The sequence below is a fragment of the Oncorhynchus tshawytscha genome, linkage group LG12 (assembly GCF_018296145.1).
Source record: "Oncorhynchus tshawytscha isolate Ot180627B linkage group LG12, Otsh_v2.0, whole genome shotgun sequence".
NCBI lineage: Eukaryota > Metazoa > Chordata > Actinopteri > Salmoniformes > Salmonidae > Oncorhynchus > Oncorhynchus tshawytscha.
The window spans coordinates 36,640,184-36,708,068 of NC_056440.1; the positions used below are offsets into that span (position 1 = coordinate 36,640,184).

General features: G+C 43.2%; 2 protein-coding genes across 7 annotated transcripts; both read right to left on the reverse strand.

Annotated features, from left to right (window-relative positions):
- Positions 1-25,450: 25,450 nt before the first annotated feature.
- Positions 25,451-42,151, reverse strand: LOC112263086 (FK506-binding protein 15). 5 transcript variants are annotated; one of them, XM_024439078.2, is made up of 28 exons: positions 41,808-42,150; positions 38,183-38,286; positions 38,000-38,078; positions 37,809-37,878; positions 37,606-37,657; positions 37,403-37,501; positions 37,148-37,297; positions 36,956-37,024; positions 36,667-36,810; positions 36,408-36,559; positions 36,269-36,317; positions 33,368-33,484; positions 33,203-33,278; positions 32,884-32,987; positions 32,528-32,728; positions 32,347-32,445; positions 32,158-32,252; positions 31,987-32,089; positions 30,999-31,170; positions 30,725-30,861; positions 30,325-30,480; positions 28,524-28,676; positions 28,200-28,292; positions 27,984-28,112; positions 27,397-27,504; positions 26,678-27,279; positions 26,406-26,508; positions 25,451-26,110 (listed from the first exon to the last, which is right to left on the reverse strand). In XM_024439078.2, the coding sequence occupies exons 1-28, from the start codon at positions 41,833-41,835 to the stop codon at positions 26,030-26,032; spliced, it is 3,525 nt and encodes a 1,174-aa protein (XP_024294846.1). In that variant the 5' UTR covers positions 41,836-42,150; the 3' UTR covers positions 25,451-26,029. The 5 variants fall into 5 exon arrangements, with proteins under 5 accessions (XP_024294846.1, XP_024294844.1, XP_024294847.1 ...); XM_024439076.2 differs by having other exon boundaries at positions 37,606-37,680; XM_024439079.2 differs by having other exon boundaries at positions 41,804-42,150.
- A 1,433-nt stretch (positions 42,152-43,584) lies between these two features.
- On the reverse strand, positions 43,585-47,152 carry LOC112263098 (fibroblast growth factor 17). 2 transcript variants are annotated; one of them, XM_024439093.2, is made up of 5 exons: positions 46,540-47,152; positions 46,417-46,453; positions 45,887-46,031; positions 45,131-45,237; positions 43,585-44,038 (listed from the first exon to the last, which is right to left on the reverse strand). In XM_024439093.2, exons 1-5 carry the CDS (start codon positions 46,569-46,571, stop codon positions 43,748-43,750), a joined length of 612 nt encoding a protein of 203 aa, XP_024294861.1. In that variant the 5' UTR covers positions 46,572-47,152; the 3' UTR covers positions 43,585-43,747. The 2 variants fall into 2 exon arrangements, with proteins under 2 accessions (XP_024294861.1, XP_024294860.1); XM_024439092.2 differs by having other exon boundaries at positions 45,887-46,064; positions 46,540-47,149.
- Between the last annotated feature and the right edge of the window lie 20,733 nt (positions 47,153-67,885).

Genomic DNA, 67,885 nt, shown 5'->3' on the forward strand with positions numbered 1-67,885 from the left:
TACCATACGAGGTCCGGAGCCTGCTGGTTTTCTGTCCAACCTAATAATGAACTGTACACACCTGGTGTCCCAGGTCTAATTCAGTCCCTGATTAGAGGGGAACAATTAAAAAATATATTGGAACTGGCTTTGAGGTCCATAGTTGAATTTGAGGGGTCTACAGCTTATCAGTAGGTATTCTATCACAGGCGAGAAGGACCTCGAGACTTCCTTAATATTAGAGATTGCGTAGCAGTTGTTGTGAACAAAGACAAACACCTCCCCCTTGAGCTTACCCGAGGCTGCCGTTCAACCCTGCCAATGCATAGAAAAACCAGCTCGATGTATATTGTCCATGTCCAAGCCACGACTCAGAGAAACATAGGATATTACAGTTCTTCAGGTCCTGTTGATAGGATAATCTCGAACAGAGCTCATCCAATTTGTTCTACAGTGATTGTACGTTCGCCAATAGAACGGAGGGTAGTGGCAGATTATTTATTCGCCAAAGTAGTTTCATCAGGGTGCATGCACATTTTTTATTTAATTTTTTTATTTTACCTTTATTTAACCAGGTAGGCAAGTTGAGAACAAGTTCTCATTTACAATTGCGACCTGGCCAAGATAAAGCAAAGCAGTTCGACAGATACAACGACAGAGTTACACATGGAGTAAAACAAACATACAGTCAATAATACAGTATAAACAAGTCTATATACAATGTGAGCAAATGAGGTGAGAAGGGAGGTAAAGGCAAAAAAAGGCCATGGTGGCAAAGTAAATACAATATAGCAAGTAAAACACTGGAATGGTAGTTTTGCAATGGAAGAATGTGCAAAGTAGAAATAAAAAGAATGGGGTGCAAAGGAGCAAAATAAATAAATAAATAAATTAAAATGAAATACAGTTGGGAAAGAGGTTGTTGTTTGGGCTAAATTATAGGTGGGCTATGTACAGGTGCAGTAATCTGTGAGCTGCTCTGACAGTTGGTGCTTAAAGCTAGTGTGGGAGATAAGTGTTTCCAGTTTCAGAGATTTTTGTAGTTCGTTCCAGTCATTGGCAGCAGAGAACTGGAAGGAGAGGCGGCCAAAGAAAGAATTGGTTTTGGGGGTGACTAGAGAGATATACCTGCTGGAGCATGTGCTACAGGTGGGAGATGCTATGGTGACCAGCGAGCTGAGATAAGGGGGACTTTACCTAGCAGGGTCTTGTAGATGACATGGAGCCAGTGGGTTTGGCGACGAGTATGAAGCGAGGGCCAGCCAACGAGAGCGTACAGGTCGCAATGGTGGGTAGTATATGGGGCTTTGGTGACAAAACGGATTGCACTGTGATAGACTGCATCCAATTTGTTGAGTAGGGTATTGGAGGCTATTTTGTAAATGACATCGCCAAAGTCGAGGATTGGTAGGATGGTCAGTTTTACAAGGGTATGTTTGGCAGCATGAGTGAAGGATGCTTTGTTGCGAAATAGGAAGCCAATTCTAGATTTAACTTTGGATTGGAGATGTTTGATATCGGTCTGGAAGGAGAGTTTACAGTCAAACCAGACACCTAAGTATTTGTAGTTGTCCACGTATTCTAAGTCAGAGCCGTCCAGAGTAGTGATGTTGGACAGGCGGGTAGGTGCAGGTAGCGATCGGTTGAAGAGCATGCATTTAGTTTTACTTGTATTTAAGAGCAATTGGAGGCCACGGAAGGAGAGTTGTATGGCATTGAAGCTTGCCTGGAGGGTTGTTAACACAGTGTCCAAAGAAGGGCCGGAAGTATACAGAATGGTGTCGTCTGCGTAGAGGTGGATCAGAGACTCACCAGCAGCAAGAGCGACCTCATTGATGTATACAGAGAAGAGAGTCGGTCCAAGAATTGAACCCTGTGGCACCCCCATAGAGACTGCCAGAGGTCCGGACAGCAGACCCTCCGATTTGACACACTGAACTCTATCAGAGAAGTAGTTGGTGAACCAGGCGAGGCAATCATTTGAGAAACCAAGGCTGTCGAGTCTGCCGATGAGGATGTGGTGATTGACAGAGTCGAAAGCCTTGGCCAGATCAATGAATACGGCTGCACAGTAATGTTTCTTATCGATGGCGGTTAAGATATCGTTTAGGACCTTGAGCGTGGCTGAGGTGCACCCATGACCAGCTCTGAAACCAGATTGCATAGCAGAGAAGGTATGGTGAGATTCGAAATGGTCGGTAATCTGTTTGTTGACTTGGCTTTCGAAGACCTTAGAAAAGGCACGGTTGGATAGATATAGGTCTGTAGCAGTTTGGGTCAAGAGTGTCCCCCCCTTTGAAGAGGGGGATGACCGCAGCTGCTTTCCAATCTTTGGGAATCTCAGACGACACGAAAGAGAGGTTGAACAGGCTAGTAATAGGGGTGGCAACAATTTCGGCAGATAATTTTAGAAAGAAAGGATCCAGATTGTCTAGCCCGGCTGATTTGTAGGGGTCCAGATTTTGCAGCTCTTTCAGAACATCAGCTGAATGGATTTGGGAGAAGGAGAAATGGGGAAGGCTTGGGCGAGTTGCTGTTGGGGGTGCAGTGCTGTTGACCGGGGTAGGAGTAGCCAGGTGGAAAGCATGGCTAGCCATAGAAAAATGCTTATTGAAATTCTCAATTATGGTGGATTTATCAGTGGTGACAGTGTTTCCCATCTTCAGTGCAGTGGGCAGCTGGGAGGAGGTGTTCTTATTCTCCATGGACTTTACAGTGTCCCAGAACTTTTTTGAGTTAGTGTTGCAGGAAGCAAATTTCTGCTTGAAAAAGCTAGCCTTGGCTTTTCTAACTGCCTGTATATAATGGTTTCTAGCTTCCCTGAACAGCTGCATATCACGGGGGCTGTTCGATGCTAATGCAGAACGCCATAGGATGTTTTTGTGTTGGTTAAGGGCAGTCAGGTCTGGGGAGAACCAAGGGCTATGTCTGTTCCTGGTTCTAAATTTCTTGAATGGGGCATGTTTATTTAAGATGGTTAGGAAGGCATTTAAAAAAAATATCCAGGCATCCTCTACTGACGGGATGAGATAAATATCCTTCCAGGATACCCCGGCCAGGTCGATTAGAAAGGCCTGCTCGCAGAAGTGTTTCAGGGAGCGTTTTACAGTGATGAGTGGAGGTCGTTTGACCGCTGACCCATTACAGATGCAGGCAATGAGGCAGTGATCGCTGAGATCTTGGTTGAAGACAGCAGAGGTGTATTTAGAGGGGAAGTTAGTTAGGATGATATCTATGAGGGTGCCCGTGTTTAAGGCTTTGGGGAGGTACCTGGTAGGTTCATTGATAATTTGTGTGAGATTGAGGGCATCAAGTTTAGATTGTAGGATGGCTGGGGTGTTAAGCATGTTCCAGTTTAGATCGCCTAGCAGCACGAACTCTGAAGATAGATGGGGGGCAATCAGTTCACATATGGTGTCCAGAGCACAGCTGGAGGCAGAGGGTGGTCTATAGCAGGTGGCAACGGTGAGAGACTTGTTTTTAGAGAGGTGGATTTTTAAAAGTAGAAGTTCAAATTGTTTGGGTACAGACCTGGATAGTAGGACAGAACTCTGCAGGCTATCTTTGCAGTAGATTGCAACACCGCCCCCTTTGGCAGTTCTATCTTGTCTGAAAATGTTGTAGTTTGGAATTAAAATTTCTGAATTTTTGGTGGTCTTCCTAAGCCAGGATTCAGACACAGCTAGAACATCCGGGTTGGCAGAGTGTGCTAAAGCAGTGAATAGAACAAACTTAGGGAGGAGGCTTCTAATGTTAACATGCATGAAACCAAGGCTATTACGGTTACAGAAGTCGTCAAAAGAGAGCGCCTGGGGAATAGGAGTGGAGCTAGGCACTGCAGGGCCTGGATTCACCTCTACATCGCCTGAGGAACATAGGAGGAGTAGAATAAGGGTACGGCTAAAAGCTATGAGAATTGGTCGTCTAGAACGTCTGGAACATAGAGTAAAAGGAGGTTTCTGGGGGCGGTAAAATAGCATCAAGGTATAATGTACAGACAAAAGGTATGGTAGTATGTGAATACAGTGGAGGTAAACCTAGGTATTGAGTGATGAAGAGAGAGATATTGTCTCTAGAAACATCATTGAAACCAGGAGATGTCATTGCATGCGTGGGTGGTGGAACTAATAGGTTGGATAAGGTATAGTGAGCAGGACTAGAGGCTCTACAGTGAAATAAGCCAATAAACACTAACCAGAACAGCAATGGACAAGACATATTGACATTAAGGAGAGGCATGCTTAGTCGAGTGATCAAAAGGGTCCAGTGAGTGGAGAGGTTGGTTGGGGGTCACGGCGATTTAGACAGCTAGCCAGGCCATCGGTAGCAAGCTAGCATAGGATGGAGGTCTGTTGTTAGCCACCTCTTGCGTTCCGTCAGTAGATTAGTGGGGTTCCGTGTGGTAGAGGGGATTAATCCAAATCACACGACAACAACAAAAATAAAAACAATAGATATAGTTATAGAGGCCCAAGAAGAAAACATAATAATAATAAAAATAAATGAATTGTCCGATTGTCTATTCAGATAGCAGCCGGTAAGACAGCTAACTGTTAGCAGGCCGCAGATGGGCGTTCAGGTAACGTCGCGACGGAGGAGCCAGCCGGATCTCCTTCGGGTAGATAACGTCGGCAGTCCAGTTGTGAAGGCCCGGTGGGGCTCCGCGTAGGCAGTAAAACGGGTCCGGATAGGTGACTGCAGCCCAGGAGTGATTGATGGAACTCAGGAGTGATTGACGGAGCTGGCTAGCTCCGGAATAATTGATGTTTGCTCCGGAATCGACGAAGGCCGATAGTCACACGGATAGCAGCTAGCTAGCTAGCTGTGAGATCCGGGTATGAATGTCCAGAGAGCAGTCGAAATCCAGGGACATGGAGAGAAAAATTGGTCCGGTATGTTCCGTTCCGAGCCGCGCCGTACAGAACTGGCGATAGATTTTCGAGCTAAAGGATAGCTGATGACCACAAACCGTGGTTAGCTGAATACTAACGATTTGCCAGTAAAGAAGCTAACTAGCTTCTGAACTAGCTTCTGAACCTGCTTCTGATTAGCTTCTGGCTATTTTCAGGCTAGCTTCTTGGAGTTTCTGGCTAGCTTCTTGGAGGATTACAGATTTGAGGTAAATAATACTTTTTTATAAATATAAATTGGTGAGGCGGGTTGCAGGAGAGTGTTTTGAAGATGAGTTGATGGAAAATAAAAATAAAATGTGAAAAAAAGTTATATATATATATATATATACACATATATATACATATACACACACACACACATACATACAGGACACGACGAGGACAAAAGACATCTGAACTGCTATGCCACCTTGGAGATTATACATCACCCTCTCTTAGGTCGTCTCTTCCTTTTCCGAGTCTCAGGGATTAGGGCCTGGTTCTGGGGTGAGCAGTATGTCCTCCACCGCCGACTCGTTGAAGTAGAAATCTTCCAAATCGAGGTTAGTGATCGCTGATGTCCAGTTACAAATCAGCGCAAAATTGGACAGAAGCCCGTAAAACTGCAGCTATCCATTGCGGCGCCATTCTACCACTAAAATGAATGGTGTATTAAACCAAGTACACAAAAAATATACAAACTTGCATTGCAAAGAGACTTTAGTGTATCCTGTTAGTGGGAGGGTATGAGGGGGGGAGTTGTGTGGCACCATTATACAGTAGTGCCTGTGATTCAGAGGGGGAAATGTTATCGCAGAAAGCTGTAAACAGAGTTTCAGGATTATCCAACAGGGAGGGTGACACAAACACATAATGTGACTGACTGGGCTACTAGGCTAAATTCAAGCCAATAAAGTGTAGCCCACCATACACTTGATCTACAAGAAATCTAGAGCTTATGATGAAACAGCCAAGTATGTCCAGGTAAGGGAGGCAGACCTACTGGATATTCACACTCAACTACCACAGTTCAGAGCATTAAGCATTCATTTCCTTAGTAGCTAGATCATCAGTTTATTCAGAAGCTTGCAGCAGGCACTAATACCCACTAACACATTATGCAGTGTTATGCCACCTAAAATGAGGCCAGTTTGTTTGCTCTGACATTCAACTTCATTCCTAATCTAAGGCTTCTTTATACCCTGGTGAGGTCTCATGAATAAAATCACAGGAACTTTACGTTATGAAAAAATACCAGTTTCATAAAAAAAATCTAATCTAAACAACAGTGTATAAGCAACAGAAAGAGGCCTTTCCCTGATAGGAGATTCTCTGGGGTAAGGCAGTAAGAGAGGAACCTGTTGAAGACATTCTGTAACATTCTGTAACTTCATGTAGTAGTATTTGCTTTAAAAACCTTTACTTATACACAGAGAAGTAAGGAAAAGCTGGCATCAGACAGGTTCGGTTCAGTCAGTTCTTTCCTTCATAGGAGCACCGGGCAGAGCAGCAGGAAACCTCTCCTGGGCATCTGCTCTACTAGCGGTAGGAGAGCTAGCCTAACCTCCTGCACCCAACACTGGCCTTAACACCCTCTCCTACATTACCAACCACTGACTGACTGCTGCTGCTGTCATAATTAAACCAAGGACAAGGAGCGGAAATGAGCACAGCTGGAGAGTTTGAGTCTAGGGGGCACCATCAACTATTCCATAAACAAACTGACTGAACAATAGCCCTAGCCTTGTGATGTGTTCCAACCCCAGGCCCACTTCTTTCAGTTGTCATTGCCAATGTACAGCGCCTTTGGAAAGTATTCAGATCCATTGACTGTTTCCACATTTTGTTACGTTACAGCCTTATTCTAAAATGGATTAAATAATAATAAATATACACACACACACACACACTACCCCATAATAACAAAGCGAAACCAGGTTTAAAAAAACAAACAGAAATACCTTATTTACCTAAGTATTCAGACCCTTTGCTGTGAGACTAGAAATAGAACTCGGGTGCAACAACCCAATGGTCACTCTGACAGAGCTCCAGAGTTCCTCTGTGGAGATGGGAGAACCTTCCAGAAGGACAACCATCTCTTCAGCACTCTACCAATCAGGCCTTTATGGTAGAGTGGCCAGATGGAAGCCACTCTTCAGTAAAAGGCACGACAGCCCACTTGGAATTTGCCAAAAGGCACCTAAAGGACTCTCAAGACCATGAGAAACAAGATTCTCTGGTCTGATGAAACCAAGATTGAACTATTTGGCCTGAATGCCAAGCGTCACGTCTGGAGGAAACCTGGCACCATCCCTACAGTGAAGCATGGTGGTGGCAGCATCATTCTGTGGGGATGTTTTTCAGCAGCAGGGACACTAATCAAGATCGAGGGAAAGATGAACAGAGCAAAGTACAGAGAGTTCCTTGATGAAAACCTGCTCCAGAGCGCTCAGGACCTCAGACTTAGGCAAAGGTTCACCTTCCAACAGAACAACAACCCTAAGCACACTGCCAAGACAACGCAGAAGTGGCTTTGGGACAAGTCTCTGAATGTCCTTGAGTGGCCCAGCCAGAGCCCAGACTTGAACCCGATCGAGCATCTCTTGAGAGACCTGAAAATAGCTGTGCAGCAACGCTCCCCATCTAACCTGACAGAGCTTGAGAGGATCTGCAGAGGAGAATGGGAGAAACTCCCCAAATACAGGTGTGCTAAGCTTGTAGCAACATACCCAAGAAAACCCTAGGCTGTAATCGCTGCCAAACAAAGTACTGAGTAAAGGTTCTGAATACTTATGTAAATGTTATATATATTAAACATTTCTAAAAAAACATTTTTGCTTTGTTATTATGGGGTATTGTGTGTAGATTGATGAAGGAAAAAAACAATTGAATCAATTTTAGAATAAAGGCTGTAAGGTAACAAAATGTGGAAAAAGTCAAGGGGCCTGAATACTTTACAAATGCACTGTATTTGGGCCGCTGGATAGACTGACAGAGCTCACAAAACATGTGGCCCACTGTTGATCAAAACGGAACCAAATTGTGACTTTCCTGAATAACTACAGCTTCCTCAATGACCTGGTGCCCTCTCATAACCACGAAGGTGGACTCCAAATCAAATATTATTAGTCGCATACACATATTTCTTTTCTTTTTTTTAAGGGGTGGATCAGCTTACTATTGCGGAAAGATTGTTGCTTCCATCAATGGAATTGTCTGCATCATTTCCAATCCTCCATAGATTTTGGGGGGTAAATATATACACTGCTCAAAAAAATAAAGGGAACACTTAAACAACACAATGTAACTCCAAGTCAATCACACTTCTGTGAAATCAAACTGTCCACTTAGGAAGCAAACTGATTGACAATACATTTCACATGCTGTTGTGCAAATGGAATAGACAACAGGTGGAAATTATAGGCAATTAGCAAGACACCCCCAATAAAAGGAGTGGTTCTGCAGGTGGTGACCACAGACCACTTCTCAGTTCCTATGCTTCCTGGCTGATGTTTTGGTCACTTTTGAATGCTGGCAGTACTTTCACTCTGGTGGTAGCATGAGACGGAGTCTACAACCCACACAAGTGGCTCAGGTAGTGCAGCTCATCCAGGATGGCACATCAATGCGAGCTGTGGCAAGAAGGTTTGCGGTGTCTGTCAGCGTAGTGTCCAGAGCATGGAGGCGCTACCAGGAGACAGACCAGTACATCAGGAGACGTGGAGGAGGCCGTAGGAGGGCAACAACCCAGCAGCAGGTCCGCTACCTCCGCCTTTGTGCAAGGAGGAGCAGAAGGAGCACTGCCAGAGCCCTGCAAAATGACCTCCAGCAGGCCCCAAATGTGCATGTGTCTGCTCAAACGGTCAGAAACAGACTCCATGAGGGTGGTATGAGGGCCCGACGTCCACAGGTAGGGGTTGGGCTTATAGCCCAACACCGTGCAGGGCGTTTGGCATTTTCCAGAGAACCCCAAGATTGGCAAATTCGCCACTGGCGCCCTGTGCTCTTCACAGATGAAAGCAGGTTCACACTGAGCACATGTGACAAACGTGACAGTCTGGAGACACCGTGGAGAACGTTCTGCTGCCTGCAACATTCTCCAGCATTGCCGGTTTGGCGGTGGGTCAGTCATGGTGTGGGGTGGCATTTCTTTGCGGGGCCGCACAGCCCTCCATGTGCTCGCCAGAGGTAGCCTGACTGCCATTTGGTACCGAGATGAGATCCTCAGACCCCTTGTGAGACCATATGCTGGTGCGGTTGGCCCTGGGTTGCTCCTAATGCAAGACAATGCTAGACCTCATGTGACTGGAGTGTGTCAGCAGTTCCTGCAAGAGGAAGGCATTGATGCTATGGACTGGCCCGCCCGTTCCCCAGACCTGAATCCAATTGAGCACATCTGGGACATCATGTCTCGCTCCATCCACCAACGCCACGTTGCACCACAGACTGTCCAGGAGTTGACGGATGCTTTAGTCCAGGTCTGGGAGGAGATCCCTCAAGAGACCATCCACCACCTCATCAGGAGCATGCCCAGGCGTTGTAGGGAGGTCATACAGGCACGTGGAGGCCACACACACTACTGAGCCTCATTTTGACTTGTTTTAAGGACATTACATCAAAGTTGGATCAGCCTGTAGTGTGGTTTTCCACTTTAATTTTGAGTGTGACTCCAAATTCAGACCTCCATGGGTTGATAAATTTGATTTCCATTGATAATTTTTTTGTGATTTTGTTGTCAGCACATTCAACTATGTAAAGAAAAAAGTGTGTTATTTTAGTGTTCCCTTTATTTTTTTGAGCAGTGTATATCCATATACAAATGCATACATATACCTACCATACTTTTTTTTAGAATATACCTTTATTATTCCCCGCAAACCCTACCTCCCTTCCCCCAATTGGAGTAAACTAATAAACAATAGCACTTAGGCCTCTACCTTCAGTTTATACATCTTATACACATTTTACAGACAATTTTACAATAGTTATATTTTGTTTGTTTTTAGTCCTTCCTCTATTTCTGATGTCCATCCAGTTTGATTTATATTTGTAACTGTGCTATTTCACAAAAGTTCTGAACCTTTATACATTTTACAGACCCTGTATGTTTTACATTGGTTATTAGTCCCATCCTTCATCTCCATTCAACCCCTCCCATCTATCTCGCAACACCATCCATTTTGGATTTCTATTTGCCATATATTTTTCAACTGTGCTGTGATGCTTGACAAAAGTACTGAACCTTTCTATTCCCATAGCTTCTACAGATTGTAAATAAAAAAATTAAAATGTTTGCTAAAATAATTATAATATTATTGATTGACTATGGCTTTTCAAATCACCCAGTATTGCTATCTGCAGCGTTAGTTCTAGGCAAATGTTGCAATTCTTCAGCCATTCCTGGACCTGTGACCAAAAACGAGCTACATATGGACAATACCAAAATAAAATGATCGAATGACTCTGCCTCCTCACAGCAAAATCTGCAGAGCTGGGAAGATTGTATCCCCCATATATATAACATTCTATTGGTTGCAAGAATAGTGTGTAGTAATTTAAACTGAAAAATTCAAAGTTTTGAATCCAGCGCTGTTTTGTGTATCAATTCATGAAGCATGTGCCATGGAATTGGTACATCAAAAATCTCTTCCCAACTATTTTGCAATTTATATGGCACAGCTGTCAGTTTGTTTGTCCGTAAATGAAATTGGTATATGTTTTTATTTATCACACTGTAACCATTTAGGTTCTTTAATACAGCGCCGACATACAAGTTCCTTACTTTTTTCCCCTTCTACTTGCCTCTTCCATTTTTGTGGTAATGCTGCAATTAGTTGGTTGTAATTTTGGGTACAGCAGACATTTCCATATGTCTATGTTAGCTGCATGTGTGACATAACTCCACCAGTCCTATTTATGATATCATTCACTACAATTATACCTTTTTTAAATTTTTTATCTATTTTTTTTAAATCAATTAGTATATTTGGTTTAACCATATATGTTGTATTATTTGTTCGGTCTTTTCAGGTGGATTAAACTGAAATTGCAACCAACTTTCTAAAGCTTGTTTAAAAAAATGACAACATTGGAGATTATTTCCTTTTCAAACAATCGAAAGTGAGCAGGTGTAATCTGAATAAAGGCAATTCTTGAACATAGGAAGAGCCATTCCTACCAATTTACTAGAAAAACTGTTTGGATTTAAGTATAATTTTTGTATGACTGATGCCTTTAGTGAGAGGTCTAATGCTTTAATATTTTCTGTCCTCCGAATTCATATTCGTTATATAAATAGGCACTTTTAATTTTGTCTGGCTTACCATTCCAAATAAAAATGAATATTTTTTGTTCATATAATTTAAAAAGCAGGTCACTAGATGTAGGCAAAACCATAAGCAAATAGGTAAACTGTGATATGACTAAAGAGTTAATCAGGGTGATTTTTCCACAAATAGACAGGTATTTTCCTTTTCATGGTAGCAAGATCTGATCTATTTTTGCTAACTTTCTATAAAAATGTATTTAAAGTGAGATCATTTTTCTTTTGGGATTTGTATACAAAATATGTCCACATCTGTCAGACCATTTAATTGGTAACCTACACGGTAATGTAAAATTTGCATTTTTTTGTGATCCAATATGTAATATTTCACTTATCATAATTTGGATTTAATCCAGAGAGGATAGCAAAAGTATCTAGATCCTCTATAAGGCCGTGGAGAGATTATAATTGTGGTTTTAAAAGAAAACATGAATCATCAGGGTACAATGACAACAGTTTTTAAGCCACGGATTTCTAATCCCTTAATATTATTGTTTGATCAAATTAACAGCTAACATTTCGATGGAAATAATAAACAGATATGCCGATAGTAGACAACCTTGTTTTACTCCTCTAGATAGTTTAAAGCTTTCTGAGATGTAGCCATTATTTATTATTTTACACCTAGGGTTACTATACATAACTTTAACCCATTTTATAAAGAGATTCCCCAAAATTGAAATATTCAAGGCATTTATATAAAAACTCCAGTCGTACTTTATCAAAAGCCTTTTCAAAATCAGCTATGAAAACCAGGCCTGGTGTCCCCAATATTTCATAGTATTATATTGTTTCCAGTACTTCTCATATATCATCTCTAATGTTTCATCCATGTAAAAAACCTGTCTGATTAGGATAAATAATATCTGACAATACTTTTTAAATTCTATGTGCCAAGCATTTTGCATCACAACACAAGAGGTCTCCAATTTTTTTAATGGACTGGATCTTTATATATACACACACCACTTGGGTCCTGTTTCAATAATAATGATATCAGACCCACTTGTTGCGTGTCTGATAATCTACCATTTATATAGGAGTGGTTAAAACATGCTAATAAATGGTCCTCTGAGTATATCAAAAAAAGTTGTGTATACTTCCACTGGTATCCCATCCAGCCCTGGAGTTTTCCCAGCCATAAAGGCTTTAATTGCATTAAGAAGTTCCTCCTCTGTAATTTGGCCTTCAGATGAGTCTTTCTGTACAGATGTTAATTTTACATTATTATTATTATTATTATTATTATTAGGGAAAAAATCCATACAATTAGTTTCAGTCAGTGGAGATGGAGGAAACAAACGAAAACATTAAAATACTTTACTTCCTCTTTCAAAATATAATTCAGTGAATCATGCGTGACTCCATTCGTAACAAGGACAGAATCATTTATAACTGACAAATTTGAATGTATCATCTAGTAGGCTTTGATTCAATTTCCAATATCCTTGATCACGTGGAAATTCTGTACGAGTAATATATATGCCAATTATGTGATGATCCGACCGCATTATGTCCCCTATGAACACTTTTTAAACTTTTGGGGCCAGAGAGAATGGCATAAGAAAGTAGTCAAGATGACTAGCTTGATTAAGCCTACGCAATGTGTAGCTCACTAGGTCAGGGTATTTAAGTCTCCATATATCCACTAATTCCAACATATCCATGACATTCATGATTTCCTTAAGTGCCTGAGGGTGATAGTTTGTACTGTGATTTCCTTTCCGGTCCATAGAGGTATTTAAGACAGTATTAAAATCTCCCACCCTAATAATAGGGTATAGTGTTGCTTGTAGAGTTAATACATATTTTCAAAGAAGCTTGGATCATCATTATTTGGAATGTATAGATCAATAAGCCATATGTTTATTGTCAAATAACATATTTAAAATAATCCATCTACCTTGACGATCTGTTTGGACAATTTGCGCATTTGGATCAAAATGACTGTTAATTAAAACCATCACCCCTTTTGAATGTCTTTGTCCACGGGATAAATATATTTCACGCCCCCAGTCCCTTTTCCACAAAACTTCATCTAAAATTGTTGAATGAGTTGCCTGTAAACAATAGATATAATATTCCTTCTCTTTTAGCCAGGTAAATACTGATAATCTTTTCTTATTATCTGCTAAGCCATTACAGTTGTAACTGGCTATACTTATTTCACTACTTACCATAATAACCTTCAATTCTATTCATCAAAATATATGTTTGTAAACATACCATTAAAAAGTAACATGATGATTGAGTGTCTATAGAGATGTACCATGATATTTGCATTGCTACCAAGTAAAACCTCCAATTGGTCCCCCCTATTCCACCCGCTAAAAGCCCTCCATCCCAATGCCCGGCCGATCACCCGACCCCCCGTATCCCATAGCCCTGAAAAGACAGGGATCCATCCTTCGAAAAGAGCACACAGTGCCATTTACAGAACAGAAGTAGATCAACCGCCAAATGCATTTCCATTGCCCTCATCTCCATTTGTATTACACATAGCAACAAAAAATATTAAAAAAATTCTGTTTCTTAATTTCCATAATTAGCTATAACATTTGTAGTAATGTAGGCAATTTATGCAAAGGATTTCTTACCTCTCACCATTCTCGCCATTACCAAAATGGCATTATTGCAAGCAATTATTATATTAGCAAACAATTGTGAATTATCCTATATTGTCACTAACATCTTTTACTCCTTCGCAACAGTTGTGGGATATGCACACACACTCAAAAACAACAAGCTGCACAAGAACTCACTACTGTAATGGTCCAGGTTACAAAGTGGCTCAGTGACTCGTGTCTGCATCTCAATGTGAAAAAAACTGTTTGCATGTTCTTCACAAAGAGGGCAACAGATGCTACTGAGCCAGATGTCTATGTGTCAGGGGAGGAGCTCCAGGTGGTATCCGATTTTAAGTACCTTGGCATCATACTTGATTCCAACCTCTCTTTTAAAAAGCATGTGAAAAAGGTAATTCAAATAACCAAATTCAACCTAGCTAATTTCCGATTTATACGAAATTGTTTGACTACAGAGGTAGCAAAACTGTACTTCAAATCTATGATACTCCCCCACTTAACATACTGCTTGACTAGTTGGGCCCAAGCTTGCTGTACAACATTAAAACCTATTCAGTCTGTCTACAAACAGGCTCTCAAAGTGCTTGATGGGAAGCCCAATAGCAATCATCATTGTCACATCCTTAGAAAGCATGAGCTCTTGAGTTGGGAAAATCTTGTGCAATACACCGACGCATGTCTTGTATTCAAGATCCTTAATGGCCTGGCTCCCCCTCCACTCAATATTTTTGTTAAACAGAAAACCCAGACATATGGCAGCAGATCCACAAGGTCTGCCATGAGAGGTGACTGTATAGTTCCCCTAAGGAAAAGCACCTTTAGTAAATCTGCATTCTCTGTGAGAGCTTCCCATGTCTGGAATACACTGCCATCAGACACACATAACTGCACCACATATCACACTTTCACAAAATGCTTGAAGACATGGCTAAAGGTCAATCAGATTTGTGAACATGGTCCCTAGCTGTGTGTTGCCGCTCTCCATGTTGTCTGTAGCTTGTGAGGTGTGGAAACACTGTTGCTTTTATGAATTTTGTCTTGCTGCTTTTTGTTCTGTTGCTCTGTCTGTATGCTACGTCTTGCTTGTCCTATGTTGCTATGTCTTGCTTGTTCTATGTTGCTATTGTCTATATTGTAATTGTTTTTAATAACCTGCCCAGGGACTGCGGTTGAAAATTAGCCGGCTGGCTAAAACCGGCACTTTTACTGAAACGTTGATTAATGTGCACTGTCCCTGTAAAAATAAAAATAAACTCAAACTCAAACCCTTTTCCCCCCACACCACCATAGGCTCACATTCTCAACAGTTGCACCATCCCAGAGCCCAACTTAAGAAAGGTCTTTATTTTTCAAATGCATATACAGTTGCAGCTGTATAAGAAGGCCTGCAGGACCGTGCAAAAAAAAATGGGCAGAAATTGAGAGATTTTATGAACCATTGTCACATCCTAGATAGAGGTCAAATGTACACCTTTCCCCTGAAACACCCACAACACAGTCCCCCGTATTGACCATATTCCCAAGCATCTCCATGCAGTCAGACTTTTGATTTTGTGCCACAATAATATATCCCCTCTCTGAATGTCTGAGTGTGACCCCCTCCCCATGGGTTACTGCAGCTAGTGTTGCCAGCACTGCCACTGCCTGGGTGGGGGCACCCCACCGGAATCCCCACCGGCTAGGTACAAGGTCATCAAGGTTCTCATTAGTAGCTTTGAGAATTTCCTTGATAGAATGCTCTCCCTTTAAGGGGCTTGGCAGGATGAACCCTGCCAGGCAGGCTCAGAATCTTGAGGGGGCGGTGCTGCTCTAGAAGGGCTCTGACCGCATTTTGGCTGCATACAGACCGCTTACAGCAGGGCCATAAAACAGTTAGGGACTTGTCCTTAGTATCTGGGTCCTTCAGGTGGGTGTCTAAAGGTATAGGGTTGTGGACCGTTCCATCAATATAGGATCATAAATTAATTAATTAGATATACAATTTATTTAAAAAAAATGTAGTTCCCCATGATAAATACATAAAAAGACATAATTCAGTATAAAAAGTATATCCATCATCTGAACAACATTGAAAGCTCTCGCACACCCCCGCTCACAGCAATACATTGGTTCTGGGATAGGCAACCATTTCTTCTCACTCAACGCCACTTTCCCAAACATTTAAAAAAAAAAAAAAAAAAAAAAAAAAAAAAAAAAAACACACCACACCATCCACAAATACTTTGCCTTCGGTTTACTGAATTTTTATCTTCACCATGTTGAATTAGTGCTTTTGTGTTCCAATTGGTTATATTTGAAGATGTATAGAAAAGCTAATATTTTTTATTGTATTATTACAATCCATAACTGGGCTAGAATCGTTTCATTATTTTCCTCGTCTAAAAGAACTTGTCATTTTTAAAATAGCTATGGAGTAGTGTTTTTGTCTCTGAACAACTAGTTATCAATATATAGTTTATCGACGAAGAGAGCTACTCGTTTCCCTTTTAATCTATTTTCCTTGAAAAGTGGATATAGAACTTTATGCCGTTCTGCAATTTCCTTTGGGAACTGGTCATTCATGCCAATTTTGGTCCCATCAAGTCCCAGGCTTTCAACCATTATTTTATCTTTAAATGAAGCAAATTTGGCAACGATTGGGCGTTCATACCTCTGCGTCCGAACACGTTCGAGTTGGATTTTGTCAATAGCTTTGCGTGGAATCTGAAGCGATGTAAGGAGGAACTCTCTAACTAAGGATTCAGGAACTTCTCCTTCTTTATCTTGGATACCTGTAAGTACCAGATTCTCCCTCATGGATCTAGTCTGTATGTCACGTAAGGCTTCTCTCAGAACAATGTTCTCCTTTTTAAGTTCATTCACTTCAGTTTTAAATCTTATTGACTGTCACTTTTAGTTTGTTTGTTTCCTTCTCCAATGTCGCAGCTTTTTCATCACATCGAGGCTTGCCTTCAACTATTTATGTCCTGACTAGTTCAAGTATACCCAGTTTGTCATTTATTGATTTTAACAGATCGGTTTCGAGCTTTACCATTCCCGGTGGTGAAAATATTAAATCGTCTGTGTCTGTAGAAGTCACGTTTTCGTTTTGAAATCGGTTCAGTCTTACTCTCCGTCATGTTTGGGTGTTGCTTGTTTTCGAAACATTTGTCGATTAAATTTCCCTAGCCTTAAGATTTGTTTTGTATTATTATCCAGATTGAAGGTAATCATCCACCAGATTGAGTAGTGCTAATATTTAGTCTAACTTGCCGATATTGAATACTACAGTTTTATCTTGAAGTGTCCAACATAACTACGATCAGTCCGCCATTACCTGTAGAATACAGGCAACATCCGCACCGAGCTAAAGGCTAGTGCTGCTGCTTTCAAAGAGCGGGACACTAATCCACACACTTATAAGAAATCCGACTATGCCCTCAGACGAACCATCAAATAGGCAATGCTTCAATACAGGACTAAGATTGAATTCTACTACACCGGCTCTGACGCTCGAAGGATGTTGCAAAGCTTTCAAACTATTATGTGCTATAAAAAAGGGAAGCCCAGCCACGAGCTGCCCAGTGACGCGAGCAACACTGAAGCATGCATGAGGACACCAGCTGTTCTGGACGACTGTGTGATAACGCTCTCCGAGGGCGATGTGAACAAGACGTGTACTCAGAAAATACGCGGACCAACTGGCAAGTGTCTTCACTGACATTTTCAACCTCTCCCTGACCATGTCTGTAACACCTACATGTTTCAAGCAGACCCCCCCTAGCCCCTGTGCCCAAGAAAGCAAAGGTAACTTGCATAAATGATTACCACTCCGTAGCACTCACGTCGGTAGCCATGAAGTGATTTGAAAGGCTGGTGATGCCTCACATCAACACCATTATCCCAGAAACCCTTGACCCACTAGAATTTGCATACTGCCCCAACAGATCCACAGATGGAATCTCAATCGCAATCCACACTGCCCTTTCCCACCTAGACAAAAGGAACACCTATGTGAGAATGCTGTTCATTGACTACCGCTCAGCTGTTCATTGACTACAGTAGTGGGATTAACAGGCCGTGGCTCGGGTGGTTGAGGTCCTTGATGGCCTTCCTGTGATTCATTAGGCAGACCGCACCACCACTCTGTGGTGAGGTGCACCTACAATCCTGATCCCCAAGGCTGCCATGAAGCTGACTGGTTAAATAATCAAATACTGAATCATGAGATAGTTGATTGTTGAATAAGGATTAGGCCTGTAGAAATGATGTAACATATTTTGTTGTTACCATGTTAGGCTACACTTTGACAGAAAAAGCAAGCAGACAGAAATATTATTATTTATCTAAAATATAAGGGCAGCTCTGGATGAAAGATTATGTTCACAGGGCTGATGAGTGTTTTTACTTCTGGGTCTTAGTCCTGGATCTTTCAGTGTCTTTCTTCATTTTAAAGGTTGACTATCTCCATTTGTATCCGAGTTGACGCTAGAGGATGGCTGGGACCCTGAGGGCCTGTGGCCATTGTCCACAGAGTTCCTCCTTGACCTCCTCCGGCATCTCTCCCTGAGCATAGGCCAAATGTATCATCCTCTCCTTGACAGTCTGTGGAATCACAGAGATCAGGAAAATAATAGATGAGAATAAAATGCATATATTAAACACTTCTGATGTACAAATACATTTCAAAAAGTAGCAGATGAATGATACAATAACAAAACAAACATCCTATACTGTATTGATTGTGGCGTACAGCAGGTCAGCCACCAGGGGGACACTCGTCGAGGCCTGGTGACAGACGGAGTATACATCAAGAGGCGACGGCTCCATCTGCTGGACGTGCCAGGTCTCGATGGGCTCTCCGGCCAGGATTAATTGGGGCTGATTGCTCACCAGCTGTACAAGTCCCATAAAGCTGCCAGAGGGGCAGCACACAGGAAAGATACTGGTGGAAGAAAGGACTCCCGTATAGTTGGGGACAGTTCCAGAGGTAACAGGAGTGAGTTCAGTTTTTGATCCCCACAGGATCCAGCAAGACCCGGAGCCCAGAAGACGGTAACCCGGAGGGGGTCTCATGGGGGAGACTTATTATTTTCTTTGGAACTATAATTTTAAAAAACACCCTTGAAACTGAACTAATCCTACTCTGTCCGTGTCTGATCTGTGTTAACGTTTTGACCCAACCCCCTGGTCTGCCACAAGTGGTGGAGAATGCGGCATTCTGATAACGTGGTCAGATCAAGGTTGACGTTTACGCAGCATCAGCATGGACGAGTTGGTAGCTCAGTTCATCCGGGCCCAACAGGCAGTTCAGGAACGAATGCAGGAGGAACAGCGGCTACAAAACGGCCACCTCATTGAGGAAATCAGGAAGCTACAAGGGGGAGCGTCTACTGAAACACATCCAAACCAGTTTTCAAATCAAGAACAGAAGACGACATCGAAACCTACCTCTGTACGCTTGAACGGACGGCACTACGGGAAGAACGGCCAAGAGAGAAGTGGGCCAGTCTGCTGGCCCCGTTCCTCTCTGGGAATGACCAAAAGGCATATTGGGACCTGAACGATGAACAGGCGGCTAACGACGATGGAATCAGACAGGAGATACTCAGCTGCTACGGGTACAGCCTGGCCCATCGGGCTCAACTCTTCCACAACTGGAGGTTTGTAGCCGACACATCCCCCTCAGCACAGATGAGCGACCTAATGTGCATCACCAGGGGATGGATCCTAACCGACGTATCCACCCTCTCCATCCTAGACAAAGTGGTCCTGGATCGCTTCCTACAGGCACTACCCCACGACATGAAGAGGACAGCAAGTTTATGTGCACCCCAGACCTTGGAGGGCCTCCTGGAAGCAGTGGATAATGAATCAGAACACTCAGGCCCTGCTGAGTCTGCGACCCGTTCGAGGAGTCGGAAGGACAGCCCCACTACTGTGTACCCCGAACAGACAGTCGGCAGGGCCAAAGGACAGCAAACACCTGGAGAGACGGCTGGGTTAGGTCCGACCCGCCACCGACGACCCCAGGTAGATGGAGACCAAAGGAGGTGTTTTGAGTTTGGAGCCCGGGGGCACATAGCATTGACTCCTCGAGCCAGACAATCAGCAAGCCCCAGAGGCAAGGTGCGTCGCGCAGTGAACTATGTCACCTCCTGTTGGGCACACCACGAATCAACTGCACCCATGTTCCCGGTGAAGGTTGACGGACATAACACAGAAGCTCAAGCCTGCTGAACCTGGAGACCGCACGTGGTAGGGAGATGTCCATTTCCTGTGTTCCCCGAGGACACAAAAGCGGTATCCAACCGTATGGGCCAACATTGTGATGCCACAAGGGAGCTGCCAGATGAGGGTAGGTGCAGTACCAGAGTTGCCGGTACCTCTCCTAGTGGGACGAGATTGTCTGCTGTTCGCGGCCCTGTGGGGGCACGAGCTGAGGAAGAAGGTACGAGCCTCCTGAAGACGAGAACGAGGATGACCCATCGCCTGCGCGGCCCAGAAGCAAACAGGTTCACCAACCTGTATCTGTGTGTCCGGGGTCAGCGGGGGTGTCGGAACCCACCCCCCCGGGGAACCACGGGAGGAAGACCCGCTGGGGGCCAACTGAGGGGACAATTCGGGACGGCCCAGTGGGAGGATCCTAACTTGAAAGCTGCCGCAGCCAAAGTGATAACGGTGTATGGACAACTACTTCCGGGGGTGACTGACTGGAGATACCCCCATTTCCAAATCAAGAATAACCTTTTGTGTCAGGTGTCGCACCAACAGGGGGAACTTCGAGAGGTATTGTTGCTGCCCCGACGGTACGTGGGAACCGTTCTTCAGCTGGCCCACACCCACCTTTTGGGGGTGCACCTGGGAATGGAGAAGAACAGGGAATGGATCACCGCCCGGTTCCACTGGCCCGGGGTAAGGAGGGCCGTGGAAGACCATCGCAGCTGCCCAGACTGTGTCAAAGGCCCACTTCTGAAACCCAGTGGTCCCCCTAACGATCATCGGGGTTCCCTTTGACCGCATCGCCATGGACATAGTGGGACCCCTGGTAAAAACAGCATGAGGACACCGGTACATCCTGGTAATAGTAGACTACGCCACCCGGTATCCCGACCCCCTTATGCAGCGTGGTAGAGCATGTGGAGACGATAAGGGAGCGGATAACAGCCATATGGCCAGTCGTGAGGGAACATTAGGAGAAGGCCCAATGCACCCAAGCCCAGGTCTACAATCAGGGAGCCCAGCCCTAAGAATTCCAGGTTGGAGACAGGGTGTTGGTCTTAATCCCCATGGCCGAAAGTAAATTCCTGGCAACATGGCACGGGCCATACGAGGTGATCGAGAAGCTGGGACCTGTCAATTGCCACGTACATCATCCGGGGAGACGGAAGCCAACAGATGACCACGTGAACCTGTTGAAGTGGCACGAGAGGACAGCCTTGGCCATGTTATGGTCGGGACCCAGGACGCCAACGGTACCAGTGGTGGTTCCGAGCAATGAGGACCTCGACCAGAAGCAAGAGCTCAGGGAGCTCATCGATCGGAACACGGCGGTGTACTCTGAGAAGCCGGGCCGTAAAACCCTCATTGAACACCGTACCCGGCCCGGGGAAACGGTACGAGAGGCCATATAGGACTCCGGAGGCCCGAAGGAAGGCAGAGAAACAAGAAGTGGAGGCTATGCTTAGGATGGGAGTCATTGAAGAGTCCCACAGTGCATGGTGCAGCCCCATCGTGTTGGTGCCCAAACCAGACGGTAGCCTCCGCTTCTGTAATGATTTCCGGGGTGTAAACGACATAAGCTTGTTCGACGCCTACCCCATGCAGAGGGTGGACGAGCTCATCGACCGATTGGGAAAGGCCCGGTACATCAGCACCCTTGACCTGACCAAAGGATATTGGCAGATACCGTTGGCAGCCTCATCCCGGGAGAAGATAGTGGGCGCTAGACACTCAAGTATTACCTGTTAGGTACCAACTTTACCCTGGTCACTGACCATGCTCCCCTGGTCTGGATGGCCAGGGGAAGGGAAACAAACGATCGGGTCACCAGGTGGTTCTTGTCCCTTCAAAACTTCTTTTTCTGTTGTGCACAGGTCAGGGGCGAAGCATGGAAACGCGGTTGCCCTATCGAGAAGGGAGACATACGTGATGACAGTCCCCTCCGCGACAGAGGGGGGGAGCATACAACAGGTCAGCCACCAGGGGGAGACTCGTCGAGGCCTGGTGACAGACGGAGTATACATCAAGGCAATGGCGCCATCTGCTGGATGTGCCAGGTCTCAGCCAGGATGAATTGGGGTTGATTGGGAGTTGGTGAGTAATCAAGGGCTGATTGCTCACCAGCTGTACAAGTCCCATAAAGCTGCCAGAGGGGCAGCACACAGGAAAGATACTGGTGGAAGAAAGGACTCCCGTATGGTTGGGGACAGTTCCAGAGGTGTGAGTGCGTTCAGTTTTTGATCCCCACAAGGATACAGCAAGACCCGGAGCCCAGAAGACTATCCCGGAGAGGGTGTCTTGGGGAAAACCTATTTTCATTTGGACTATTATTTTAATAAACACCTTTGAAACTGAGCTAATCCTACTCTGTCCATGTCTGATCTGTGTAAACGTTTTGACCCAACCCCCTGGTCTGCCACATGATATACTGACCACATCTGTCGAAGCTGTGTCCTGAAGGAAAATCATGGAATTGTAAGGCACGATGGTGCTTAGAGGACATGTGAAATGAGTTAAAAATGCAAGGATGAACTTTGATTGGTTTTCTCTGTCACAGTTGGGCAGAAGGTTGTGCTTTCTCCACAGATAGTCTGAGAAGACCGACCTATTCCAGTCAATGCCATCCCCTCCAGTCTAGAGTAAGAGCTATGAAGACAGAAGAAAAGGAAACAAACTTATATTATTCTCAAACAAAACATGGGTTGCCAGAATTACCTTATTCAATTGCGACACTACAAATGTTTATTTTCATTGACTAAACTAAATCCTATGAAATAGCAGTTCCTCTCCTCGTTACACACACCAACAGGACATTACGATAGACAAGTGTTGTCCACAAGAGGCATACATCCTAGACAGTATATTTTGAAAACATTCAGTTAAGTTGACATTCTGTAATTCATTTGTTTATGAACAGCTGTAAAAAATATAAAAAAAATCTTACATTCTTCCTAAAGCATGGATAATCAAGGAAGTACGTGACCACTGACCACTCTCTACATGAGATGTTGGAAAACATAAAATAAACAGTTATAAAACTAGGCAGAAAAGCTCACTGTAATAGGGGCTATCAGGGCCCGCATCTTCAGAACCAATGCCCAGTTTCACTCTCCCGTGACACTCCCGCATTGCTAGACATGTGGAGCCAAATCAGGGTTTTTCCCATCTCTCAACAAGCCTGATGAATAAGAACGGAGGCAGCAGCAGGTTTCACGCCTGTTAGTTACATGTACTCTACGCATTCCATTTCACTCAGACAGCAATGGAGACACCCCTTTTAATGACCAGTCAGATCATAGGTCAGCTATACTTTGAGATACAAAAGAATGCCATGGGGCAGTACTATGACAATATGAGTGACCTTGCTGTCCATGTTTGAGCCTGGGTCTGGGCCTCTGGGCTAGCCTACAATTACAGGAGCTCCTGGCTCTGGGCCTGGGGCCTACCAGCATCCTCCTCCTCCCTCTGGGGGTCAGTGTAAGGCTTGGCCAGGACAAGGTCTTTTGGGTGGACAGCTTGCTGTGCCCACTAGGGAGCTCAACCCATGCTCACTTCTCAGCTGTGACGTCAATGGAGTCAGCTGGAACAGCACCCTCTTCCACACATTCTTGGACTTCTTTCTGTTCTATAACACACAATATAGATGAGTAAATGTAACTGGTAAACAATGTGTTTTCGTTGACAATAATGTAATACAAAGATAAATAACCTGCCACATACAATTTATGAAACCAGTGAATATATGGTACTCACCACTTGAGGTTTTTCAGGACAGAAGGCAAATGAGCTCCTTGACAGTTTAGGCATGTGTACAAAAAGGCAATTTGACACCAAAATCTGCATATCTGCCAAGTTTAATGCCTAAAAAGAAGGTTACGTGGTAAGCAAACAATACAATCTAAGGTCTAGGGCTATAACATAAAGTGACTGATATGATGAAAAATAAAGATAAAATCCACATCAAATACAATAAATCATGTGACCTATTTTGGGCGTGGCTCTGAAGGATGTGTTGGGGATCCACATCAATAGGGAGCCAGAGCCCCATGATGCACTGGAGCAGCTGGCCAAAAGATTGATCTGGGCTGAGCTGCAATAACAGCCACAGCAGACATTACACAGCATCAGCTCTACTACAATCAACATTACTCACCATCGAAAAGAATAGTCTACAAAAAATACAACTTCGGTTTTCAAAGGGTGTAAGACAAAGTCAACAAGTCTTGCATCTGACATTAGGCTTACTATCTGCTAGTGTAACTGACCAACCTTGACTCCCTTGTGTTGCTTGTCACTAGGACTATGGTCAACAGAGTTGAACCCTGGAAAGTGGAGATCTGCACTGCAAAGAATGAGAGTTGTAATTGCTGCAATGTAGACCCTTATGCAAATCTATTGGTCAAAATTTTAAACATATTCAACTAAAATGTAGGACTCAATTTTTGGGAGTGTTTTCTGTTGCAGTATACTGGATGGCCAATGGCAATATACTTACTATATTGAATTGTATTAGGCTATAACTCTGTTCTGGCTCACCTCTCCAACCTTTTGTTGTGCTCCCTCTGGTGGGCTTGTGACTGGCTGGAGGGAAGAGTTTGAAAGGCATCTGTGGCAAAATTCGTCTTTTAGAGCAACTTCACTTTAGGGATCTTTCGGCCTTCATTCCACTCTGATACATTCGCCACACTAAGGGTGGTTAATGTATCAAGGCTGACCATGGGCTACACTTGAGAGAATGAGTGAGTGCAATCATTTAGTCCTGTACATGTGCTACACACTAGATATTTCCAGTGTCCATGCTAGCACAACACGTTAGCATTCCCAATACATTGGTTCGATCTAAGTAGTGTGCTATTATGTAGATTAGAAGAGAGCCGACTACTTTTTTGGCGAAGCCCCATTCTTCTCGTTCATTGGAACTTCAAAACATCCAGAGAAGCTTACAGTAGCTATCTAGGCCAGCCACTTCTACAGTAACTCTGCTGATATTTATGGAGCAAAAAACATCCCAGTGCAACGCATACGTACCTCATGGGAGGGCAAGCCAGACAAGTAAATGGAATAGGCTAAGAAAAATCTATGTAAGAGCTAGCTAAACAACTTTGTACCCAATAGCTACCTTTCAGAACTTGCGTTAGCAAGCAACGGCGAGAGTCTAGTACTTCTCCAGCTGCTGGTCAAAGTGGTTTCTACACCCACCCCCATCCGGTCTCGGAGGTTGCCATGCAAGGCTCTCCATACTCATGACATTACTCATCTTGAGCATACGTCTTGATGATATGGTGTTATGTAAATGTCTATCAACACCAAATTCTGATCCAGTTTTTTGTCAGTGTGTTTTTAAAATGTTTTAATTGCAAGTATCAGTATTCAATTTAGCAAGTTGTTGGTTTGATTCTGGATGTCATCACCAAAATGATCCAGAAAGACAAGAAAAGGTCAAGTTGGAAAGGAAACAACAATAGATGTCCACGTACTCTATGCATTTTATTTTCTGGAATGAATATCGGTTAGCAAAAATGTGTAAAAGTTAGAAGTTCTTGAAGAAGCAAGCCCTCTTATAATTTAGCACATAATACATGACCACCTTGAAACCCTTGAAAACAAAACATACAGACAAACCAAGCTAAATCATCAGTTAGAGACCAACATTATGTTAATTTAAGGCCTAATGAGGTCAACAAATTACAGGACTAACAGATCGATTGATTTCTAGGGGGGGGGTCTGGTGGAAACCACCTTTAATCATTACTTCATTGATTAAAGGTGGTTTCCAGGCAGCAGCAGTCAGGTCCGACCAAAAGATCAACAGCACAGGTCTCTAACCACAGTGTTCAGAGCAGTCAGACGGCACATCCTTCTCACTCACTTGAGTTGCCTTATCTGAGACAGAGACGGAGTTCACCACGTCCCTTCCATGTACAGAGACGGAGTTCACCACGTCCCTTCATTTAGTCCCTCTTAGGACAGTGGAAATGATATCTCTAGAGGGCCTGTCCCTCCATCTGGACTTTAAGACTCATAAGACTTATCACTTCAGTTGTTGCTCATCCCAGCCAGTCAAGATCATCATCTTCATCCTCTTCGTCGCCAAACAGAGGGGCTGGGGGAGGTTGCCCCTTCAAGCTCTGAGAAAACATGGGGAAAATATATCAAATGTGAGTTGTGTTCAGTAATTCTCTGCTGACCACAAAACACTGTTCAGAAATAAATGAAGTAATTCAGAACAAGTTCCTGTCATAGACTTAACAGTAAAGAATACCACTGAATTCGATCCCAAAACCATCTTTGTGTTACCTGCTGTTCTATTCACAGAGTAAGCCACAAAACAGATAAACACAGGCTCCACTGACAAACAGGGGGAACAGAAGCAGTGTGTAGACATCTGAGAGAACTGGTGTGGCCCTAGAGATCCTTCCTCACCAGCTCATCATCATCCTCCTCCTCCGTGGGTGGGGGTTTGGTTGGGGCTGTGCTCAGGAAAAATGTCTCCTTCCCATTTTCCTCTCCTACTCCCTCAGTCAGACTGAGAGAATAGTAAAACACACAAGTGAGAATGGACATAGAAGGGGGGGGGAATAGATAGATGCAGGAATGCATGCATATTAGTAAGGGACTAATTATGAACATGGTTGGGTATAACGGAGCCTTATCTAAGTTTAATTTTAGTTCACTGGTCTCTCTATAGAACTCACCTTGTTACTTTCCCAGGACTATCATACAGGGGGCTTGGTGGAGGTGGAAGCTGGGTTTGAGGACCTGTGGCTTTGGAGCTAGTTCTTTTCAGTTCACCCAGGGGACCCTCAATAGTCCCACTCACTTTCTTCACCTCCGGGCTACTTATGCCACCTTCGGACTGAGTTTTCTGTCCTATCTCAGAGGGCAGATTCTCCTCAAGGTTTATGCCAGTGGGTTCAGAAGGCTCTGTGGTGATCTCTCCCTGTGGTTGGGAAGATGGTGGTTGTGGCTGGGTTGAGAGTGGTTGGTGCTCTGGATCCGTGTCCATGTCTGCCTCTGGCTCCACTCGAGTCAGTTTCTTTGTCTCTAGTACTGCCTCAAGGTGAGCCCTCTCCTGCACATCTCTGGGGTCTCCCCCCGTCTGCACAGAGGACTCACTAAGCTGCTCATGCTCGGTCCTCTGCTCCTCCGCTTCTTCCTTCCCATTCACATGAGCAACCTGAGCTGGTCTCTTCTCTCTATGCCTCACATCACTGTCCACCTCTTCTTCTTCTTCTTCTTCTTCCCTCAGATGGGATGAACGTCTCTCGGTACCATTGAGCAGTTGCAAGGTAACACTCTGTAAAGGGACAAAGACCAACATTAATTCACCCACATCCTTTACAGTCCATCTTCATTGTGAATAACACGTTATTGAGACAACCGTTTTGGTCATTGTCGTGAAGAGATGCTGTACCTTTATGGTGTTGACGATTACGCCGAGCACAGTGCTGCCTGTGTAAGTCTCGTGTCGGTCAAACTCCCCCCTCAGAGAGTGAAACACTCCATTCATTACACGCTTCACCTGCCAGGAAAACATGGCCAGGGTCAAAACATGAAATACAGTTTGATTGATTGATTTATTTTTGTGTCGTACACCAATTAGTGCACAGCCCGTATGGGCATATAAAACACTAAGTATGTGTGAACAAAACACACATTTTTCAATGCATAACAAAGTACAGCTTTCACCTTGTCACATTATACACTTCTTCTCCCCAAGGATTTGAAAATAAATTGGGCAATGTCAAACTCCCATTCTGAAAAAGAATACTAGCCTGTGTTCATCATGTAGCCAGAACACTTCAAGGTGAGCATTTATATTGAAATGCATTTATTTTATTGACCTTTATGTTCAGACTGACATACATTTAAAAAAAATAGAACTACAGCCCTGAACTGCATGTTCCAAGTTTTGGTTTAAACCAAATATCTACTGCCCAATTTTCCAGGTAAGAAAGACACAGCTGTCTGAAAGAAAACATGGCTCTGTGTCCCCCTCACCTCCCCTGCAGTGTCCTGTCCTGCACTGTCCACTTGGCCCCCTTGCTCTGCCAGCCTCTTTTCCAGCTCAGCCACTCGCCCCTCCAGCTTCTGTCTCACAGCTGACCACTGCTCCTCCAGGCCTGAATACTGAGAGAGCGAGAGAAAGAAGACTTCATAACATTATGGAGAGAGTTAGAAATAGCATTAGCAGCTAACACATAACCAGATCAATACCTTTTCTTGTAGGACCTGCTGCTCTTCGTCCTGTCCCTGCTGCTGCAACAAGCACTGCTCCTCTGAGCCCCTGGACTGCTTCAGAGCCGAAAACTGTTCGAATGAAAGAGAGCCCGTTAGGGTTCCGCACCACTACTCTCACAGATTAAGCTACAGAATAAGTAATTTCACAGCCTTGTACTTATGTCGTTCCCATTGTTGTAGAACAACAGTAACAAATCCCCCTTAGCCACACATTATAAAACGATGTATGAGCTCAGGAGTCCAAAGTGGCGTCATGAGAGAGAAAGTTGTGTACGGTATAATATGGGTTAGGTTGTTGACCTTTTCCTGTAGCTGGGTCAGTCTCTGCTCCAGTATGTCTCTTTGCTCTGCCAGTTCGGCCATCTCACGCCCCTGCTGCTCCTTGGCCGAGGCCAACGCCTGCTCACACTTCCTCTTCCAGTCCTCCTCCAGCTCTGCTTGCAGTTGGGCTAGCTGGAACACACACCCGAAAAAATACAGACACGCACACGCAGTCAGGCACACACACAAAATGACTCTTCATAGACTAAAAACGTATCCAAAAGGAGATTTAGCTGTGTAAATATTTATCACTCCCTCCCGATAGACGATACATATACACCAGTGTTTACCCTAGGATTTTTTTCAGCAGCGGTGGCCAAGTTAGTGTAGGGGGGGTGGGGGTGTTGTGATGGAGCTGAAAATAAAATAAAAAAATGCCAGTTATAAAGCTAATTTCCTGCAATGGGGCTGAGAGAAAATGTGCAGTTTTAAAATAATTGACCAGTGCAAATCTCTTTAAAAAGTTCATATTCTGTTAACTTATACCCCCCCCAAAAATAATGTGGGAAGGAAAACTATTTCGCTCCTATTGTAAGTAATTATGGGTCATATTTCATAGGAATCTGGAAAAACTAAACAATTACTTTCAAGCAAATGTTCTGCAATTCTACAGTTAGCCATGGCTTGTGCCGTGTTCTTATACTATCTAAGTGACTCAAACATTAGAATGAAATCAATAGGGGCCCCGTGCCATGACATTTTTGGAATTGTAGATTCTCCCTGTGTAAGAGCATTTCCATCCAACCATTTCATGTAGATAAATTACCTGAGGCATGAAAAAAAGGAATGACCGGGCTGATTGCAACATGAAACGCCGGTACAATTTTAGAAATGCTGACAATTTGTTCGTTCTACATGGCGGGATCTTTTTGTGTCTGTAAAATGTATTGTGCTAGAAATGGCAGTGGAAACTCCTTAATGCGCAAATATTGACATCATAACCATCAGATCGAAGTAAACTTGGGAGTCACATGATATGTTGTGTGGTCCTCCCACTACGACCCAGGAAAGCCTGCAGTTTATTAGGCTACAGATGAAATAAGTTCTGATGAACTTCACAGGGTGGTGAACATGCACGGTGATGAGCTTGATGCTCCTTTCCATTAAATATTGAGGGTGTTATTCTGGGTGACATGACGATCGATGCTTAGCTTCCGTTTGACAAATACTATTGCTCATATCCATAATAATCTCATAATGTAGGTAGCCTACCCGCAATGTATCTGTGAGCTGTTGGTTAGGCTAGAGGGCACATGCCAAGACCAGTGTGGACCGGCGATATAACGCAATAGTTTGTGACAAACTCATCAGTAGAGTTGAAAATGTGATGGAAACCCATTTAACTTGTATTTTTAATTCGGTACATGGGAATTTAACAGCAAAAAGTTTGTTTTATGTGCCCTACGTCGTCACACAGCCTTTTATCCGCAAAAAGTAATTTTGATGGAAACATCTCTAGTGGGAAAATGCAGATTTCAGAATATTCACATGAAAATCTGTCGCAAATTAGATAGAAACCTAGTTAAGGTCTAGTTTTTACTCTGGTGGCTTAGTTCTCAAAGATGATCTTAAAAAAAAATAGATCCAATATCTTTTCTACATACTTTATATCTGGTTTTAGTTGTTTAACTTTAAACTGAAAATGTTTTACCATCCCCCAAAAATAATAATTAATATATGTATACATAAAAATGTACATCATATTTTTGGGAGTGGCGGCCACGATTTAATAGTGAAGCCCGCCGCTGCTGATTAATATAGGGGAAACACTGTACAATACCTGTTCTGAGGCTGCCTGGCCAGTGCTGGTCCTGGCCTTGCGGAGCTGCGTCCTCAGACTTTCCATGTCCTGCTGGCTGCTCCTCCTCAGCTCCTCCATCTCCTCATCACACCGCTGCCTCTCTGCCTGCCACTTCCTCTTCCTGTCCGACACCATCTGAGAAGAAGGATGATAATACCCTTAGACACCGATCTAATGTCAGTTTTAGGCCCTTCAACTCTGGTCAAGGTTTAGGAGTGAAGAGAGCTGAACTGAGATCTGTACGCTGATCCTAGATCTTTGCCTCTGGGCAATTTCTACCATGCACGTCTGAGAGGAGGCCCACGCACATTGACGTAAGCATTGGTGCCCAAATCTAAAAGATAAACCAACAAGAACATTTACTGTGTGCAATACTCACTCGTTCCATACAGTCTTTGTCAGCCTTCAGGTCCTGCAGCTCCTCCTCCATGTTGTTCACCCGGAGAGCCATCCCTTTGCGTTTCTGCTTCTCTGTGCGGTACTGAGCCTGGCCTCTCTCTGCAGTCTCCTTCAGCTCTACACACACACACACACACACACACACACACAAACACCTTTAGTGACACTTCCTCCATCCTACAAGATGAACACACTCTCGCTGACACCTGTCTAACCTCTTTAAATAAAACACATTGTGTAACAGTAGTGTATACCTTCCAATTGGGTCTCTAAGGAGGAGATGCGTGTGCAGTGTGTGTCGCCATCCTGCAGGGCAGAGGTCAGTTTGTTCTGCAGCTCTGCAGCCCTCTGCTGGTGAGATGTGGCCTCCTGCTGCAGCTGGGACACCCGTGATGTGCACGTGGCCAGCTCCTCTGTCAGACGTACCTGAGGGATTGAGACAAGCACTGATAGTCACCAGTGTTGTCTGTCTATACAATACACAGCCCAGTGACAGGCTGGTGTCCCAATAACCTCAAATTTGCTTATTTTCCTCATCTTCTTTCCTTTATGATCACTAATCTGACTGGAAGCAAAGCAACATGGTGGGAACTGTCCGTTTCTAGCCATTTTTTCCCAGTGGTCATGAACGAAAGGCAACGAGGAAAGGAGGCCATCTCACATTTTTGGGACACAGCCATAGAGTGAGTTGACAGTGGTGGTGATTGGCCAGACATGATGAGTGAGAGACAGAGTTAACATGGACTCTAACAGCATAACCCTGTGGGAAGAAGATTAAGATGACTGATAATGAGGGAAGGGTTGAATAAAAATGAAATAAATGAAAAGTTAGCGAAAAGGGGGATGGGGAAGATGACAAGTAGAGGGAGGTAGAGAGTGAGCAAACAGGCTCACCTGGCCCAAGCCCAGGTCCTGAGGCAGAGGCAGAGCATGCTGGAAAGAGTGAACGGTCACTACTAAAAGGCCCTGAGACTAACACCGCAGGACAAACAGCCAGGAGCAGTGGATGGAGGTGAGATTCTGTTAGTCCCCAGACACACCAAAGTAAACGCCACTGAAATCCCCACAGCCATGTTAGATAGTGTAATAAACCCTTTTGTCATGAGAAGACTTCCTAAAGCCATCGCTATGGGTTTAAATAATCACACCTCATACTGCCACTGGCTGGGAGAGTATAAGGGAACGTTTGTTGATCCTTGCAGGGTGATAACAGTATATACAGACGTAGGGTTGGTGATCTACCTTGTCCTGCTCAGCCTGCAGCGTCCTGGCCTGGTTGTGTTCACTTGAGGACTTTAGGGAGTCATTCCTCTGCTCCATCAGCAGGTTACTCTGCTCCATGTACCTGGACGACAACAGGGAAATTCAGCAGATCAATGTCTGCCTCCTACAGCAGATCAATGTCGGTCTTACCTCTGGTTCTGGTTGATGAGCTCCCCGATCTTGCGGTTCTGCTCCTCTATACGTGAGCTCTTCTCGTACACATCCTTCTTTAAAGATTCATTTTCCTATAAAGACAGTTACACATTTAATGATTAATAAATAATATATATATAAAAATAAATCCGAAAGCTTAAAATCCCCCCCACCCTCGGACTATACCTGAATGATTCTTTGGATGTTGTGCATAATCATGGTGGTTTCCATAGTGACACTGGGCACAGCCAATGAGTGGCCTCCTTGCCTCTGAAGGTCGTCAACCTGTCAAAACATGAGGATCGATGAGAAGTGAAAAACTGATGTCTGATAACACCAGAGAAATACCCTTCATATTACTGCTGACCTTTGAAGCCAACTGGTCCACTTTATCTGCCACTTTGCCAACAGCTAATCGGATCTCAGAGTTATGCTGCCGAGCTTCAGCCATAAGGAAGGAAGTGACCTCGCCAGTGCCTCCCATGTATGGTACTGCCTGGGTGGGGTACATCTGGCCCATTGGTTGAAGTTGAGAGGGAGACATAGAGGACTGTGGGTAGGCGTAAGGCTATGAAAGAACATAACGGACTGATTTAATGACAACAGAGAATGAGGAGAGCTTCATTAGAAAGGGCGGTGAGCCTTAAAGTCAATACAAAATAGCATGGAAATTAGTTACATTTTTGACAGTTGAACGATGAAGATGACATGGGTCATTCTCACCTGAAAGGCATGGGCGGAGCCTGACATCACAGGCTGCGGAGCAGCAGCTGTCATAGCAACAGGCATCAAGGCAGAGGGCGATGCCCCGTGAGGGTGAGAAAGCACTTAAGAAAAAAAATGAATATGTACAAACTGAGAAATGTCATCCAAAGGCAGCCTCCAGGGCATCAACAAACAGACACCCTGAAAAGGAAGTTTTACAGCAGATCTCAGTCTAACAATTCAAGACATAGATTGGTCTTAAAAACAGTGATATTGACCTATTGGTCAGCTAAACATGGAGAGTGATGGCTCCAGCAGAGGTTGTGGGAGAGCTCACCTTGCACTGGAGCTTGGAGGGCAGTGGAGATCTGTACAGGAGAAGGAGCAGCAGGACGCTCCTTCACTCTGGGGTCCTGGAGGAAGACAGCAATTCTCTCTCGAATACTTATCTCAACTACTATACTGTAAGTGCAGCTATATGAAAATAAACCCTTCATCTCACCTCCATTTCTGAGTCGCTGGAGTCTGGCTGGGAGGAGGGCCCTGCCATGAAGGGCAACATGGGCTGACCCATCTTGGCCATGCGAGATATCAGCTTGGCTTTGGTGGCGTCTGGATTCTGGAGCAACGGGAAGATGAAGGAATAGGTTATACTTTATCAGGTCAGCTGTGCCTAGGGCTGTTGCGGTGACAGTATTACTGCCACACCAGCTGTCATGAGTAAAGACCACAGTAAAATTACACGTGACAGTTGAGTCACAGCAATCTCTTGGCTCTATTGTCCCTCCAACAGGTCACTAATGACCTGGTACTCAGGGCTCTATTGTCCCGCCAACAGGTCACTAATGGCCTGGTACTCAGGGCTCTATTGTCCCGCCAACAGGTCACTAATGGCCTGGTACTCAGGGCTCTATTGTTCCTCTAACCACTCTGATGTCAATGAAAATACAATCAAAAATCACATCAAAAACTTATCAAAACAGTATTGTGATTTTAAACCTCACTGTGATTGATCAGTTTGAAGAAAGAAGTTCAACAGCAGGTTGAAACAGTGTAAAACATGTTTGTTGTGGATATTGTTTCAAAGTCTAACAAGGAAACAGACAGCGCTTGCTAAGGTGATAATTCAAAACACCCATATAAATATTAGAGTTTATGCATAGGCTTAGGAGTCCAAGCCCCCCCAAAAAACTGAATTAAAATAATGATTTTGCTGTTATATAATAGATAGACTACCACATCTTATGCATGGCAGAAAAACATGAAACAAAACTGATTTAATGTCTTTGGTACATACCGTAATTGGTAGCCAATAGTCCAAAATCAAACAAATTCAAGTAATCGTCTTTGGAGTGTGGACTAGAGGTCGACCGATTAATCGGAATGGTCGATTAATTAGGGCCGATTTCAAGTTTTATACCTTTATTTAACTAGGCATGTCAGTTAAGAACACATTCTTATTTTCAATGACGGTCTAGGAACAGTGGGTTAACTTGCTCTGCAAGGGCCGCGGCTTTTGTGGAGCGATGGGCAACGCTGCTTCGAGTGTGGCTGTTGTCGATGTGTTCCTGGTTCGAGCCCAGGTAGGGGCGAGGAGAGGGACGGAAGCTATACTGTTACACTGGCAATATTATAGTGCCTATAAGAACATCCAATAGTCAAAGGTATATGAAATACAAAATGGTAGAGAAATAGTCCTATAAATACTATATTAACTATAACCTAAAAACCTCTTACCTTGGAATATTGAAGACTCATGTTAAAAGGAACAACCAACTTTCATATGTTCTCATGTTCTGAGCAAGGAACTCAAACATTAGCTTTTTTACATGGCACATATTGCACTTTTACTTCTCCAACACATTGTGTTTGCATTATTTAAACCAAATTGAACATGTTTCATTATTTATTTGAGGCTAAATAGATTTTTATTGATGTATTATATTAAGTTCAAATAAGTGTTCATTCAGTATTGTTGTAATTGTCATTAGTACAAATAAAAAATTTAAAATCGGCTGATTAATCGGTACCGGATTTTTTGGTCCTCCAACAATCGGTATGGCGTTGGAAAATCATAATCGGTGGACTGTATCATTATGCATACTGGATGGACTGGTTACCTTATGCTACTCTCCAAAATGTCTATCCATGATTCTTGGAGAGAATGTATGGCCCTAGGCGATGCTGTTGGTTCACCGATTGTGCAGGGTGGCTTACAGTTATCCTCCAATGAGTGCATTTGTATTTGATTTTGAATAGCTTAGTAATATGATAACTAATTGAGGGACCCCTTTAGGTATAATTATTTATAGTATACTTTAAAAAAAAAAATTATAACAAGTTTTTAAAGTGTCAATCCTAAATCTAGGAGATATCAATTTTAAAAACGAATCTCTATATACATACTCAAACACAGTACCAGTCAAAAGTATTTGTACTATTTTCTACATTGTAGAATAATAGTGTAATAGTGAAGACATCAAAACTATGAAATTACACATGGAATCATGTAGGAACCAAAAAAATGAAGTGTTAAATAATCTAAATATATTTGAGATTCTTCAAAGTAGCCACCCTTTGTCTTGATGGCAGCTTTGCACACACTTGGCATTCTCTCAACCAGCTTCATGAGGAATTCACCTGGAATGCATTTCAATTAACAGGTGTGCCTTGTCAGAAGTTCATTTGTGGAATTTCTTTCCTTCTTAATGAGTTTGATCCAATCAGTTGTGTTGTGACAAGGTAGGGGTGGTATACAGAAGATAGCCCTATTTAGTAAAAGACCAAGGCCATATTATGGCGAGAACAGCTCTAATAAGTAAAGAGAAACGACAGTCCATCATTACTTTAAGACATGAAGGTAAGTCAATCCGGAAAGTGCCGTCGCAAAAACCATCAAGCGCTATGATGAAACTGGCTCACATGTGGACTGCCACAGGAAAGGAAGACCCAGAGTTACCTCTGCTGCAGAAGTTCATTAGAGTTACCAGCCTCAGAAATTTCAGCCCAAATTAATGCGTCAGAGTTCAAGTAATAGGCACATCTCAACATCAACTGTTCAGAGAGACTGTGTGAATCAGACCTTCATGGTAAAATTGCTGCAAAGAAACCACTAATAAAGGACACCAATAAGAAGAGACTTGCTTGGCCTAAGAAACACAAGCAATGGACATTAGACCGGTGGAAATCTGTACTTGGTCTGATGAGTCCAAATTTGAGATTTTTGGATCTAACTGGAGATGCTAAATGTGTTTATGTTAATTTACAGTCAATTACCGTGAGACCGGCAGTCTTTTGCATGACAATAACCATCTGACAAAATATTATGATCGCCAGAGCCCTAGCTGTGCCTGTTTTATATAAAAGTCTAATGTGACTCATATGAGAGAGAGAAAGCACTCACTGTCAACTGTTCACTGATGGAATTCGACTTTGCCCGAAGTGGTGGTTCCCTGAAAAAGAGATGGGGAAAACAATCGAAAGAGGAACAAAGACAGAAAAGAGCTGGTTGTGATTGTGTTTAGATGAGCCTATGCTTTTACCCTGGTCTCCCGGGGCTTGTAGCACGGAGCAGAGTGGTCCCTCCCGGCAGGTAGGGACCCAGTTTCTCCACACAGGGGACAGGTGAAGAGGCAGCAGAGTCCCGAGACCCAGCACTGGCACGGTCAGACCCACTGTCTTTCGCCAACTTCACCTGGGGACACAACAGAAGGGCATGATGATACAAAGACATTCATTAAATATTACATTTTGGCTTAGAGTTACTGGACAGTCCCATTTGCGAGATGCTGGAGGTCCTACCCGTCGTAGCTCTGCCTCAAAGATGAGTGTGCTGTCTGCTGGGATGCGGTTGGCTACTCCCTGGGAGCCATAGCCCAGACTGGGGGGGATCACCATGAGACGCCGGCCTGACTTCCTCATACCCACCATGCCCTCCTCCCAGCCCTAGCAATCAGAGAGGACAGAGGAAGCTGTGCATTCCCCATGCATGTCTGGTATGGAATGCCCCTACTATTCTTCCTTAGAACAGAAGTGTTAGCTGTGCCTATACGACCCACATTATTCACCAATTGTACATCAATTAAATCACCTTAATCACTTTTCCAGCACCAAGTTTCAGTCGGAGCAGCTTGTCTTTGTTCAGGTTGGAGTCAAACACCTGAAACAATAGTTGAACATTACAAGAACACTGCTGTACCACTAGCTCCCAGGGCAAAGAGGATACACAGAAATGTGCGAAGCACTAATTTCTAACGGCACAACACACACAGCCATATCTTACCTGTCCGACGGCATGGTTCTGTAGGAGCCAGCCTGTGTATGTCACCTCCAAGGAGTCTCCAGTCTCAACTCCCTGCCCCTCCCCTAGTGTCAGGTCCTGCACCACCACCATATCTAAAGAGGGGGCGCTGTTCACTTTTGCCAAACACACCTAAATTAAAGAAGCAGCCAATTTAAATCACTTTTATACCAGTCTACATTAAAATAAATTCTGCACAAAGCAATTAAACATGACCTAAGCTCAGCTGTCCATCACCTCTTTACAAAAGTCTACAGCAGCCTTCTCTGTGTCAAACATCAGGGACCAGTTCTGGCGCTGGTCATCATAAAAAGTGCAGTAGTTGTTGGGCTGAACCTGCAGGAGACAACGGGAGAGAGCGAGATTCTTTTAGAGAAGCTTACTTGGCTCTTTTCACTTGCTCAGCTTCCTCTGACAATGTTTGTTTGTTTTAAACTCACCGTAAAGATGAAGCCCACATGAATCTTGGCCGCAGTCACTTGTTTCTGCTGACTGATGTAAAGCAAGAGTTTGTACTACGAGAAAACAGACAGGGAACTTGTAGATCAATGGTAGAAAACTTGCATGATGATAAGACTTTTCAAAGCGATAGAAATCTTAGGAAAATGGACTGTTTCCAATAAAAGCACAACTCTGGTCTCACCTCTTTTGTTGTTTGGTTACCCAGGACTGCAGCTCCCAGCTTTCCTTGTTTCTGATACTGCCCGTTAAGACTAAACAGAAAGATGCACCGTCAGTTGTGGATTAAGTCAAAACCAATGAATGGGTCTAATGATGTCACAGGAGCCACAGAGGTGGTATTTCTAGTCATTTGTACAGTTTAAAGATACTCACTATTTGAAAGCATGGATAGCTGTAGCCAATAGTACTGCAGGAGCACCCGGAGGGAACGCAGGTTTCTGGGCAGGAGGACCTGGAAATAAAACAAACATGCGGTAATCACATCTCAGGTTCACCTGAGCATATTAGCCAAACTTTGGTCACATTCCCTTGCGTCGGTTAAGTTCTGTTTTTTACCTGGATTTGAGGTCTTCCTGGGCTGTTTAGGGGCTGTATATTGAAAAGATTCATTCCCCTGACTTGCTGCTTGGTCCAGTCCAAAAAGTGATGCCAGCTTTGCGCTGAAATAACACAGAGGGAGTGATATTTAGGTTATTTCTGTAAGCCTATTATCTGCGATCATTGGTGTAATGAGCTAGGTCTACTAAACCCCCCCTCCTAAGTTCACAAATATTTTATCAAAAGACATCAACACACCATGGTATGTTCCATAAAGACAAAAACATCTCATTGAATGAAAAGCTAAAAGGTCTTGTGTTAATTGAGCAGCTGTCCTGTTTCATGGTTAATCATTTCCTGGCTCACTGTTTCTGATTTCACCGAACACAAAAAAAATGAGTGAAAAAAAGTGAACGTATATTCAGCAGAGAACAGAAGACCCGTGCCCAGTTGACACAGCAACCGCACACCGTCTATCAAGACCCGTGCCCAGTTGACACAGCAACCGCACACCGTCTATCAAGACCCGTGCCCAGTTGACACAGCAACCGCACACCGTCTATCAAGACCCGTGCCCAGTTGACACAGCAACCGCACACCGTCTATCAAGACCCGTGCCCAGTTGACACAGCAACCGCACACCGTCTATCAAGACCCGTGCCCAGTTGACACAGCAACCGCACACCGTCTATCAAGACCCGTGCCCAGTTGACACAGCAACCGCACACCGTCTATCAAGACCCCTGCCCAGTTGACACAGCAACCGCACACCGTCTATCAAGACCCGTGCCCAGTTGACACAGCAACCGCTATCAAGACCCGTGCCCGTCTATCAAGACCCGTGCCCAGTTGACACAGCAACCGCACACCGTCTATCAAGACCCGTGCCCAGTTGACACAGCAACCGCACACCGTCTATCTATCAAGACCCCTGCCCAGTTGACACAGCAACCGCACACCGTCTATCAAGACCCCTGCCCAGTTGACACAGCAACCGCACACCGTCTATCAAGACCCCTGCCCAGTTGACACAGCAACCGCACACCGTCTATCAAGACCCGTGCCCAGTTGACACAGCAACCGCACACCGTCTATCAAGACCCGTGCCCAGTTGACACAGCAAACCGCACAAGACCGTCTATCAAGACCCGTGCCCAGTTGACACAGCAACCGCACACCGTCTATCAAGACCCGTGCCCAGTTGACACAGCAACCGCACACTGTATATCAAGACCCATGCCCAGTTGACACAGCAACCGCACACTGTATATCAAGACCCATGCCCAGTTGACACAGCAACCGCACACCCGTGCCCAGTTGACACAGTATATCAAGACCCGTGCCCAGTTGACACAGCAACCGCACACCGTCTATCAAGACCCATGCCCAGTTGACACAGCAACCGCACACACTGTATATCAAGACCCGTGCCCAGTTGACACAGCAACCGCACACTGTATATCAAGACCCATGCCCAGTTGACACAGCAACCGCACACTGTATATCAAGACCCATGCCCAGTTGACACAGCAACCGCACACTGTATATCAAGACCCATGCCCAGTTGACACAGCAACCGCACACTGTATATCAAGACCCATGCCCAGTTGACACAGCAACCGCACACTGTATATCAAGACCCACGCCCAAACAATAGAGAAAAGCTGCTCTTATGAGCCCTTTCCTCTGACGTATTGGGATTCAGATACCCTCAGTCTAACTGCCTCCAACAAGTCAGCATTCCGTAGTTAACAGGTAACCAATTCCCACATTTAACAGGTCGTTGAATGAAAGATGACAAAAACACAATACCATTAGTGTAGGTCATTTTATCACAGCAGCTCTTACTACGACTACACACTAGAATAGCCTATATCATCACAAAATTGAAACATCTCTAACAATGTCACGTTGCCATAACTGAAGCGTAAATAGAATGACCACAAGAACATTTTGCCAGTCGCTATTAGAACCAGGCAACCACAAATTCAAATAATAAGACACCCCATAACCTTCCTCAACTGCTACAGACAGACCACCAGTGGCAAATTAGGCTTATGCGGTCATCATCAAGACAAAACATCAGGTTTTACTTTAACTCTTCCCTCCAGAGCAGGGCAATACTGACCCTTGGATCTCTCTCCACAGGTAGTCATTATCCCTTAGAGCAGAAGACATGGTGGACACCTCGAAGCCTGTCTGTTGCTTACGACTGGTGGTGAAGGGTAGCCCCTTTCGCCTACATGTGTAAGGCAGGCACGGGCCACCCAACACACTGTGTTTCAGTGTTCCCACCCTCAGTGATGCCCTCCACTCCTTTCCTCAATGTCTTGCTCCCCAAAGCGGTCACACATCCATGGCAGATCTGACACCATATCACTGGAAGAGCTGTGGAGTTCCGGCTCAGTCTGCAGTCCAGAGTGTGCTGAGCTGAAGGAGCAGGCAGCCCTCGCCCTACTGGCCCTAACTAGCACCATGTGAGAGGAATTAGGAGCCACAATGCTCGCCTCCCCCTCCTTCACTGCTTCTGGCCCAGACAAGCTTCATTCCGCCAAATCATATTAGCTGAGGGAACTATTGCCCTACTAGCCAGGAAATGTTAGAGAGCAAAACACATAGGCCGTAGTTGGCAGTTAGCCTGCATTGTACAAGTGTTTTTAGTCATCTACTTCAGAGCAGACATAGCAGGCCGATTAATCCAGCAACTAAAAACTGGGCTCGCAGCCAAAAGGGGGAAATCACAAACGACCCAAAGCGTAGGATCTAGCAACTAGAGTGACCTGCAACTGAATCAGTTGCATGAGGCACCTCATACTGTACCTGCAAATTCCGTGCAGTACTGCGTCTCTGGGTAAGAGGTGGAGGACAAAGACTATCTCACAAGGCTCTGACTGAGGATGCGCGAGGAGTCAGACGATAATTATTTTGCAAGGCATAGATGCGGTAAAGAGGGTCAATCGAACTCGACCAAAACAATGGAATTGACATGAAAACGCATGGGGGAAAGATCCCGAGACTTCTCATTGCCCCCCAATAAAATTTACCTACATTTATGCTATTGTTTATATGTGTATTTCACACTAATTTGGAGGTGAAAAATCAGAGAATAATGCTTGCTTAAGTAACAACATTATGGGCCTCTTACAATACTTCAATCATTACGGATTTGACGAATATCCACTTTTTTTACCAGATTTGTTGAATGTGCGCCAATCTGGTAAATGTCTGCGTTCCATTGACTTCTTTACAGCATCTATGCACCCGACTTGCTCAAGTAAATAGAAGGGTTGGTTTTGGAGCAAAAAAAAAATACCAGGGCGCAACCACGAGGAAAACAGAGGTTGGCTTAGATGGTTGACAACATGTAATCTGCATTTCGTCTCCAATGTTTATTGAAAACATAAATATATTTGCACAATGACCACTTGTTGTCGCTCTAATACATCATTATAGCTGTTGGTTAGATAGCTAGAGAATTTTTGGCCATATTAACATTGACAGGAAATCAGTCAACAAACCTCAAAACAACACATGGTATCAATAACAATGAAACAAGCTGAAACGAGAAACGATTCCCCCACATGGCAATTTCTTGTAATTCTTGCTAGCAATCTGTCCAGAAAAAGAAAGGAAACTTACTCACCCTCCAGTAGGTGACAGAAAATCTCCATCCTCGTCGTCAGGGGCAAACATTATGAATAGATTTGCTATTGAGTAGCAGTTACGTTTTTCTCAAATAGTATGATGTGTCTTGGGGTGAGAACTATAATACTTATTGAGAAATAACGCTATGACTGCCACCGCTCACTGAACCTGGATCTCTTCCTGTTCAGATCAGCTGACATACCACCTGATCCATGGTGCTGTAAAATGTTCTGCTCCGGGGCAAATTGAGGCACTCTTTAAATTCAATTTCCGTTTGACACACAGCGGTAGCTTTTCCTTTAGGTCTGACTGCAGGTCCAGGGTCAGTTTATCCAAAATGGCTTTATTGGGGCATGTGCAGAGAGGAAGCGGCGTAGCGGTAATTGACCCCATTATAACGGTAATTGAAAACGGTAATTGCCCCACTAGGCTGATCTAGAGTTATTATATACCGGAAGCTCTGGCTTATCCTACCAAAAGCACCTGAATCAATCAGAAAATTACTCTCGATAAGCCCAATGGGTCAATTACCGTTGCAGTATACAATGATAACCACTAGAGTGAACCGTTACTCCAATTTAAACAACTTAGTATTTGCAGGTTACCCCCCCAAAAGAACAAAACTGACATTGTAGACCACTAATTACGAGGGACACTGTAATTAGGATACTTGTTCTATTGAGCTACATTTCCATGTGCCAAAAGGCTATTTTATTTGAGAACTATTACCAAAGGATGGGGATCAAATGTATTCTGTCCCTATAATAGCATTAGCAGGGTATATCAATGTGGTCCGTGTTTAATCAGGTGCCCTTATCTGACTTTTGGCGATGATTGAAATAAAAGACAGATGTGGGGGGTGGATGGATCAGCACCTCTGCAGTGGGGCCATTCAGATAGTGGCTTTCATTAGGCCTACATTGACAAATGGTTTTCCTGAAAAATTATCTGTCATCAGGTTGAAAATAGATCAAATTTATATTACATAAACATGACCACATGTCTTGCTATTAAGGGAAATTAATGTTAATACCCATGTCGTACTTCCTTGCCAACTTTATTACAAGTGATAATCTCAATATTACTGGCCTATTCCTTGGTAAAGGGGTTAGTGCAATATCATTTTTGGTCTGTCATAACAGTACCGTAAATCCATGTGATTAATCATTTGGAATAATTTGATGCTTTGTTATTTGTTTTTGCATAACAAATTCATCCTACACAGAACATGAATGGTGTTATGGGTTTGATTGGGTGTTGTTGCTCTTTTGAAATATAGGGTTAAGGCAACATAATTCATATCATGGAATTGAGTAAGTATAAGTGCATGTCTCACTTTTATAGTAAGCAATGAATTCATATTCATGACCAAAAGTAAAGTAGCTAGGCTACATATCAGTAAATAAATTGAAGATTTGAGCCTGAGAAAGTAATATTGTCTTTGCATAGCCGTTTGTTAGAATGGTATGCCACTTGGCTATTGATTTTTATTCTGGATAAAAATGGATGCACCTGTTGTGCACACTGATCTGCGAAATAAGAACATTACTAGTTCCTGTACATTTCTGAAGAGGTTTTGTGAACTCAGAAATCTATTTCAGCACACGTACCAAGAAAGTAGTCATTTGAGAGACACGATCTAAAGGTAAGATGTTGCATTTGTCACGCTTAAGTTTTGTGCTAACCAAGTTGAACATGTTTATTAATGTATCTCTTTCCTCTCTGTCGCATCACCACTCCAAAAGATTTTTAAAAAACACACAAACACAGTCATATTAAATATATACATCAATCTCATTTACTCTCTTACATTATTTACATGGGATCATTTTACAACAATAATCCTTTAGACTTTTTGAGCATTTGAAGTATCTTCGCGTATTAAAAATATAAAGTTCCATATTTTTACTCAATAATATGAGTCCAATTTGTTCTGTACTAGGCAGCAGTCTGTGATTTCCTGTTCCGTTTTGCACGACGGGTGGGGGGAAAACTGATGAACTCAAAGTGTTTGATTCTATCCATGTTGGGGAAAGGTAGGGGGCCCTTGTGTAGCCTCTTGATGAAATGGACCTCTCTCTGGTTCTCCTTCGTCTTTGAGGCTTTGATGGGTCTACCTTTCCTAGTGAAAGCCACATACCAGCCCTCATACTTGGCATTCTGGAAGGCAGTGTAATTGTTCTCCAGAACAATCTCTGTGAAGATACAATCCCTGCTTCTTCCATTAAGCTGTTGAGAGGATGAGAGAGATGAAAGACATCAAGTCAGAGTGCCACTTCTAGAAGGCATATAGATCAAAACAACAACATCTGGATAGGTCAATTAAAGTATGTCCCTCTGAACTACATTACTATCTATTGATTCTCAAGCTCCAAACAAAATGGAATACTTCAATGTTCTCCTGAAACACCGGAACCGACTAGTTTACAGTTATGTTTACATGAGTTTTATCACCATCAGACGAATGCAAACAATGTGTACAAGACAAGCGCACATCCATTGTATCTACATTTTCAGACGGTTTCATAACAACTACAATGACGATACCATATCAGTACAGCCGCCTCCATTTCAAAACAATAAACTATGAACAGTGAATGTTAAATACACATCTAAACCACAATAACTATATTGTTGGATTTGTCCAAAGGACCGTTACCACCAGAAAAATACAGCCTTCATCTGTGCTTATTTATTCACTAGATGAAACCAGAACCTAGTCTTTCAACACCCCAAAAAGATGGAGCGATGAAACGCTTTACTTCTCATGGCAAGCAGACAACACTGAATACATATTTCCATTCCCATGCAGGAAGTGGAGGGTTGACTTCCGACCAACCACCAAAGGGATTGAGGAGAGTTTTATCCCATGCCTTGCAACTGTAGATCTGCTACAGTTGGAAATACATGTTGGTTGTCTCCCCATCACCGACCCTATGCAGGCTAATGAATAGCAATACAAACAAGTGTCATTATAACACACTATAATGTCACTTGTTTGTAATGCTATTCATTAGCCTGCATAGGGTCGGTGATCGGTGGGGTCAGCCAAATATGTCTGACATATGACAGGGAGAAACACTGGTTAGTAAATACATATGGCAGCCAAATATGTCTGCCATATGACAGGGAGAAACACTGGTTAGTAAATACATCCCTTTTATTGCAGTTTCACTATTTCAAACTATGTTTCTATTTGTTGAAAGAAAACTTCACTTAAAGAATTTACAATCACAGTTACATAACAATGACCATATAACTATGAAACAAGCAAGCTAGAATTTGTTCAACTTTGAAAGTGATGTGGATTTGACATGATACCTTTCCAACTAGTTTCCCCTTCCCGTTCATACAGAGGTAACGTCCACTCTCTGCACCTTTGATCCGAACCCGACTGCCAAACGTGTCAGTTTCTACAAAGAGACGTGCTACCACACACATATCCATATGAAAATACAACAATGGTGTGATAAATCCAGTATGTCAATTAACTATATTTTGTACACTCCTTATATCATATTACAATTCTTATATGGAAGTGGAATGAAAATACAAAACCGTAGGAAGCTAGCAATAAGCTAACCCTATTGGCCTAAAAACAACTGGCATATACTGAAGAGAGATGACCTTAACAGCCTATGATGTGAGATATTATGGGTTTCGGGTTGAGACATTAACAAGCCATTGCTATGATTAATTAAGTGTTGTTATGCATGTTTGAAGACAAAAGTAATCAGGGTGGAATACACAAATCATATTGGTCCATTGATTTACTCCCTCTGGTTAATTAAGGCTAACAACAGGAATGTGTATTGGACCTGGACAAAAGACTTGGCCCGATTCGCCAGACGAGATTTAGATATACCGTAGGTAGGCTAAATTACCATACAGACCTATACAGAGGGTGGAGGCAGAATTAGGTGGGAAAGTAGGCTTAGCCTAGGCTACAGAGCTCTTCATAGACAGACAGAACAATGCAAATGCAGTCCTCGTCAAAAACGATTAATAAGCCTTGCATGCATGCGTCCGACTGGTTGAAAACAGTGTCATGGCCCTCATGAGAAGAGAACAATTTACCGTAATTGTTGCCGTCCTCAGCAGTGGCAGTGACCCTCTTGCCCTGTATCTGAACGTGCTTCCCGCTGGTCCGGCTGTATAGTTGGTAAACCCTGACCTGTCGCCGGCTAAACTGGTCCGTCACTGCGCCCTGCTCCCTCACATACTGGTTAAAATTAGGAGACGGGTGATTTTCCCCCTTTTTATGCAAAGGGAAAAAATAATCACTTGTAGGATTTTCTTCTATCCTCTAATTGAAATGTTTTCTAAAACAAGAGACCACTGCTTGACTCCAGAGCTTGACTGAATAACATAATACAAAAAATACAAAATCTGGGTTTGTAAATTATTTGGTAAAAAAACAATCATGATATCAACTCTTGTAGGACAACATATTGTGTTGCATTATAGGCCTATAATTAATGTATTCAGTGGCAAGCGGCCCACTTAAAAATAACAAGCAAATCAAGACATGTTTATATTTATCATCAAATGCCTATTAATAATAATTTGTCTAAACTATCTGCACGGGACTTTGAAAGAGGGATTACCTGAGCATGGCACCACAGCACGAAGAAATGAAAAGATCTGCGAAATGAAATCACAATGAATAAAACATCACCAACAATCAAATGTTTTTCGATAAGGATGTTTCAAAAGGTAAATATTCTTACATGTAAATACAGCGCTGATTTATTCCATACATTCTCTTGTTATGTAATCCAATTCCACATGTATTTCTTCACGCAGAGCAAGAGACCAACGGGTCCAAAGTTATCCAACAGAGTCCCCTGGTTTCGGATATCCGCTTGACCTGTCCACTCTGTGTCCCTTGTTAGTTTATGAGTTTGATTCCATTCACACACCAACTTTCAGATGTGAAACACCTTCTTCAACGTGTTCAGGAGAAACACATCACGGTCCGCATATGAGGAAAATGGTAGGCCTATCTATACTACAATTACAGCAGGTGTGTTGAAGTGTGAAGGTCTTCCTTAGAGTATCCAAAAGGTATGCAACCAAAAGAGTCGCCGAGATCCATCATACAAGTCCAGTGGAAAAACTATTAGGTCCTAACTATTGCCATTTGGATGTTTATTTCAAGAGAAAATATTGTTCCCCATACGTAGCTCAATGTAGCCTCAAGTAATTCCAGGTTTAAAAAGCCCTCTTACTCATAGCGCGTCTTGGCCTCTTGCTGCGCAGTGGTTAAATGTTGAAAGGCTGGTCCCTCCCATAAACTGGTTGTCGGAGGTTTTGGATTGTGGGTGGGCAGGGCACTGTGGCCTGTAAAAAAATAATAAAAGGGGCAAAAAGTTTTAATAGCACCCGGGTAGGCCTACAGATGATAATGTAATTCACTTTGGGTATTAAGCACAATATTAGGCAATCACGGCAAATTATTAACCAGCATGCCTTATGCATATCAGCATGTACTTTATCTGTTTTATTTGATTTATTTTATGGAAATAAACAACATAAAAAAATACATCCTGTTTTTCATCTCTTGCGCTCGATTGCTCTCTCTCTCTCTCTCTCTCTCGCACTCTTTCTCTCTCTCACCTCTCTTTCACGACGGATGTAAATGCGAGTTATCTACTACGTTATAATGCACTTAGATTCTAATTAATCGCTGTATTTAAAAGTGAGTAGCTTAATCTCACTAGAAGGGGTGTGGCAATGAGGTTTAAAATCCATTGCTTTCTCCATTCTCGGCTAAAGATAAATCATGTTAGCAATAGTGTTGTAGCCTAATTAACATCATTAACTGATGACTGACTGATGTTACCAGGATGCTTATTTCCTGCTTTAAACTGGCATTAATTGAATGATGGTCTATTTTTGTCCAGGTTTACACCAGTGTCAAAATCGTTTTGAGATTATGTACATGTCTCTGAGAGATTATGATAGTTGCATAATTATTGTTTCACTTGTTGTTTTTCACACTGTGCATTCATATACTGTATTCTTCACATAGCTCATTATAATACTGTACATTGCATTTTTGTTACACTGTTTATACACACCATAACTCTCTATAATATACAGTGCATTCCAAAAGTATTCAGACCCCTTGACTTTTCCCACACTTTTTTACATTACAGCCTTATTCTAAAATGGATTACATAGTTTTTCCTAATCAATCTACACACAATACCCCATAATTACAAAGCAAGAACAGATTTGTAGACATTTTTGAAAATTTATTAAAAATAACAAACTGAAATATCACATTTCCATAAGTATTTAGACCCTCTTCTTGGATATGAAGCTACAAGCTTGGCACACCTGAATTTGGGGAGTTTCTCTCATTCTTGTCTGCAGATCTTTTCTAGCTCTGTCAGGTTGGATGGGGAGTGTCGCTGCACAGCTATTTTCAGGTCTCTCCAGAGATGTTCCATCGGGTTCAAGTCCGGGCTCTGGCTGGGCCACTCAAGGATATTCAGAGACTCTTGCATTGTCTTGGCTATGTGCTTAGGGTTCTTTCCTGTTGGAAGTTGAACCTTTGCCCCAGTCTGAAGTCCTGAGCGCTCTGGAACAGGTGTTCATCAAGGATCTCTCTGTACTTTGCTCCGTTCATCTTTCTCTCTATCCTGACCCTGCCACTGAAAAACATCCCCACAGCATGATGCTGCCACCACCATGCTTCACCGTAGGGATAGTGCCAAGTTTTCTCCAGACGTGACGCTTGGCATTCAGGCCAAAGAGTTCAATCTTGGTTTCATCAGACCAGAGAATCTTGTTCTCTGGAGCTCTGTCCGAGTGACCATCGGGTTCTTAGTCACCAACCTGACCAAGGCCCTTCTCCCCTGTTTGGCCGGGCGGCCAGCTCTAGGAAGAGTCTTGGTGATTTCAAACTTCTTCTATTTAAGAATGATGGAGACCACTGTGTTCTTGGGGACCTTCAATGCTGCAGACATTTTTTGGTACCTTTCCCCAGATCCCCAGACCTTATATAGACAGGTGTGTGCCTTTCGAAATCATGTCCAATCAATTGAATTTACCACAGGTGGACTCCAATCAAGTTGTAGAAACATCTCAAGGGTGATCAATGGAAACAGGATGCACCTGAGCTCAATTTCGAGTCAAATAGCAATGGGTCTGAATACGTATGCAAATAAGGTATTTCTGTTTCTTATTTATAATGCACTTATTAAAAAATGCATATCTGACTATTTATTCTGCCCAATGGGTGGCAGACTTTGTAGCAATGTTAATGCCACTTCTTAAAACCTGTCAGTCAGTCAGTACATCCATCAAGTTGTGTTGCCCAAGCTGTAGTCTCTGGCATAATTTGACAACAACCAATGTTTATTTTTTTGTAAAAAACAAGCAAAAGGCAGGCAAGCAAGGTAACATTCATCATTTGAGATGAAGGAAACATGCTTAAAACACATTTGTATGTATACATATAGATGCACATACAGCAATACAGAAATAAACCACCATTTCTTACGCAGCAGTAATAGACACCACATCACCTGGAAAACCTATTTGCTTCTTCAAAGAATGTTTGCCAGGCATCTGTTGATATTTGATCCTGTCTTCAGCGTAGTCTGCTTGGACAATTAAAATATACTATTTTTAAAGCATATCAAACCAGTAAACACCACTTCAAGCTTACCCACTTAGTCAGATCACCCCCCACCCCCCCACACACACACACACACACACACACACACACACACACACACACACACACACACACACCACCACTACCACTCCACCCCACCAATTGACCTTTCACACATAAAATGCGCATTTATGGTTAACATTTCCATAATGTATTATTCATACTTAATTACCTATAGTATTTCCTATTTCTGTACTCTAGCAGAGTGTGTGGAGTTGTGGAGTGATGTACTCTATAGTTGTTCCAACGGGGCAATAATGTGATGAATATAACCGTAGTTCAAAAGGGATGTCACAAGGGGTGTTACATACTGCTATACGTAGAAACATGGCAACGTGGGATGTTTAGCTCTGTGACTAGACTCCAATTATAGGAGCTAACTAGAAGAAATGTTAGGGGGGGGGGCAGAGGGGAGAGAGAGCTTTTGCAGTGGCTAGCCTCATCACTGTGGAATCCATCTCCAGCAGGCTGCCTTGCTTGGGTGTCAGATTTTTTTGGGGGGGAGTGGGATGTACATAGAAAAAAATGATGTGGCCTCATGAAATACAAAATGATGGTGAGATCTGAGGCCTTGCAACCTGATCTAATTTATTCGTGTCTCCGCCGGCTTTACTGGCGCTAAGGCTGTGATGGAAATAACCAGACATTCAATGAAAAGCAGGCACCTAGAGCCACCCACAGAAAAGGTATAGAATTTTTCCTGGTACAAATAAACACTAACACTCCTTTGAACCTCATGAGAGAGAGAGAAAGAGAGAGACAGAGGGTGAGAGAGAGAGAGGGGGTGAGAGAGAGGGGGTGAGAGAGAGAGGGAGGGTGAGAGAGAGAGAGAGAGAGAGAGAGAGAGGGTGAGAGAGAGAGGGTGAGAGAGAGAGAGAGAGAGAGAGAGAGAGGGTGAGAGAGCGAGAGAGAGTGAGAGAGGATGACACTGCAGAAACCCATGACAGGTGGACAGAGAGATCTGACATGCTTCAATGTGAACTGATCATATATGTGATTGTAAATGTATACTACAACCTGTAAAAGTTATTCCTTATGTTATGCAATGGCTATATATTTTTTTACCTACCTCAAATTTGACCTGCCATCAGTTGACCAAAGGCTTCCTGCATAAAGTAATGGACAGCTTTAAAACATCACTATACAGTATCACTACATGTAAATATTATATTGAGTAACTATGTCAACACAGGATAATCTTTATCCAGTATACTTCAGAGTTGCTGTACCTCCAGTAACATGTGAAAGGACAATTGGTGGTCTCCCAACAGCTCCAACCACATCGTAAAGATCTCCGCCATAAAGAACAACTGGTCACTTTTTCTGACCCTGCAAAAATCGAGGAGAAGGTTTAGAAAGTGGGTGGTCCTCTTTATGAATAATAAAAACTCAGATTGTTTCAGAGGATGAGCTTGGAGAATAGTCCTGTTGCTTCCCCCTGTGGATTTCTGCACAGCAGTTGGGCATCTTCACTCATGCCACCCAAACCCCTGCTATTAGGTCACTCAGCAGTGCTCTGGTGAGAGGGCTCCATTGACTCATAGGAGGGCTCTCACCATTGCTCTGTATAATGACAGACCGTACATACTTGCCTCTTATGGAATGTTATGTCAGAGTGGACCTTTTCTAGAAATGTCATACTCAGACATGAAGGGGTAAATGCTGAAAAATTTGTACAAATGTATCAACATGTAACATACATACCTGAAATCTAGTTACATTAATCACACTTTTTCATTTATACATTTAGAGTGCTAAAAGTATATAGATTTGCAGTTATTAGAAAGGCCTCTGACCCCTAAGTACACCCCAACCATTTGCAAGCTGACCATTTGAGTTTCCCAAATTTGACACAGCTGAGACAGGCAATAAATTTGAACTAGTTTTCCCACCCCCTTTATCTGCAATGAGCCTTGGCCTACAACACACAAACACACCATTTGAATGGGACCACACTTACTGTCAGCACAACAAAAATAGATGATATGCTGCTTTATCACAGTAAGTGCATTTCATAGTATGGGAAGATACAGTTTAGTCAAAAAAACATATAGTTTAAAAAGTATATCTATATAATACATTTTCCATATGATGTAACTAAAGTCTATCTTTGTGTAATAATGAGAACACTAGCAAGGGGACTATAGACTGGGAAGTCCCAGACCACTGGGATGCTCAACAGGTGAAACCCGAGTTGTTGATCCACGATTAACACCCGCCAGTTGCAGACAGGGTTTGACCACTTCATCTGATGAGGCCAAGAAGCTGGTAACATGTCAGGCTTCAAAACTAATAAAGTGACTCAGACAAGAGCGATTCACAGAGAGGCAATGAAAATAGCTGGACGCTGTCCAATTCCAATGGCAGGAATCAGACTGGCCTGCCGATGGCGTCAGAGCATCTGTGTTATTTTTAAGGAGCAAAATGTCACTGAGCAATGAACATGCTCAAGGCACATATGTAACAGGGTTAGACACAAGGTCACGTTGAAGCCGTATCACTTTCTGAAGATAGTCACTGTTGTTAATGTGGCATAGATCAAGTGCTTTTAAGGTCCAACCACAGCTGCCGGAAAACATGTGGCGAGACATCATTTACCCCAGTACTTTTCAATCTGGTGTGGCGGCGCCACACCACTTTCAAAGCAGCAGCACTGAATACTGAAGACCTTTACCAGACAAATAAATTAGTTCACATCACAGAAAAACATTTTGCAATGGAAAAAAGCAAGCCTTTCTTATTGGACTAGTTGACATAGTACCTCCCCCAATTTCAGCCCGTTTGCCTCTGTTTTGTCTAGTGAATACAACTCTGTCCCTGGCATTTCACGCGGTAACCCCCCACCCTTGCTGCGACAGGCGGATTCACTTGTCAGTCACAGTGGTCTCTTAGCTACAGCCTACAGAGCCTCATCACGCATGCCTCTCAACAACTATTTGGTTGCACCAGCAGCACCTTTGACTTGGCTTCACGCTCGTCTCGGGTCTGTGGAATCCTGGTGGAATCTGACTTTGTGGCTGTGGTATCTAATGGAAAACCCTCCTCTCCTGCCTGCAAGGTCGTCAATAGCTACCACAGCCACAAATGGCTAAACCCTGCCAATGTCTTCAATTTATCTTCGTAAAATCTGATTTTAAACCTAACCCTAACCTTAACCCTAATCTTAATCACACTGCTAACATTATGCCTAACCCTAACCTTAAATCAAGACCAAAACCAAATTGTTGTTTTAATACATTTTTAAGATATAGCATATCTTCACATTGTGACTGTGGTAACTAGTGACAATCCTGCTTGCCTGCCTCATAAGAGGGCAAACACAAATGTTCATGGAAAACAAGGAATGTGTTAATAAAAACGGTTAATAAAACCAGTTTAGTCATCCTCTAAAACAATCTAGAATGATCCAGTTTATAGCTAACTAGAAAAACGACTAAAGTTAGCTTTAGAGTAGCCAGGCTAGATAGCTAGCTAGCTTGCTTACCTTAGATAGCTAGGTTGATGCAATCATGCTGCCAGCAGTTAACGTTAATAATTTAGATTCACTGAATAAATGTGTTTGGCACAGGATAAAGAAGATGAAATGATCTGCTGCTGCTACCCAAGGCCAATGAAGTTCCTGAAAAGGTTAGTCAGACAGTTTGTTAGTCCAATTATGTTAATTTGCATATTGTTTTATTTCCACTGCTGGTGATTATTCACACATGTTTGTAGCACATATTTCACTCTTAAAAGTTAAAAACCTACAAATTCCCCCGCAGAGCAGTCTACACAGAGAATAACATGTTTGTCTAACTATAACAGATGGATGGATGGCTAATGCAGAAAGAGAGAATTGATGGATTCTTGCACCACCATCACTTTCACAAATACAGAGACAGGCAGCCATGGCAACAACTTTTTTTGACTAGCTAGTGCATAGTGACACCTACTGATATGAACTGGTAATGCAGGTTTGGTTAGAATAGAGTGTAATAGAATGAGCGACATTCAATAAAATTTACTTCATGAAAAGGGGGATATATTCAATGAAATTGATGAAAGTCAGGGCCGCAACTGGGTACGGGGGACATTCTGAAATAGCATCTTTGCCCCCCCAAGTGTTTTCATTGGAATGTAATATAAAACTAGGCAACGGTGTGCTTTGGGACCATCCGGACACCTCCAAGTGGTCGGGTAGGCTGTTTGGAGTGTTTATCCGACTGGATAAAATCCCCCCACTTCTAAAACCAAATTTGTGAAATTAATATTTAATACATTGTAATCATTCTTTGCATAACGCTCAGCCGTGCAATGGTAGTTCCCTAAACTACAGAGTATACTTGTCCATTGAAGCTGTTGTCCCTGGCTCTTTTGATATCAGATTCAGGATGAATAATATCAAGGTTTGTGATAGTTTGAAAGGGTTTGATCCACCAGGCCAGGAGTGTTTCCAATTCACATGACCCGACAAGAAAACCCCCAGCCCTATAGTCATAGCACAGATGAAAAGGGAAGCTATCTATAATAATAATAAAATATTCTCATATCCCTAGAATAAGACCCAGAATTGTACCTGATCAGGTCATGAGATCAAGAAAAACTCCAGGCCCCAGAAAAGACAGACAAATTTTGCCATACTACTTTTGAACCTGTGGTGCCACCTCTGGGTCCAACATTTAGAAAAAATACATTATTAAATTTGATAAAGTTATTGTCAACACAGTATTGGCAGGAGCTGTTCCAATACCCTCACAAGGGAGAACCTTGAAGTCCCTGTATGAAAATTGCATCCATTTTTATGGAGATGCTTTGCGGTTGTCCCTCATTCACGGACAGTATTTATGGATCTTTTGGGAAACTCAGGGAAACCATGAGTCATTAAAAATCTAAATGATCAAATGTATTATTCAACAGCTTTTTGGGGTGCTCAGCAGAGCACATCTCACGTCTCAGTGAGAAAACAGTCTTTGGAGACTGCAGCAACAAAAAAAGCATGCAAAAAATGTGACCTTGGAACACTGGCACTAGGAAAAATAGCCATTTATTAGAAATTTGTTATGCATCCAGAAACATGTGACATTATTAAGCCATTATAGTGTATTTGACTGTTTTTGCGTTTCAAGGTCTCACTGATTGGCATTTTTTAAATGTATTCTCTCATCAGTTGACAGCAACACGTCAGACATATGTCGCTGATGTCACTGGGCCTTGTAGTCAAAACAATGAATTGCTGAGTATATTCCCTGAGGATTTTTAGAAGGGGGATTCTTTTGAAATCCCCCCCTGGTCTTTTTGTAGCAGAGGGATAGTATGCTCATACTAGTATACATTTAGCAGGTATTTGATTCCTTTAGCATTTAAACATTTGAACAGAAATGCTGTTTTCAAAATAAACCGTCCTTTGTTTTAAAAGCACAAGGACTTTTTGTGCACATCCAATTATGATAAATATTTCTACTGATAATACAATTAATCAACTGCCACTAATTGATTAACTTTGTCACTAGTTGACGGTAATACACACACCTGGTTGCCTGCTCGAGCCCCTCAGCAACAACATATCATTTAATATTGAACATTTTAATGTTGAGGTAGTGCTAATAAACATACACAATTTTTGGGGGCAAAATATAGAATATGTAGTATCTGAGTTATTGAGTTATAGGTCCTCCTTCACCTTACTGTTGTACCTTGTGCAAATGATAAATGTGAAACTTACCCAGCAAAACATGCATCTGCTTTTCTGACATCATGATTTGTTGATACATTCCAAACAGCGAGAGCCAAATATCATGGGGGGTTTGAATATTCTACCCCTGGATACAGTTTAACAAGCTGTCAGTCATCAGCAAGTGATTGCACATAAAATGTTGTGTGTCTCAACCACAGGAGGTTGGTGACATCTTAACTGCGGAGAACGGGCTTGTGGGAATAGCTGGAGCGGAGTTGGTAGAATGGTATCAAATACATCAAACGTTTGTTGTATAGTTTCAGGACGGCGCCAACAGAGATGGCCGCCTCGCTTTGCATTCTTAGGAAACTATGCAGTATCTAGTTTTTAAAAAATGATTTCTTACACTGTTACCCAAGGCAAATCTTAAGTCTCTTACATACAGCCGGGAGGAACTATTGGATATAAGAGCAGCGTCAACATACCAACATTATGACCAGGAATACGACTTTCCCTGAAGCGGATCCTCTGTTTGGTCCACCACCCAAGACAATGGACCGGACCCAGCAGGCGACCCAAAACAACGGCGCCGCAGAAGGGGCAGATGGAGCGGTCTTCTGGTCAGGCTCCGTAGACGGGCACATCGCCCACTGCTCCCGAGTATACTACTCACCAATGTCCATTCTCTTGACAACAAGGTAGACGAAATCCGAGCAAGGGTTGCCTTCCAGAGAGACATCAGAGATTGTAACATTCTCTGTTTCACGGAAACATGGCTCACTCTGGATACGTTATCAGAGTCAGTACAGCCAGCTGGTTTCTTCACGCACCGTGCCGACAGAGACAAACATCTCTCTGGTAAGAAGAAGGGCGGGGGTGTATGCCTTATGATTAACGAGACGTGGTGCGATCATAACAACATACAGGAACTCAAGTCCCTTTGTTCACCTGACCTAGAATTCCTTACAATCAAATGCCGACCGCATTATCTACCAAGAGAATTCTCTTCGATTATAATCACAGTCGTGTACATCCCCCCAAGCAGACACCTCGACGGCCCTGAAAGAACATCATTAGACTCTATTTAAACTGGAAACCACATATCCTGAGGCTGCATTTATTGTAGCTGGGATTTTAACAAGGGAAATCTGAAAACAAGGCTCCCTAAATTTTATCAGCATATCGAATGCGTGACCCGGGCTGGGAAAATTCTGGATCATTGTTACTCTAACTTCTGTGACGCATACAAAGCCCTCCCTTGCCCTCTTTTCGGCAAATCTGACCACAACTTCATTTTGTTGCTCCCAGCCTATAGACAGAAACTAAAACAGGAAACAACCGTGCTCAGGTCTGTTCAACGCTGGTCCGACCAATCTGATTCCACTCACATCCGTCATCATGAAGTGCTTTGAGAGACTAGTCAAGGACCATATCACCTCCACCCTACCTGACACCCTAGACCCACTCCAATTTGCTTACCGCCCAAATAGGTCCACAGACGATGCAATCTCAACCACACTGCACACTGCCCTAACCCATCTGGACAAGAGGAATACCTATGTGAGAATGCTGTTCATCGACTACAGCTCGGCATTCAACACCATAGTACCCTCCAAGCTCGATGTCATCACACTGCCCTAACCCATCTCAAGAGACCCTGGGTCTCGACTACCCGCATTCAACACCTGTGCAACTGGGTACTGGACTTCCTGACTGGGGCCGCCCCCAGGTGGTGAGGGTAGGCAACAACATCTCCTCCCCGCTGATCCTCAACACTGGGGCCCCACAAGGGTGCGTTCTGAGCCCTCTCCTGTACTCCCTGTTCACCCACGACTGCGTGGCCACGCACGCCTCTAACTCAATCATCAAGTTTGCGGACGACACAACAGTGGTAGGCTTGATTACCAACAACGACGAGACGGCCTACAGGGAGGAGGTGAGGGCCCTCGGAGTGTGGTGTCAGGAAAATAACCTCACACTCAACGTCAACAAAACTAAGGAGATGATTGTGGACTTCAGGAAACAGCAGAGGGAACACCCCCCTATCCACATCGATGGAACAGTAGTGGAGAGGGTAGCAAGTTTTAAGTTCCTCGGCATACACATCACAGACAAACTGAATTGGTCCACTCACACAGACAGCATCGTGAAGAAGGCGCAGCAGCGCCTCTTCAACCTCAGGAGGCTGAAGAAATTCGGCTTGTCACCAAAAGCACTCACAAACTTCTACAGATGCACAATCGAGAGCATCCTGGCGGGCTGTATCACCGCCTGGTACGGCAACTGCTCCGCCCTCAACCGTAAGGCTCTCCAGAGGGTAGTGAGGTCTGCACAACGCATCACCGGGAGCAAACTACCTGCCCTCCAGGACACCTACACCACCCGATGTTACAGGAAGGCCATAAAGATCATCAAGGACATCAACCACCCGAGCCACTGCATGTTCACCCCGCTATCATCCAGAAGGCGAGGTCAGTACAGGTGCATCAAAGCTGGGACCGAGAGACTGAAAAACAGCTTCTATCTCAAGGCCATCAGACTGTTAAACAGCCACCACTAACATTGAGTGGCTGCTGCCAACACACTGACAATGACACTGACTCAACTCCAGCCACTTTAATAATGGGAATTGAAGGGAAATGATGTAAATATGTAAACAATGCTACCTTATATAATGTTACTTACCCTACATTATTCATCTCATATGCATACGTATATACTGTACTCTATATCATCGACTGCATCCTTATGTAATACATGTATCACTAGCCACTTTAACTATGCCACTTTGTTTACATACTCATCTCATATGTATATACTGTACTCGATATCAGCTACTGTATCTTGCCTATGCTGCTCTGTACCATCACTCATTCATATATCCTTATGTACATATTCTTTATCCCCTTACACTGTGTATAAGACAGTAGTTTTGGAATTGTTAGTTAGATTACTTGTTGGTTATTACTGCATTGTCGGAACTAGAAGCACAAGCATTTCGCTACACTCGCATTAACATCTGCTAACCATGTGTATGTGACAAATCAAATTTGATTTGATTTGAAGATCATCAAGGACAACAACCACCCGAGCCACTGCCTGTTCACCCACTATCACCCAGAAGGCGAGGTTAGTACAGGTGCATCAAAAGCTGGGACCGAGAGCCTGAAAAACAGCTTCTATTTCAAAGCCATCAGACTATTAGACAGCCATCACTAACATTGAGTGGCTGCTGCCAACATACTGACTCAAATCTCTAGCCACTTTAATAATTACAAATTGGATGTAATAAATGTATCACTAGTCACTTTAAACAATGCCACTTTATATAATGTTTACATACCCTACATTATTCATCTCATATGTATATACTTATGTATGTACTTTATACCATCTACTGCATCTTGCCTATGCCGTTCGGCCCGTCGCTCATTCATATATTTATATGTACATATTCTTATTCATTCCTTTACACTTGTGTGTATAATGTAGTTGTTGTGAAATTGTTAGATTACTTGTTTGATATTGATGCATGGTCGGAACTAGAAGCACAAGCATTTCGCTACACTCGATTTAACATCTGCTAACCATGTGTATGTGACCAATATAACATTTGATTTGATGCCATTCCATTTGCTCCGTTCCAGCCATTATTATGAGACGTCCTCCCCTCAGCAGCCTCCACTGGTCTCAACAACTTTGTTTGACACTTTGCAGATAAACAATCATGCTGATGCATTTTTAATGTGGAGCACGCTATGATGGTTCATGAACAAGTAGTATGACATCACGAACGTGAGTTTTTACTAACAAAAATCACTTCACTCATTTATCAGACGTTTTCAAAACCTCACATTCTGCAAATATGAATGTGCAAGTGTAGACGGATGACGGAGGTTCCCCGCCTTGCCTTTTTCCATTGGCTGCATTGCCTCCCCTTGCCCCTTGCCCTCCAGTAGATGCGTGACTGTGGGCCCCAATCCCAGCTGGTGTTTGGAGTGGTGGAAGGCTGACTGGGTCTGGAGCAGCTGTCTGCTCCCTCCACCCCTAAGTCCTCTGATCTCTGCTCTGCAGTTCACACCTGATCACCAACGCCTGCACTTCACACAGGAATTTTCCATTTTCTATTTTCTCTCACCCCGGGCCCACCCCCACCGGCAGGACAAGTGGTGCCCTACAACTCCCTGACTGGCGACGCCCAAACCAGGCTGTGACACAACGGCATGCCTGGTATTTCAGTCACACTTCCATGACTCAGTTGCCACAGGAGTTGAAGGCTATTCTCACTCTGTTGTTGTGACTCTAGGAAGTAGACCTAAAAGGCAGTACTTAAAATCCACTCCAAAACTATATTTTGGTATTTGTTTCATTAGTCCACTGTTTATACAGTCCCAAAATGTTTTGCATGACAGCAGTTAGGTTTTCAAGATATTGGACTTTCAAGAAGCAAAACGTCACCACTACATCATCATATGATGCTTTTTGCATCATCAGGATGATGGGGCTGGTGACACTTCTTTTATGGATATGCTTTGAGGCTTTTGAAAAGCCTTTCCACGTCCAATAATTGTCTGTGCGTTCAATGAGCAACATCCCCTCATTATCTCCTAACTCATCACCTCCAATCATCTCTTCCCAACAGGCAAAACTTGTTGAAATGGTGACGTTACAGCCAGACACTTCTAGTCGTAAACTGGTTGTAACGACATTATTTCACCATCTTCGCCCGCTGAGTTGAAGCAGTTTAATGTCACAATAGCTGAGAAAATCAGACCATATCTGAGACTGACCCCTGAGATATCCCTGTCTAGAGGTCACACGCTACTGTGAGCTGTACATCAGCCCACCAGTCACTGCCGTGAGAACCAAGCTGTCCTCGGTCAGCCATGCTGTGTCTTACCTGCCTGTGACCTCTGAGAGGGCTGCCGTTGACCCCCATCAATCTCTCCTCACATCTCTTTACTCTGAGCCCCATGTCCCTCTCAAAGGCCTCTTCACATCCAATCTAACACTGCATCTCTGAACCCAGGGCAGGCCTACTTCCCCTGACTGGTCTGTAGTGCTGTGGACGAGTGCTTACAGCCTCTCAGTCAGTCCTTTATCAGTCAGTCACATATTTCACAGACATAATGACAAAGTCATACAAGGGCTGGTGACACATGGCCTTGTGAAGGTCTCTGACACATGGCCTTGTGAAGGCCGCTGCCAGAGAGTGTGTTGGGGCAGTGTGTGTGTGTGGTGGTGCAGGTGTGTCCTTTCATGTGTAAAGGCGGCAGTGTCAACCTTATTAGTAAAAATGTAATTTACTTTTATAGTCAAGCTCATTCTTGCTCACCATTGGGATTTCTGCATTGGAAGTGAGGGAATGCAAATTCTGTACGAGTCTTTACCCGAACTGGGGCAGTTGAGGTTAACAGTCATGATAGAAACAGAAATGAGATCAAACAACGTTTTATATCAGGGGTTTATAAAAAATCATTCAAATGGTCTGCTGCTCAGATCTCAGTAGGCAGAGCAAATCAATAGCTTACGATTCCATTGACAATGCCACACTAAAGTAATGGAAGTAATTGGCTTAGCTTTGATGCAGGGGGAGGGTCAGAGGGTCACAGAGGGAGCAGCGTAACAGGACACTTCCAAAGGCAGCACTTAAACTCTTTACAAAAACACAAGTGCAGCTCCTGTTTCCACTCACCTGCACAACCCAGCATAGAGGCCCTCTCTCTCAGCATGTCACTACAGGACAGGCCCTCACGTAAGCTGGGAACACAGAGGTCGCTTTCACATCAAAAATAGACACAGAATACCATCAATGAATCTCAGAGTTCTTAGTTCATTAAGACTATTGTTACTGGAGTTTTGTATCCCTGTGTTGAATCACTGTCCATTTCCTGTTCTTTGATTTTGAAAGTGATGTGTGAAGAATAATGAACAATGGAAAGTAGAACTACAGATGTAGGATCTTAATTTGATCACCCTGTTGCAGGAGAACCTTCCTGCAATGCAGGAAATGTAAAACTTTTAGTGCACTTGAGATTTTACAATCTTCTGAAGTTTGTAATTTCCCCTTTTGAAATTTCTGACTTGATTTTCCCTTATGAAAAATGCATCAACCCCTACAAAAATGTCCATTAATTGTAATCCACAGAATGATTCACATTTCCTGTTGCTGCAGGAAGACTTTACTCTCAAATTAACATCCTACATCTGTACTACCTGAAAATAAACGGTAGATTCTTAGTATTCTCACCATCTACCGCAGATGAGAATAGTAATTAAATGGACCTTTTTATATGACTAAGATCATAGAAATTCCTGTCTCAACAGAAACACAGATTTAGGAGCCAAAAAACCATGAATCATGTTCAGGTTCCCCTATTAGAGATCATCCTTTATCAATAATAAAATGAAAAGCTCCTTTTCCTATAACACCAGGTCATTACAATCAACCAACCAAAGAAGAATGTGCACGTAGGCCACCATAATGAGTACAGAGGGGCCTAGTGGACCATTCTGTTAACATGACAGACAGCTAACCATCTTTTCCTCTTGTTAAAGTAACAGCGTAGGTGCAGAGAGAGGACAGAGAGAGGCACCTCTTTCCAAGGTCCTGCTGGGGTTCAGATGGTAGATATCAACAGATGCAGGACGACTAGTCAACAGGCACAGAGATAAAGCCAGAGATTTGAGAATGGCTATGGTTACATGTCAGTTCTGATAGCTTCTAACATTCCAGAGAAAATGTCTCCCTCACCACTCCCTCTGTTCTTCACCCCCACCTCTCTCTCTCTCTCTCTCTCTCTCTCTCTCTCTGGGTTGGGCTGTCAGATTGAGCTGCGGACAGAGGGGTCCACAGCAGGGGGAAACTCTGCCTGCCCATCACTGGGCCCCCCCATAGTTCCCAGTGTACCCTGTCACACTCCAATTAAACCAGAAGCTGATCTGAGGGGCACTTTCTTAGACAAGCTGCAGACAGCCATTTGAAATGGGACACAGGGACCTGCCCTGGCAATGTTTGTCTTTACACTAGCTATCACTTTGACACATTTTCAGCCACAGATGAGCTATGATAAATGTCCACCTCCCCGTAACACATGTTTAGTTAAATGGCATTCAAAAGTAAAACAATTATTAAATTCCGGATATGTCAACGACATAATTTATTATCAAAGAGAGACAGTGAAAAATCACACAGATAAATATGAATATGCACACCGACATACTACCGAAATTACGACGATGAACGATGTGAACACATTTAATGTTTTAAAATGTCAATCTTAGGGCTAAAAACATGCGCCAGTCAAATGATTTTAAACATCCTTCAGTAGAATAGTGACAAGTGACAAGTGACTTTGTCAAGACATCGTGAACAGTGAGTAATGCCATTTCGACAAGGAAATCATTCTTCCAGCTAAAGCACAGTAGCACTGATCATGTATTCAACAGACAGCTCTATAAGCCTTTTCTGTTTACACTGACTGAAAAGTGTCAGTTGTTGAATGTAAAACATATCATGTTACCTTTATAGGCCTTATAGACAGATAGTGTGGAAAACATGTCTTGAAATTATAATTCCATGCAGGGCCTATAAAGCTTGGGCTGGAAAGTGGGACAGACACTACTTGATCAAACCATGACAAATATATGACTTTGTGGAAAACATGTATTTCAAGTCTCAACAGTTTTCAGAGTCAGTAACACAGGATTATTATTTTCAAACCCACAAATCCACACCCTTTTGCACAAAGTCCAACAAAGGAGGAAGCCGCCAATAATTGACATCCTGTGATGTACTGTATCCCTCACCCAACCCTCCCACCACAGATTCTAAATGCCTCAATACACAAGTGCACCTGAACCGTGAAAGGAAGGTGAAAATGAAGTCTACTTTGGGGCATAAAAAAATGGGTTTATCTCCCGGGTGGAACGATGCTCTCCCAATCTGACACACAAGGAGACGGAGAGTTGACCTGAATGGGAAACAGCATGGCCTTTTACAAAAGACCTGTTACAAACAATTAGTCCTGACCGCCGGGTTTGATTTGGATGGCTAATTGCCGGTTCAGGCTGAGAGAGTGTGTGAGGTGGCTGGGAAGCCCGGTAGCTGTGAGGACCCTGAGAGTGAGCGATGCCCAGACAATAGCTGCTTTTATTTCACATTCAGGTTCTACAAAGTAGGTGTGCTCAAAAGGTTTAATCTCTAATTCAGAGCCCACAGGAAAAGTCATTCATATTGAAAGGTGGTACAACACTGTTTCAGGTATGCTCCCCTCCCCTGTCTTACCCCCCAACATCTCCTGCTTTCCATGTTAAAAGAAAAGAAAAAACAATTACCTAAATTATAGTGATTTCTTATAGCTTACGCAGCAGGAATTTTTGCCTTCCATTTCCAGAACAAGTGAAGGGAAACTTGATCCTGTTGGCTTGTCCTGTCTGGAGCACCTCAAAATCCTTCAGTCATGCTGTCTCAAAGACTTTCTTTTTACTGAGGCCAATTTGACCAGGATCAGGACTCTAATTTCACATTTTTCATTGGTAACACTGGTGCTCCCATCTTAAAACAGTTAGAAGCACACCATAACATCTAGAAGATTTGTATTATTATCATTGATAGAAATATAGCACATTAGGCCTACAGTGCCTTGAGAAAATATTCATACCCCATGACTTATTCTACATTGTGTTGTGTTACAGCCTGAATTCAAAATGTATTACATTGATTTTGATCTCAACCATCTACACACAATACCCCATAATGACAAAGTGAAAACATGTTTTTAGACATTTTTGCAGATTTATTGAAAATGAAAAACAGAAATATCTAATCTACATAAGTATTCATACCCCTGAGTCAATACATGTTAGAATCGCCTTTGGCAGCGATTACAGTTGTCCCTAGATAACAAAGTTGACGAAATCAGAGCAAGGGTTGCTTTCCAGAGAGACATCAGGGATTGTAACATGCTCTGTTTCATGGAAACATGGCTCTCTCTGAATATGCTGTCGGAGTCGGTACAGCCACCTGGATTCTCAGTACATCGCACCGACAGGAATAAACATCTCTCCGGGAAGAAGAAATGCGGGGGTGTATGTTTCATGATTAACAACCCATTGTGTAATTGTAACAACATAAAGGGAACTCAGGTCGCTTTGTTCATCTAACCTTAGAATTCCTCACAATCAAATGCCGACCGTATTATCTCGCAAGAGAATTATCTTCTGTTATTGTCACAGCCGTGTTTATCTCCCCTCAAGCCGATACCACGATAGCCCTCAAGGAACTTCACTGGACTTTATGCAAACTGAAAACCATATATCCTGAGGCTGCATTTATTGTAGCTGGGGATTTTAACAAAGCAAACTTGATCAAAAGGCTACCTAAATTCTATCAGCATATCGACTGTAGCACTCACGTTGGAACAATACTGGACCATTGTTACTCTAACTTCCGCAGTTTATACAAGACCCTACCCACCCTCCTTTCGGCAAATCTGACTATGACTCTGTTTTGCTCCTCAAACAGGAAGTACCCATGCTAAGGACTATTCAACGCTGGTCTGACCAATATCGGAATCCACACTTCAAGATAGTTTTGATCACGCGGACTGGGATATGTTCCGGGTAGCCTCAGAGAATAATATCGACGTATACTCTGATTCAGTGAGTGAGTTTATAAGGAAGTGTGTTGGAGATGTTGTACCCACTGTGACTATTAAAACCTGCCCTAACCAGAATCCGTAGATAGATGGCAGCATTCGTGCAAAACTGAAAGTACGTACCACTGCATTTACACATGGCAATGCGACTGGCATTATGGAAGAATACAAACAGAGTAGTCATTCCCTCCGCAAGGCAATCAAGCAAGCAAAATATCAGTATAGCGACAAAGTGGAGTCACAAATCAACGGCTCAGACACAAGACGTATGTGGCAGGGTCTACAGACAATCATGGACTACAAAATCCAGCCACGTCACGGACACCGAAGTCGTGCTTCCAGACAAACTAAACACCTTCTTCGCCCGCTTTGAGGACAATACAGTGCCACCGATGCGGCCCACTACCAAGGAATGTGGATTCTCCTTCTCCATGGCTGATGTGAGTAAGACATTTAAATGTGTTAACTCCTGCAAGGCTGCAGTCCCAGATGGCATCCCTAGTTGCGTCCTCAGAGCATGCGCAGACCAGCTGGCTGATGTGTTTATGGACATATTCAATCTCTTCCTATCCCAGTCTGCTGTCCCCACATGCTTCAAGATGGCCATCATTGTTCCTGTACCCAATGCAAAGGTAACTGAACAAAATGACTATTACCCCGTAGCACTCACTTCTGTCATCATGAAGTGCTTTGAGAGACCATATCAAGGATCATATCACCTCCACCTTACCTGTCACCCTAGACCGTCTTCAATTTGCTAACAGACCCAATGATGCAATTGCCATCACACTGCATACTGCCCTATCCCATCTGGACAAGAGGAATAAGAATGATGTTCATTGACTATAACTCAGCATTCAACACCATAGTACCCTCCAAGCTCATCATTAAGCTTGAGGCCCTGGGTCTCAACCCCGCCCTGTGCAATTGGGTCCTGGACTTCCTGACGGGCCGCCCCCAGGTGGTGAAGGTAGGAAACAACATCTCCACTTCGCTGATCCTCAACACTGGGGCCCCACAAGGGTGCATGCTCAGCCACCTCATGTACTCCCTGTTCACCCATGACTGCGTGGCCATGCACGCCTCCAACTCAATCATCAAGTTTGCAGACGACACAACAGTAGTAGGCTTGATTACCAACAATGACGAGACAGCCTACAATGAGGAGGTGAGTGTGTTGTCAGGAAAATAACCTCTCACTCAACGTCAACAACACAAAGGAGATGATCGTGGACTTCAGGAAACAGCAGAGGGAGCACCCCCCTATCCACATCAACGGGACTGCAGTAGAGAAGGTAGAAATGTTTAAGTTCCTCTGCGTACACTACCGGTCAAAAGTTTTAGAACACCTACTCATTCAAGGGTTTTTCTTTATATTTTACTACTTTCTACATTGTAGAATAATAGTGAAGACATCAAATCTATGAAATAACACATATGAAATCATGTAATAACCAAAAAAGTGTTAAACAAATCAAAATAGATTTTATATTTCAGATTCTTCAAATAGCCACCCAATGCCTTGATGACATATTTGCACACTCTTGGCATTCTCTCAACCAGCTTCATTGGGTAGTCAGCTGGAATGCGTTTCAAATAACAGGTGTGCATTGTAAAAAGTTAATTTGTGGAATTAATGCGTTTGAGCCAATCAGTTGTGTTGTGACAAGGTAGGGTGGTATACAGAAGATAGCCCTATTTGGTAAAAGACCAAGTCCATATTATGGCAAGAACAGCTCAAATATGCAAATAGGCACAACAGTCCATCATTACTTTAAGACATGAAGGTTAGTCAATACGTAAAATGTAAAGAACTTTGAAAGTGTCTTCCAAGTGCAGTTGCAAAAACCAGCATATGTGGGAACTCCTCCAAGACTGTTGGAAAAGCATTCCAGGTGAGCTGGTTGAGAGATGCCAAGAGTGTGCAAAGCTGTCATCAAGGCGAAGGGTGGCTAGTTGAAGAATATCAAATATCAAATATATTTTGATTTGTTTAACACTTTTTGGTTACAACATGATTCCATATGTGTTATTTCATAGTTTTGGTGTCTTCACTATTATTCTACAATGTAGAAAATAGTAAAAATAAAGAAATATCCTTGAATGGGTAGGTTTTCTAAAACTTTGACCGGTAGTGTACATATCACTGACATACTGAAATGGTCCACCCACACAGACAGTGTTGTGAACAAGGCGCAACAGCGTCTCTTAAACCTCATGAGGCTGAAGAAATGTGGCTTGTCACCTAGAACCCTCACAAACTTTAACAGATGCAGAATTGAGAGCATCCTATCGAGCTGTATCACCGCCTGGTATGGCAACTGCACTGACCACAACTGCAGGGCTCTCCAGAGGGTGGTGTGATCTGCACAGCGAATCACCAGGGGCAAACTACCTGCACTCCAGGACACCTAGAGCACCCGATGTCACAGGAAGGCCAAAAATATAATCAAGGACAACAACCACCCGAGCCACTACCTGTTCACCCTGCCATCATCCAGAAGGCGAGGTCAGTACAGGTACATCAAAGCTGGGACCGAGAGACTGAAAAACAGCTTCTATCTCAAGGCCATCAGACTGTTAAAAAGCCATCACTAGCACAGAGAGGCTGCCGCCTACACACAGACTTGAAATCATTGTCTACTTAATACATGGAACACTAGTCACTTTAATAATGCCACTTTAATAACGTTTACATATCTTGCATTACTCATCTCATATGTATATACTGTATTCTATACTATCTATGCCGCTCTTGCATTGCTCATCCATATATATATATATATATATATATATTAATATATTCCATTCCTTACTTAGATATGTGTGTGTATTAGGTATTTGATGTGGAATTGTTAAATGTTACTTGTTAGATATTGCTGCACTGTCGGAAGTTGAAGCACCAGCATTTCGCTATACTAGCAATAAACATCTGCTAACCATGTGTATGTGAGCAATAAAATTTGATTTGATTTAGTAACCAGGTTGTTAGCTAGCTAGTTAGCTAATGAGGTAACATGACTGAACAAGGTGTAAACAAATGCCTGTTAGTGGTTTTGAATGACCCACGACAT

Bases quoted from the DNA above. Each gene is read 5' to 3' on its own strand.
- LOC112263086 (XM_024439076.2), bottom strand. From the start codon at position 41,857: ATGTTTGCCCCTGACGACGAGGATGGAGATTTTCTGTCACCTACTGGA. The intron at 37,879-37,999 runs GTGAGTATCTTT...CTTTCTGTTTAG, and splicing joins GCTATCCATGCTTTCAAATA to TCTTAACGGGCAGTATCAGA. The intron at 27,280-27,396 runs GTACAGCATCTC...GTCCCTTTACAG, and splicing joins TAATCGTCAACACCATAAAG to AGTGTTACCTTGCAACTGCT.
- LOC112263098 (XM_024439092.2), bottom strand. From the start codon at position 46,571: ATGTATGGAATAAATCAGCGCTGTATTTACAT. The intron at 45,238-45,886 runs GTAAATTGTTCT...TGTGTGTGGTAG, and splicing joins TGAGGACGGCAACAATTACG to CACGTCTCTTTGTAGAAACT. The intron at 44,039-45,130 runs GTATCATGTCAA...TCCTCTCAACAG, and splicing joins AGGGGAAACTAGTTGGAAAG to CTTAATGGAAGAAGCAGGGA.